The 63,827-nt window shown below is 42.5% G+C and overlaps 6 protein-coding genes across 13 annotated transcripts in view; 4 read left to right on the top strand and 2 right to left on the bottom strand.

Moving 5' to 3' along the window:
- Positions 1-3,141: 3,141 nt before the first annotated feature.
- Positions 3,142-13,737, bottom strand: LOC137868696 (KN motif and ankyrin repeat domain-containing protein 1-like). The gene is made up of 14 exons (XM_068705592.1): positions 13,680-13,737; positions 13,333-13,375; positions 12,152-12,196; positions 11,777-11,880; positions 8,378-10,990; positions 7,878-8,033; positions 7,295-7,403; positions 7,024-7,200; positions 6,835-6,922; positions 5,972-6,191; positions 4,702-4,844; positions 4,326-4,526; positions 4,028-4,126; positions 3,142-3,934 (listed from the first exon to the last, which is right to left on the bottom strand). The coding sequence occupies exons 4-14, from the start codon at positions 11,811-11,813 to the stop codon at positions 3,884-3,886; spliced, it is 3,894 nt and encodes a 1,297-aa protein (XP_068561693.1). The 5' UTR covers positions 11,814-11,880; positions 12,152-12,196; positions 13,333-13,375; positions 13,680-13,737; the 3' UTR covers positions 3,142-3,883.
- Positions 13,738-15,911: 2,174 nt separating this feature from the next.
- LOC137869283 (fructose-1,6-bisphosphatase 1-like) lies at positions 15,912-19,041 on the top strand. Of its 2 annotated transcripts, none has more exons than XM_068706588.1 (8): positions 15,912-16,171; positions 16,706-16,868; positions 16,958-17,050; positions 17,675-17,815; positions 17,979-18,116; positions 18,301-18,420; positions 18,551-18,740; positions 18,847-19,041. In XM_068706588.1, the coding sequence occupies exons 1-7, from the start codon at positions 16,002-16,004 to the stop codon at positions 18,737-18,739; spliced, it is 1,014 nt and encodes a 337-aa protein (XP_068562689.1). In that variant the 5' UTR covers positions 15,912-16,001; the 3' UTR covers position 18,740; positions 18,847-19,041. The 2 variants fall into 2 exon arrangements, with proteins under 2 accessions (XP_068562689.1, XP_068562688.1); XM_068706587.1 differs by having other exon boundaries at positions 15,913-16,171; positions 18,844-19,041.
- A 9,418-nt stretch (positions 19,042-28,459) lies between these two features.
- On the top strand, positions 28,460-30,691 carry gas1b (growth arrest-specific 1b). Its single transcript, XM_068706585.1, has one exon. It carries the CDS (start codon positions 28,915-28,917, stop codon positions 29,689-29,691), a length of 777 nt encoding a protein of 258 aa, XP_068562686.1. The 5' UTR covers positions 28,460-28,914; the 3' UTR covers positions 29,692-30,691.
- Positions 30,692-37,204: 6,513 nt separating this feature from the next.
- On the bottom strand, positions 37,205-43,211 carry c9 (complement component 9). Its single transcript, XM_068706584.1, has 11 exons — positions 43,105-43,211; positions 42,929-43,019; positions 42,195-42,345; positions 41,022-41,163; positions 40,481-40,619; positions 40,114-40,344; positions 39,786-40,026; positions 39,585-39,704; positions 38,791-38,966; positions 37,831-38,065; positions 37,205-37,734 (listed from the first exon to the last, which is right to left on the bottom strand). Exons 1-11 carry the CDS (start codon positions 43,176-43,178, stop codon positions 37,586-37,588), a joined length of 1,749 nt encoding a protein of 582 aa, XP_068562685.1. The 5' UTR covers positions 43,179-43,211; the 3' UTR covers positions 37,205-37,585.
- A 1,782-nt stretch (positions 43,212-44,993) lies between these two features.
- Positions 44,994-57,879, top strand: LOC137869278 (disabled homolog 2-like). Of its 6 annotated transcripts, none has more exons than XM_068706580.1 (15): positions 44,994-45,093; positions 51,748-52,091; positions 52,180-52,319; positions 52,795-52,893; positions 52,996-53,127; positions 53,221-53,304; positions 53,692-53,718; positions 53,797-53,847; positions 53,936-53,998; positions 54,896-55,510; positions 56,042-56,171; positions 56,286-56,960; positions 57,054-57,241; positions 57,346-57,438; positions 57,539-57,879. In XM_068706580.1, the coding sequence occupies exons 2-14, from the start codon at positions 51,950-51,952 to the stop codon at positions 57,418-57,420; spliced, it is 2,421 nt and encodes an 806-aa protein (XP_068562681.1). In that variant the 5' UTR covers positions 44,994-45,093; positions 51,748-51,949; the 3' UTR covers positions 57,421-57,438; positions 57,539-57,879. The 6 variants fall into 6 exon arrangements, with proteins under 6 accessions (XP_068562681.1, XP_068562683.1, XP_068562679.1 ...); XM_068706582.1 differs by having other exon boundaries at positions 44,997-45,097; XM_068706578.1 differs by lacking the exon at positions 44,994-45,093 and adding an exon at positions 48,932-49,181.
- A 1,190-nt stretch (positions 57,880-59,069) lies between these two features.
- The window catches only part of LOC137869277 (transcription factor TFIIIB component B'' homolog), a 13,253-nt gene continuing 8,495 nt past the window's right edge, over positions 59,070-63,827 (top strand). For both annotated transcript variants that reach the window (XM_068706577.1, XM_068706576.1), the window contains exons 1-14: positions 59,070-59,151; positions 60,035-60,225; positions 60,306-60,933; positions 61,059-61,162; positions 61,300-61,365; positions 61,519-61,701; positions 61,913-62,046; positions 62,171-62,265; positions 62,380-62,434; positions 62,540-62,674; positions 62,778-63,020; positions 63,158-63,221; positions 63,315-63,516; positions 63,609-63,712. In XM_068706577.1, coding sequence (XP_068562678.1) covers positions 60,041-60,225; positions 60,306-60,933; positions 61,059-61,162; positions 61,300-61,365; positions 61,519-61,701; positions 61,913-62,046; positions 62,171-62,265; positions 62,380-62,434; positions 62,540-62,674; positions 62,778-63,020; positions 63,158-63,221; positions 63,315-63,516; positions 63,609-63,712 — 2,198 coding nt within the window. In that variant the 5' untranslated portion in view covers positions 59,070-59,151; positions 60,035-60,040. The remainder of the gene's footprint in view (positions 59,152-60,034; positions 60,226-60,305; positions 60,934-61,058; positions 61,163-61,299; positions 61,366-61,518; positions 61,702-61,912; positions 62,047-62,170; positions 62,266-62,379; positions 62,435-62,539; positions 62,675-62,777; positions 63,021-63,157; positions 63,222-63,314; positions 63,517-63,608; positions 63,713-63,827) is intronic.

The following is a 63,827-nucleotide window of genomic DNA, read 5'->3' as shown; positions in this document are numbered from 1 at the left end:
CCCAGAAGGGGGGAGAATAAAAGCGCTATGTTTTCATATACAAATCAATGGGCTGGGGGAAAATAGAAATGCCATACCCATCTCCTGTCTGCAGCTCTCCGAAGTCTTTTTCCTGACTCTGGAAGGCCCCGAGCTTGTCTCCCTCTGCATGTTTTTAATATCGACTGCTGCCAGACGGGGGTTTTTTTTCTCTCTTCCCACCCTGCATTCAAAGTTATCGGGTCCATTTTTATTTTATTTTTTTATTTTATGCTGCATTGCATTCCAATGGGGGACGTGGTGTCAACCAGCCTACTGCAGAGATCTTGGAAATATTAGTCCAACCTGCAGCAACACGGGACAGTTCATGGTGCACGGTGCAAAGCGCGTAATCGCCACGAGGGACTTGGGGTCACGTCCCCCCCCCCCCCCACCCTCACACATTATGTGTAATGACCAGACACATCATCAGATTCACCAAATATAGTAGTGTCACTAAGTCAGATGGCTTTTAAAAACTGGGTGTGTCGGCTAGTTGATGTGTTGTGCCACTAAACTGTGTAGCATGGTTGATCAAGACGCGCCAACGCTCGTGAGTGGCTCTAAAAACATGCATGCATGTGCACATTTTTCTCTGGCGCGCGAACGCTCTAAAAGCAACGCTCCAACATCCAACACACATCTGGCACAGACTTTGTGCCAGATGTGTGCGCATCAGCTGCGCAGACTGACCGGTGAGATGAGTGGTTATACTGCCAGACCGCTTCAGACTGTCCAGGAGACAAGACCACCTGCTGATTCTAGTATGGCAGAAGAGGCCTATACCAGTACCAAATTAACAACATTAACGACCAATGAAAAAAAATTATATATATATATATATATATATATATATATATATATATATATATATATATATATATATATATATGTGTGTGTGTGTGTGTGTGTGTGTGTGTGTATCCCTCCCTAGTTCAACCCCCAATGTCTCCCCCTTGTTTGTGTTTAGCCGCAGAATTCCAGCAGGGTGATTAATGAAAATAACACTGACTCAGATTACACTTCATTTATGTGCCAAGACAGCAAGGAAATATATCTCAGCCACACTGCTGAGCTCTAACAATTGCAGCAATAACAGTGGACTGTTTTTAGTTTGGGCTGATTTTCCAACACATCTGGTTTCTGTAAACCCATTCGTTTTCTCTCTCTCCCCCCCCCCCCTTCCACATATGCAGCAAACAATGCCAGAACTCATACCACAGGAAAACAGGACAGTTCTTTAAATCAGGTCAAAGTCATAATGACAGAGCGCTGCCCTTTGTTACAGTGCAGACTTGTGCTGCTCGGACTGCAAACCAGAGTGGATTCATGATGCACATGAGCGGAACAGGACATCCACAGTAGTGCTGTCAGGCCACGCAGATCTTCAGCTGGGAATGGACCATTTTGTCAGAACTATTGCAGAGTGTATTTCTTACTCTTGTACCATAAAGGAATGTATGCCAACATAACAGTTTAAATCTGTATTAGACACACGCATCTTTCTATATCAAATCCCCTGAAAACATCGTTTTATGTATTTGTATCAATATGGAACTTACTTTTTTGGAGGTTTTACACAACGTCAGCTCCATAATGGGACATTTTCAAAAACATGGAATAAAAACTTTTGCCTATAGTTTGATAACCTCCAGTAACTAGAATAAAGGTCCAACTATATATTGCATTTAGTCGCCACTTTTGTTGCGGTCAAAAATAATGCCAGCATCATTTAAAATGTATTGCTGATATTATCAGAAATACTCCTTTTTCTTTCAGAGGAGAACTAATGGTATTTTGGTAAATATCAGATTTTTTTTTTTTGCTCATATAAGCTGTAATGGGATATGGTGAGGAGGACGCATTGCGTGTTGTATTTCCATGTTTTGGAGCAGAGGAATAAGATCACTATTTAACTGCAGGGACCCTAACATATACACAGCACCTCTTGCAGGCTTGATGAAACAACTCTCTATGTTGCTGGTATTTATTGGCTCAGAGTACAGGGGCATTTTGCTTGCGTGCCCGTTTCATATGACATGTTTTAAAAAAAAAATAAGGCAGCCCTTATTATGTTAATCTTTGCTTTTGAAGGTTGCTTCAATGAAAATCTATTCTAATACATAATAAGGTGTAATGAAGCATCTACACACAGAGCATGCCAATGTACAGCGGCTGGGTCAGCTGCCCCCAGATGAAATAAAGAGATATCGTTTCAGTATTGTGTTCCCAAGAACCACTTGCTCAAACCCGGTGATCGTTACCATGGCAACTGCAAATTTTGATGGTGGACCTTGTATACCATTGTATTTTATTGCTGTTGCTGTGAAATGACTCAGTGTGCTCGCACATGTAGCCAGCAGTACACCCGGGCACCACTTTCAAATATGCAAAAATGTAAATCATGCAGAAAACCGATGCAGAGGGATGGACACACGAGCCAATAAGTCGGAAATATCGATTGAAATTTTAGCAAATACTTAAGAAGAAGTAGAGTAAACTCACTAATGTGTAACTTTATGATTTCTTAACCTTATAACTAAATTAAAATGATCACAAAAATATGAAACATAGTGATAGTCTCCGTTTGAGGGCTGATGCAGAATTGAATTACTGTTCCAACGTCGCCCCACAAATTTCTTTTCTATATGGAATATGAATTCAAACAGCCTGGCCTGTATCAAGGCACATTCTGAATGTCAAACTGGTATCTGCCAGGCTAAAAATGGGGGATAGAGGCATTGAATACCCACTGACGTTTCAACAGGCATTTTTTCCCCCAATTGGTTGAGTCGCTTAGACCTAGAAATGTGAGAAAACATTCATCCAGGACGCCCACTGAAACCTGCTGAAATTGAACCCTGCTGTAAACTGAAAAGAAGAAAAACTGGCTCCTTAAAAAAATCTTTTACTCACTTATTTGGAAGTGTCTTTGCTTCATTTGATCAGCAGCCAACAGTAGAAATGGAACTGGAAAAAAAACAATGTAGGTCTAATCTTACCCAGAAATGGATATAATAAATGTATAACTCAAATTAAATGCCTCATGAAAATATACTGTAAATGTGTACAGAAATGATTAAAGATTGTTTTAAATTCAACTGAAAGGAATGAGCGTTGCAGTCAGTGATGATAAGCTTTATTCACAGAAGAAAAGAAACATTCGGCTTTCCAGCTCTCATCAGTCACAACTACCCATTATAATGTAGACACCACTTCAATGAGAAGTTTGACATTTTGGGAACTAGGCCTATTTGCTCTCTTGCAGAGAGTTAGGTGAGATTGATGTCATTAGCCAATTAGCTTAGCTTAGCTTAGCATTTAGACTGGAAACAGGGGGCAACAGCTAGCCTGGCTCTGTCCAAAAGTCAAAAGACATCCTCTAAGAAGCACAAGTAAAGCTCACTGACAAAACACAATACATCAAATTCATTATACAATAAAAATATGGACGTATAAAGTTCACATACTTTTAGGATTTTATGTTTTTTTCAGAATAATTGACAAAATTTACTCAAAAATCTTAATAATGTTGATGCTACTTTTTTGTGTCATATTGTATTTTGCAGTTATAAAATATTGCATTTAAATATCATTTACAAAGACAATACACATGATGAAAGAAACTTTGAAGTCATAGTATGTTAATAGAATAATAAAACATTCTGCCATGCATATATTACCTGCTGAGTTTACATTATAGTACACACTATGCACTGTTATGCAGAGAATAGTCAACATTCAGTCAATTGTCTGACAACTATAAGCTTGGAACTGACATTGTTAAAATCTCCCCCATTTGATGTGACGGCTACTGAATCACCGCATGAATACGAGCGTCCATTCAGGGTTTTGGGGCATCGCCTCATTCGAAGAGAGAGGAGGAGAGAGACCTGCCGCCGGGACGAGCAGCTGCCTGTTAAGACACATAAACAAAATAAAAAAAGTTGTTGTGGAACTACTCGCACATATAGTTTGAATGAATGTGAAAACGTTGAACCCCGCATACCCCTGTCTGTCCTTTGGAGAAGTTGGCATGTGCGTAAAGCAGCACTGCAATGTCATTATGTCCTGCCTCCAGAGCAATGGACAAGGCTGTGCTTTCATCCTGTAAACACACACACTCAGATAGATTAAAAAACATACTTTACATTATTAATCATATGCAACTTCTGCACCTTTGTTGACATATTTAATGGCAAATCTTGTTCACTCTCCGCTTTCGTAACTCTCCGTGTGAAACAAAGTTGAAATGCTTCAGCGACACAGCTCGAAGCCATCACAGTGACGTCGCAGCAATGACTCACACTATCAGTCAGGCTGGCATCACAGTCCGGCTGCGCCAGCAGCAGTCTAACGATGTCGGCGTGGCCGTGCTCGCTTGAACACATCAGCGCCGTGGAGCCCTCGTCGTCCTGGAGATTGACCTCCGCCCCCTGCGCCAGGAGCGCCTGCACCATGTCCATCCTGCCATGACTCACAGCCAGCATCAGAGCCGTCTGCCCGGCCTGCGCGGCAGGCGGCAAACGCAGGAAGTGTGGTTAATGATGCAGAATCCTTTAACGTCTCACAAATAGATTCATAGAGAACAAGCAAGTAGCCGTACCGATAGCAGCGTACGGACACAATACAGAAACAGCGGGACACCCCTTCTCCACTACAATTACCTTTGAACAGACTGACCTGGCTGGCCTTGGCATTGACGTCTCCTTTTGTGAAGAGCTGCTCCACAACTCTCATGTCCTCTGGAATCTCCACAGCAGCGAGTGCGGCCAGCATGACGGGCGTGTAACCCGCTTTGTTCTGTTGATTGACGTTACACACCTCTAGTGATGGAGGTCAATTAGCCGGAAGAGAAAAAGACAAATGAGAGGAAAGCAGAACAATGTGTGGAAGAAAGAGGTTCAAACGTACTTTATTAGCAAAACCCCTTTCCACCTATACTGACTGTACCAAGTCTCATGTTGAAATACCTGAAGACAATTTTCTATGTACAAAATGTCATCAAACTGCTTTTCACTTGCTCTTACAAATGGGGTTTAATTATTCAGATTTTCTAATTCTACGATATATAGAGTACACAGACGTCTTGGAGTTAAACTTGCCTTTCAGGACCAGGAGGTATTTGACCAAAGTTTTCATTTCAAGCAACACAATAAACAGCATGAGTCATGTTTTTTTTTTTTCCATCAGGAACATAGCAAACATAATATTTCTGTGACACAGTGGATTAGGCTCATTACTTTTTTGTTGATTATATGCTTCTATTCCGACCGGCCTTGACTTGTGAAAGCTGTAGCAAAGCAAAGCTAAGAAAAATAAGAAAGAGTAATAGATCTCCTCCATTAGGACACATATTCAATGTCTGCCTAAGTTCAATTTATATTGATTAAAGCCGCTGATTAAAGCCGCTGTTTGATCCCTTTTAGACCTGTGCGCAGCTGGAGAAACAATTCATTATGATTTTATAAGGTGGATTTCTAAAATTCCTCTTTGAAGATACACTGCAGAAGGAGTCCAGAACTAGTTTCACAAGCTAGAATGAAGTGCACACACATTTCTATGTGTGGTGTGGTTATTGTTTTGTCATAAAAGCTTAGATGGTAAAAAAAACCAACCTTTGTCTTGTTATGCAGAAGTCAACAAAATGCATTGTATTAATCCTGTTGTTGTAACAAGCTATTATCCTTGTTATCCTTCAGTTTAAATGAATGTTCATGGGATAGTTAGCAGGATAATACGTTTATTTGAAGTCAATAGAAACTGCACATTGTACTTATTTTTGTAGATACAAAAGGACCACATGATCACAGTATCTCCCTCAATCACACAATTTGCCCCCTAGTGGCTCTTGCAGAGCATAGCAATGTCTACAGACGACACTGGACCAGAGCACACAGCCAGAACGTTGAATACATAAAGGCCTCTAGATTCCCTGTGAGTATTACTGTACCTGCATCAAGCAGTTTCTTGACAATGCCAAAGTTGGAGTGAGACACACTGTAGTGCAGCGCTGTGTTGCCATTGCCGTCGGCCATATTAGCTACATGCTGCAATACTTGCGGTGAAATGACCCGAAACGTGGACAAGTAATCCCCCATAGTGTCAGCAGCAGCCGACGTGTGGCTGGACACAGAGAACCACTCTTGCTGGAGTGTTTGCAGACAGTCATGCTGCAAGGGACCAAAAAAATAAATAAAAAATGGAAGAAACAAAAACATCAATGTGTTTGTATGCATTCATAAATGCCTTGCAAATTGCCATAATTCAGCGTGGAAAGAAATTTTGGAGTTTGAATCCAAAAGAGCATCTTGTTATTACAAAGATGTGACTTGAAAGGACTCACAAAGAGCATCACAGAGCAACAACTCACTGTTAAAACAGATACAAATATATCATAACAGAAGAGGTTTAGGATTCTGTCTTTGATTTACCCAATATACTTACTTTTCTCTATTTGCGTACCAACTTATTGTGAAAGTGAATAGTCTCTATAACTTACAAGTAATATTGTTTTCAAGTTCATGATAAATGTAATGACAGAAAATTACAGAGCCGACACATTCCTGAGCTTTTTCTATCCATCGCCAGAGACATTTCTTTTTAAATGGCACACTTGAACACACCCGGCCTCAGCAGTTCTCCCCACCCATTCAGTGACATACCATTTAACATGCACACACACACACACACACACACACACACACACACACACACACACACACACACACACACACACACACACACACACACACACACACACACACACAGTGACCGTCAATGGCTCTAATGCTGAATATAATGAACAAAACATACCAATTCCCCGCTGGATAAAGCCGCGTTATCACTCAGATGCATCTTTAAGGCTTGACAGGCAGAAAACATCGTTTCACTTATGTTACCCCTGTAAGGAATAAAATGCAGGTTCAGATCTGACCGGAAATCTCAAAAAGTTTGACTCACATTGTGGAATGTCAACATTGAAAACCTTCTGGACTACATTACCTCTGCGTGAGTGATTTTGCAGAACCTTTTGATCCCTTGTTGGAGCCACCTTTGCCCTTTCTTCCTTGCGTTCCGTCTTGAGAAGCTTCCTTTGACTTTTTGTTTCCTCTCCTCTCCACGACCTCAGAGTTGGCCTTCTCACTGGCAGAGAGCTCGTACGATGACATGGGGTCCAATCTAAGGGCAAAACACAGCAGTTAACGCGCTGAGAATATGTTAAGATACTAAAGTCTTGTTGTGAAATAATAGTTTAGAAATAAGATGATTATACCCTGCAGTCACCCTCATGAACTTCATGCTCTTCCTGTTGCTGCTACAGCCTTGGTCACCATTTTGTTTCTTCATTACAGTCCTCAGCACAGCGGCGTCAGTTGACCTGTCTGGAAGCAGTCAATCAACAATCTTAACATATTACTTATTTCAAATACAACACATCTAAAGAAACATATAGAAACCCACAAAGTCAATCTAGACAGGAAGAGAAAAAGAGAAGGCTTTCTCCGACACCAGCTCCTCCTACGAAGCCATTCAATTTTAGACCCTCATCCACAAACTGGTATGCGGTACGAGGCGCCCTCCGAAACTCCGAAACCACATATCATTCCAAGCATTACAAGTGTATCCCTCGGAAAGCCAACATGCCGAGCCAAAGGCAGCCACTTCCTCCTAGCCTAACGCGAGTTTAAACTCGGCTTGGTAGCGGTCTGGAAGTAAAATGTATTTTTAAACTTTACTTTCTTAGACAGAATTCTTACCCACCAAACATTTTTCAGTATTTCTCATAACACATTGACACACGCACACGCACACGCACACACACACACACACACACACACACACACATACATGTTTACCTTGCAGAGCTGCTGAGGATGTCTGTTGTTCCAACATCTGTATCATTCTTTTCACTTCTGAATCACTGCCACCTTGTTGGCAGGTTCTTTGGTTTGCTTTTTCACACTGAGAAGAGTCAACTAAGAGTTGAGATGGTGACTGAAACTCTCTGTTGACTGCGACAAAGGAAGAGGATATTAGTGACGCTTTTGAATAGTACCAGCCTGGCATTACAGAACACAGAATACAGAATTAACCGAGTTCTCCCCAAAGAATCACAATAAAAGCACCACTTTAAATATTGTGTTTACCAGAGATGTGTTTTTGAATTAAGTCATTCAGGATGAAAAAAGCATAAAAAACGACTAATCCACTAAAGAGATATTAGTTGACGAAGGCCAAAATGACTGATTAGACAACTATGAGGAGGCAGCCCTAATTCAAAGATTAAGCAAGCTATATGGTGTTGATTGGCTATTCCACTGGCTGGCTTTAACATGAACTAAATCTACAGTGTTACCTGGTTCCTGAGAATCTAACCGGTGGACTTCTGTCCCTCCTTGTGCTGCAGCTTTGTTTTTGCAGGACAGCTGGGAGCTGGCACTTCCTCGGCTACTGTGCTGCTGGACAAACCCATCCCTCTGCTGAGCGTGGTGGTCTTCTGTGAGCAGGTCCCCATGCTCCCTAAGGAGCCAATGCATCTTCTCGATGTAATGGTTCAGCTCGGGGTCCCACTTGGACTGTGACCATTGCTGAATTGTCTGACCAGGTGTACTGGATGAAGCCGACAAATCTCGTATCCTGCCCTCCCCTACACCGATGCTCCTTGTCTTGATGGGGTCGGGGAGATGGGAGGGTCCAGAGGCCATATTTCGAGTTTTCAACCCAACCAGGAAATTCTCATTAATGTTCGTGAATCCAATGCCAGCGTCTCGGGTTACCTTGCCGACTGTCCCTGGTGTTTGTTTTAAGGCACTTCCCGGCAGATTTGCAGTTCCTACACCAATCGTGCGAGTCTCTGGGGCGCATTTGGCGTCTTTGACCCTGTTGCCTACTGACACTGTCCTAGTAACAGTCTGAGTGGTGTTGGTGTGCTTGTCTCGGGTACTTAGGACAGTATTAGTGCTGGAGTCCGTGTTGAAGGCATGTCTGGTGTTGGTAAAGCGAGACACTGAACTGGATACAGTGTTGGTACGCTGAGAAGCTGTCTGGGGTGAAGCCATGATTCCCAGATCCACTCCTCTGACTTGGTCTGTGGCGATACCTTGAGAAACCACTTCCTTTGCCTCGTAGATGATCACATCAACAGAACAGTCCCCACAACCCACCGAATGATACTTAATCTTTCTCTTCTTAGACACCAGATTCTCCACTGGTACCTCTGTGTTGGTTTCTGCATCACAGAACTGTATCTCCATCCCAACTCCTTGTGTGTTTGTTAAGACTTGGATCCCCACGCCCTTCTCCGTGGTCTCCACTCGCTCCCTGACCTCCCAGTGGCTCATTGGTATATCTGGTCCTGTGCAAACATTCTTCAGCTCAGGCCTGCAACAAGATACTCCAACAGTCTTCGCCTCTGTTGCCTCCCCTGTGCTGGCATCTCGGAGCTCTGTGTGATTACCAACTCCCTGGCTTGTGGTGTGGGGCCTTGCCTCTGTGCCTGTGCTCACAGTGGATGGTCTAGCAAAGGAGGCTTTATCAGCTCGGTTCCTCGCTCCCGCAGCCTGCAGCTCCATTTTTAGACGGCTCATCTCTGTCTGGAGAACGGATTCTTTCAACTCGGCTTCTAAGTGACTAATTCTCTCATTTAAGGCACCGATTATTAGTTGCTGGGCATCAATCTCTGCTTCCCGTTCTGTGTAAATTCCAAGATTAACTTCAGACACTTCTGTTCCAATTGACCTCGTCTCTACCTGATCAGTGTGCACATATTTGTTTTCTTTTGTGGGTTTAGACAAAGCTATATCTATATGTTTATCAGTTCCAACTGCGACTGATTTGATAGCCTTGTCACGCAGAAGGTTTTGGTCTTTTCCATGCCACTCTTGCAAATGCCTGCCCTTGATGGTTCTTTCCAATGCCTGCATCTCTTCAGTCAGTTGCCTGAACTCCTTGAGGTCGGTGCAGTCACTACTCATTATGCCCTCAAGTCCTTCCTCCATAGTCACCTTGTTCTCAATGCCAGATTTTTCCATGCTACACGCTTTCTTCCAGATCACATCATTCACATCCTCGTTGCCACTATGGTTCTTAAGCTGGGAGACCAGTTGCCTCTTTTCCTCCTGAAGGACTGAGATTTTTACCTGGAGGATAGGTATGATCGTGACCTGCTCCTCCAGCTCCTTCAGCCTCTGCAGAGCTACCACCATCTGGTCACGGACATGCTGAAGGTGCGTGGGGGCGAGATTTGTAACTGAGGTGGTTCTACCCAGTGGTTCTGAGGTGGTTCTACTCTGTGGGCTCAGCCTGAGGCATCCTGTGCTGCCTCTACTGCCCAGGGACGAGCTAAGGTGGACATGCACATCACTTCCTGAGCCAGTAGGCTTGTTCCCATTGTTGTTCTGATTATATGCGCCCAGGCCAGTGAAGGGGGAGAGCGACCCATGGGAGCTTACCCCTCCAAAGCTGGCCAGTCGACGACGGGGATGGGGCTGAGGTGGAGGCTGCCTCGTCACCTCCTGATCCAAGTGTTTGAGGGTCTCTATTAAGGTCTTTTCCACCATGGGGCTTTGTCTTTGCAAAGCAAGAGATCTTGCAGCAGGCTGAGGCTTCGACTCATCGGGTATCTGAGAGGTTGCTGGTCCTTCAGTCCTGGAGGGTTTGTTATCCAACGAGGAACCATGTGGTGGAGGAAGAGGAGGTCGACCTCTGGTTGTAGAAGACATGCCCAGTAGTCTTGTATCATCACTGCTTGCTGATGACAAGGATTCTGCTGAATGACACTGGCTGGATGAAATGCCACTCTGTGTGTTCTCCTCATTATTGACGGCCACCCTGGGCCTCCTCTTAAGGCTTAGCCGCTTAATGGTGGCACCGTGTTGGAAATTGTTCACACTCTTGAGGTAGTCCACGTCCGACTGATAACCGTAGTCAATCCCCAGGTAGTTAGGAATGCACTCTTCAGTGTTTTGACCTGTTAGACCAACAGTAGGAAACCATTTTTAAAGTTAAAACACATCTCTTTCTTAAAACTTACAAAACTACACATTAAATGTACAATAGCAAACCGTTGATATTGAGGATAGAAATAGAAAAAAAACATCACAAACAAAAACAACAATATAAAATGGAAACTTAAATCTCTCTCTGCTTTATACAGCTTTATGCTATATACTTTCTGCCCTTAGTTGCTTTTTTCTTTCCTTACCTTAGTGTTAGCGACCGTTTCTATTCGAGTCTAGAGCCTTCCTTTCTATCACCTCGAAATGTTTTTGACTATAAACTCTTTTAGGCTGTCCCACAAGAAGAGGAGGGACAGAGGAGGATTTAGCAGTTGTGTAGACACTGTTTTCAGTAGTCACTTCCCTCCAAATGGTACGTCTCTCTACATAGACTGAACCCACTCTATAATTACAATGCAACTCTCCCTCAAAATGCCTCACCAAATGTTGGCAGGTTTTCTCAACCACAGTCATCTACCAAGTATTTCAGTCATTCAGTGAACGCACAAAAATCGTTTTAATTTATCATATGCTTGGCATAATAAAAACTAAGAAAAAGTAATGACTGTATTTAAACTGTAAATGTAATCAGTGTTTAATGGAAATATTCCAGTCTTTGCAATTTTTGAATGCCATTATAACCCCGAAAAGGCTAGGTATATTTGGTGCATTACACATAATACATTTCCAGTTATGAAACCCTCATCAAGAAAAAAAACTAGCATTTAAACTATTTGGAAAGTAAAAGTAATAGTTACCTGACACATTTCTCAAGATGTAGCTGCCTTGAGCCATGAATATGAGTCACAAAGTATCAATAACGGAGCGATTCCTTTATATCCAGTTAGAACTTTGGATAAATCTGTAAATAAAAGAAAAGTTGTACCAACTGTAATTCACTTCTTGATAAGTAGCTTTTACTGTTCATGTATTGTCCTACTGCATCACTCGTTCTCTCTCTCTCTCTCTCTCTCTCTCTCTCTCTCAGCCCAGGTCCAGCAGTCAATAACAGCTGACCTTACAATGCTTACATACAGGAAATGCAATACCAGGCCATGACATATTATAGTTAATTCTGCAAAAAGTACAGTGAGCAAAAGGGCTAAGCCTCTCAGTGCACAACAGTGACTCACCGCATCACAATGCCGTATCACTTTCTCATCAGTAAGCAGCACCTTCTGTTCTCAGCACGGGGGTGGGGTGGGGGGTGGAGGAGAGCAAAGAATGCACACAGTTCTGTCAGCGTCTCGTTCAGTACATCCCTCCTTGACGCAAGTCAAGTGAATAGTCGAGGAGTGTTTTCATGAATAAATAAGATTACATGAGATAGGTAAGGAGCAAAAACATCATGACTCAACAGAGAGAAGAACATTTAATGTACAAACAAGGAAAGTATGAGACAAATATGATAATAGAGCTAGAATGTCACGGAATATAAAGAATTGCAGAATTATGTAAACATACAATGCTTTCAACATCAACATCAACAGTCTCCTTAACATGAAACATTTTGCATGTATGTGTGATATATATATATATATATATATATATATATATATATATGTATATTCAACATCAAACTCAAGCTGTCTCAACACTGATATTTTCATCTGAAGCCTGAGTGAACGCACGACAACACGCCTCAGGCAATAACTCCAATAAGTTTAGCAAGCCCTCTTTAGAGTCGGCCACAGTGACCGAGAGCACTACTTCCTGTTGCTTTCAGATGAATGTTACAGAGTGACTCGAGAAAACTCCTTGCAGAGTGCAGAGAGAGAAGCAGAGTCAAGTTTTGCAGTTAAATAGACAGAAAAAAAAGAAAAACAGAATTAGAACGAACAGATAAAGTCCGTTATTTGTTGTTATTTTTTTAGCCTCCCCACAGAAATAGGTTGCTTTAGACCACCACTACTACTGTATCACTATTTGAGACACTCAACGTGTTTAAAATACCTGTTTCATTGGTATGCAGCGTCATAAAGTCGAATAGTCTAAAGGGTTCAGCGAATGTTTTATTGTCAGACTTTCCTCTAATCCAATTATTTTTCTTCTAAATTACTAAAAAATGTAAATTAATAAATGGAAAAAAAAAAAATCTTTGAGCTGGTCATAATCATAACTGGTGAACATGTGGCCTACAACTTCCGGTAAAGAGGTCAAGTAGGCACTGCTTTGTTTTAAGGGGTCACGAGACAGAGTGGTTGGGTCTAGAACCGCTGTTTTCCTGTTTTGTGGAATAGACCAAAAGTTTTTCCCCCCTTTTCCCAATTTTGCAGCCAGGTGGTCAGACAGCCCTCATTATCATGTTCCTCACCTTATGACGCAACCACACAACCTCCTGCAACAGGTAAGCACACCTGTAAAATAAGATATTCTCCAGTTAAGGATGAAATTATTGCAAAAATGTTTCTTTAAACAAAAAACAAAAAAGGACAAAAATGTACTAGACTTAGTCATTTCAGTTCGCAAGGCTGGATGTTGCTTAAGCCTGACGCCTTGTGGTCACGGCGAGAGCAGTTCAAACTTAAACTATGATGTGATGTTGGTGCAAAACTCTTGTGGTGAACAGAATGTTTCGGGGTTTTTCTTTCAGCACGCTTTTACCCGTACGTACGTCAACTAACGTTAGCTAGCTTGCAATGTGATGGGGCTGCCACTCACCTGTGCAGGAGCAGGTAAACAACAAGATGGGCTAATGAAGTTAAAAAAGAATGTCTCAAAGTATTATGAGTTGGGAACGGTCGAATAGCATTGTTTGGACGTTAAAGCGAGCTCGTCTTTCCTCCCTTTTTTCGCTCTTTTATTTCCTATTTGTCTGTGAAACGATATAAGTTTCCACTCTGCGGCAGTGGGAGAGCTACTGCGCATGTGCGGAGAGCTGTCAACATGCACAGCAGCCGCCCCCTGAGTCAGTCAGGTGATGAGCAGTCCTCGGTAAAATATTGATGATGTCCTCTCTTCTATGACTGCATGATTTTATGTTCGTCTCTATTGTCTCTGAGGCATCTTTCTTACAACTTTCTGCAGGCCTCTAACCGAAAGAAGGGCTGCTTAAGTTGCATATTTTGACCAATAACAATCCTAAATCAAGAATGTTATATTTTTTAGAATATATGAATTCTTTTAACACAAACTCCTAGTGTATATTTACTGTAAAAAGCTAAGCAAACATAATTATTGTATAGGTGTCTACAGTCATTTTTTAATCATTTGAAATACATTTTTAATACGTTTCACTCTTGGCATATTTGGGAGACTCAATTAAAGTTTTCTAAAGCCAAAAAAAATGACATGATATTCATATTTTTTGTTTAAATAGTCTGCAAGGATTTAACTATAGTATTCCACAAATTAAATTGTAGTTACAAATGACAAAAATAAGTTGGACACCCTGCAGTCCTGCACATGGTGCTGAAAGTGTAGGGAAGAAGGAAGTGAGTGCCTTTTTTAATATGCAGAGGAATGCATTACTGAAACTGATTTAAGACACAGCAGTTACCAGCAGGAAATGGCCTGCTGCTCCTCAGACTTGAATCTTTGCCCAGACTTCATTTATATTCAACAGCTTGCAAGTTGCACAGCGACATCATGTGGACAAAGTGGAGAAATGCATTTTGCGCTCTACACTATACCAGCAGTACAAACGTAGTTCTTGTAAAGTTTGAGCGGAATAACCAGTAAAAAAAAGTACATTTTAGTATGATTTCTGTCATTTGCAGACTAGTTTTATTTGGATTATTTTTTGTGTGTGTGTGTGTGTGTGCGTGCGTGCGTGCGTGCGTGCGTGTGTGTGTGTGTGTGTGTGTGCGCGCGCGCGTGCGTGTGTGTGTGTTGTTAGCTTATTTTTGTATCTCTCACGTGATGTTCTGCATATGCAGCTACATTGTTATCATTAACCTGAAGCGGCTGAGTGGTCCGTGATTAACCATCGCACTCTACCTCGTGCTGGAGGCTATTGTCATGCCGGGTATCTTGTTGAGTTCAGAGTTCATCTTTCCGTTGTGAAACACTTTTCGTGTAAGCTTACTTTGTTGCTCAAATGCACCATGCGCAGTCCTTTTACCTCTCCGTGCTTGTGTCACAGAAGGAGACAACATGCACTTTGACCGTTTCTGTCTGCGACTGTTTTTATCAGCGTACGTCGCGTTTAATGGTGTCGTATACAATCAGGTTAGGATCGGCAAGGACAATGAGTCCCATGATTTGAACTTTACACCTCTTCAGGATCATGCAGGGAAGGAATGTCATCGCAGCAGTTCTAGTGTATCCAGTGCTAGTTAGACATATCTAGTACCAGCTGTGCTCTCATTTTGTTCCAAAAAGAGAGTTATTGCAGGGAAAATGTATGAACGTTAGGGACTTTATAAACGATGAGCTAAATCAATCGTTGGCACTTTGTGTGGCACTAAACTAATGAAAGTTAAAAAAAAATAAAAGTGAGCATTTGTTGATGTACTGTAAGGAAATAGGAATCAAGCTAGGTGATGAATGTAGTGCTGTTTAAACATTGCTTCTGTTAAAAGCTTTTTGAATAATTCTGCACTTCTGCACCATGAACACAACGCGATCTAAAAGTGTAACATTACTCTATTTTGACTCAATGAAACGGTTTTTATTCATACAAAATGTTGCTGACAACTTCTATTTTGCAGAACCTTAAACAAAACAGTACCGACTGGAAAAAAAAACATCAAAGCTCTAATCAAGGTGACAAGGAGGTTGAATCGAGTTAAGACCATTGTCACTTTAAAACAAACCGCTATCTTTGAACTTTGCTCTTTTTAAACCCACAGTTAAAGAAGCAATCAAACCAGCCCCCAACGGTGTGAAAGGACCCTTTTGATTGGTTGCAAGAGTTGCACACCCCCGTCCCTTCCCCCTATCTCAGTTCTAGAGTCCACTTTTTGTTAACTTTTGGGTCCGCGCTCACCTATTGCACTTGAGGCATTTGGTCCCAGTCCCAGTCCCACGCCTGACAGCGAAATGTCTGACAAAGGAGCCTTCGACACCAACGTGCTGACCCTCACCAGGTTTGTCCTGGAGGAGGGCAGGAAGGCCCAGGGAACAGGGGAGCTGACCAACCTGATCAACTCCATCTGCACCGCCGTCAAAGCCATTTCAACTGCTGTCAGGAAGGCTGGCATCGCCAACCTGTGAGTATTTCTCTTCTCTTAATAGAAACATGCATCTGAATATGAAGGCAGTCCAGGTCTCAATAGACATATTACTGAGGAGGGGAGCTATAGTTTACACCCTACTAGACGTTTATGAATCAATCAAGGTTACTATTATTTGATGACTTTCATTTGCTTTTGTTTTGAGCTAGTTAGCAAGTTTCTATTCCAGTCCGTCTTAAATGTGTTTGAAATAGGAATTGACATCTGGGTAGAGTGTTTGTTTTAGTTGCATGCAGTAAGAATCGGTAAGCGGTTTTAACTTCAGCCCGGGCCAAAGGTAAACTCTGTACATGTTGTGTATATGTTCCCCCAGGGCAGAGGTCAAGGAGATAATGGTGCTGTTCAGACCTTTTCTCAGGGGTTTTAACGAAACATTTAAGAGGCGATTCTCTCAGTTTACAAGGGATCAAAACAACATTTCCTCCACTGTGCTTTGGAATTGCACCAGAACGGACCGCTTTTATTCCGGTTGTGATCACTTCAGTCTGCTCCTCTTTCCTCTCTCGGAAGATACGGCATCGCCGGAAGCACCAACGTGACGGGGGACCAGGTGAAGAAACTGGACATCCTGTCCAATGACCTGGTCATCAACATGATCAAGTCCTCCTTCACCTCCTGTGTGCTGGTGTCAGAGGAAGATGAGAGGGCCATCATCGTGGAACCAGACAAGCGGGTATTTACATCTGTCTGCACTGTACACAGATCTAAATGTCTGGTATTACTATTGTGATTTTGATGTTGTTATTTGATCTCAACACACAGGGAAAGTACATAGTGTGCTTTGATCCGCTGGATGGTTCCTCAAACATCGACTGTCTTGTTTCCATTGGAACAATTTTCGCCATCTACAAAAAGGTCAGCAACGACACTGCATGCCGATTCAAAACACCGATGTTCTCATGAGCCAATTGTTTCGTATTGGCATTCAGGTTTTAAATGGATGTTCCATGAATTTATGTTTCTCAGCATCCGTGGAATTTAAAGAGGAGTGTCAAGGGGTGGAATGTAATTAAGTACATTCACCCATTGACATGTGCTTAAGTGCAATTTTGAAGAATAGTACATATACTTCATATTTCCATTTAATGCTATTTTATACTTCTAATCAACTACATCTCAGTGAGAAATATTAGCTATCTGACAGCTTCAGTTACTAATTACGTTGCTGATTAAGATTTTACATACAAATCATGAACTCTATATACATTTAATCAATAAAATACATTACTTTACATTGTTGTGTGGCTACTTTTACTCAAGTAAACGATCTGAATACTTTTTCCACTATTAGGGCACTATTGTTGTTTTTTTTTACTGTGGATGAGATATTAGCTTTTGTAAAATAAATAAATACCCAGGTCTTGAATCTATAAAAAGACATCATATGTGTCAACATTTTCAGCTCGCAGTGTCAACAGTCCTATTGGTTTCCATAAGGCCTCTCTCTGGTTGTGTGACATTGTTTGTGCTGCTCCATAGACCACAGATGATGAACCCTGTGAGAAGGACGCTCTGCAGCCTGGAAGGAACCTGGTAGCAGCTGGGTACGCTCTGTATGGCAGTGCCACCATGATGGTCCTGTCCACCGGACAAGGAGTCAACTGCTTCATGCTTGACCCCGTAAGACAAAGCTTTACTGTCATAGATGGCATCAAAACTGTTACCTGATTTCATATATATATATACTGTTTTATTACTATGATTCCTTTTTGCTTCATATTTCAGTCGGCATGTGTCTCCACTCTGATATGTTTTTCTTTATCTTCTTGCATTTCTCTTTCAGGCTATTGGTGAGTTCATCTTGGTCGATCGAGACGTGAAGATTAAGAAAAAGGGAAAAATCTACAGTTTGAATGAAGGATACGCGAAGCATTTTTATCCGGACGTGACCGAGTACTTACAAAAGAAGAAATTCCCAGAGGTAATGGTAGTGAGTGTACGGTCACTGTTGCCTTTAAACATTACTGCTTTGTAAAGGCCTAATGTGGAATTGATCATAAGTGGCCATTATTACAAACATAAAACATGTTTTGGGTTCTGAATATGAATCCAAAATGACTCATAAATTAATGAAATAAATTCTGCATTACCCGCTGTGTCTCTAGGACGGTTCTGCTCCATATGGCAGTCGATATGTGGGTTCAATGGTCGCTGATGTTCATCGTACTTTGGTGTATGGAGGAATCTTTTTATATCCCGCTAACGTCACGAGTCCTAAGGGCAAGGTGAGTAGTGGAGCTGATACACATGGACAGAAAATGTTCATGTTGGAGTAATTCACATTATCTCTATGTCAAGTTGCAGTAAACATCCACACACGAGTGTCTTCTCACTCTTATTTCTGCTTCTTGACAGCTGAGGCTGTTGTATGAGTGCAACCCCATGGCCTTCATCATAGAGCAGGCAGGAGGCATGGCCACCACAGGAACCATGAATGTTCTGGACATCCAGCCCACCAACATTCACGAGCGAGTTCCCGTGGTCCTGGGATCCCCTGATGACGTTCAGGAGTATATTTCCATCTGTGAGAAGCATAAGAAATGAGGTATTCAACTCCGTTATGTATCCACCTCACCCAGGATATATATATAATGTCCATCAGTTAGCAAACTGTCTGGAATAATGTCTAATTCTATTTTTGAATTCAGCAGGTTTGTGCTGAGCAACCTAAAGCAGGACTAACGTTCAGGGAATGCGTTCTACTCATTCCCTGAACTGCACTGATGAAAGAACCGGGAACCTCACTGAGCCTATAAGTCTGCCTCACACTATGCTAATTCCATCTTTCTGCTGTAAGTGTTATTTGTAGAGACCCTGTATTTTTTAAATAAAGGCGAATGACAGAATGCTCGTGTTCTTCATTGCATTGCAAAAACTCCTGTAAAGCATGGCTCTATGTAAGGACATGGGTAAAAAAACCCAACTTCTTTGTGTTTAAAAATCTTTGTTTAAGGCTGTTATTCCCATCCAAATTGGCCATTTTGTTGTTTTTTTTTGGTTACCACAGCACATCCGCCTCAAACAATTTGATCCTCTTTCAATGGCTGAAAAGTTGGAGGCCTGATGGAACAATTTGGGCTGAGGTAACCAGATGTTTCCACACTGTCACACCTGGAAGCAGTGTGATCTATTGGCCACAGAGCAACTGGTAGACACGTTTTTTTGACAGACCCTGGCTAACTGTTTATCCATGTTTCCATGCTATATGCTAAGCTAACCGCCTGCTGGGTCCAGCTTCACATTTAACTTGACAGACAGATAAGAGAGTGGTATCAATCCAAAAAAAATAAATACATAATACAAGTTAGAGAATGGTAGAACATTTCATTTTTTTTCAAACCTTTTAGTCCAAGACTATTAACAACTGTCATTTCTCTCAGACTGTTTCCTTGTTAGCCTCTTATGATTTATTGTTTTTTGTACCGCAGCTTCCAGCAAAGGGAAAAAAAAATAGATTGAAAGTCTGATATGAAACTTTATAGGCTTTTAATAACGTTACAGCAAAAAAATAACACCGTTGTGTGGGTCTCTGGCTGCTGATGTCACTTGGAAACTTGGCATTGAAGCGAAAAGCTTCTCTGAGAGCATAATGGAATTTTTTTTTTGGGGACATTTTGGCAATCTAAAGCCTCTGCATGTGAGTCATACGAAAGTCAAATTGTGTGAATTGATGGCAGATGTTTGATCCGAGTCTGAAGGCTCAGGGCTTGCAAAAGAACCTCTTTGTGTTTGTAGAACATATAAAGTAATGTATGTAGCTCCAGAGTGTTGGATGGGATCCATATTGTCTGGTTTTCACTAAAAACTTAACCGCTTCCTCTCTTTTTTTTTCATGTGCGTTTGTCAGTGTCAGCATTCAAGGGCCTCAGTGCCCATGAGACACACAAACACTTACACATTACAGGCACACTTGTTTATTTCCATTTTGTTCAGACTGTGTATGATTATAGGTTACTGAGTCAATATTTAGATTCAGCAGGAAAAGCAAAACCCAGCCTGTTTATTTTCCCCTTGCTACTGTGTGTGTGTGTGTGTGTGTGTGTGTGCGCTCATGTTAAAGGACATAATGAGATGACATCTTGGCTGAAATCATAGTTCTACATTCAAATTATGTATTCAAGGTGGTACACTGTAAGCATTATTGTTGGAGGCAGTCTTAGGAATTTCCTTCTGCTGCATCCTTGTCTAACTATTCATTTTTTTCAGACAAAAGCAGAACAATGACAAATTAAAATCATAAAACTAGAAGCTTGAAACAACTGTTTTCGGTAGCAGAATATTTTGTCAAATCATATTGTCATGGCTACTTCTGCCAACTGATTATTTAAATGAACAACAAATACTATAAAATAAGTGAGATCTTTGCAACCCTGCTTTTGTCCTTTTCTCTAACCACGACAGGTCAGTACCTGCTGTCTTCTGTTGTAGCCCTTCCTTGTCTGTCTGATATCCAGCCCGTGTCCAGACAGGCTCTGTTTACTTTACACTCTGATGAAGAGCGCTATAGCGCTGCGTCTGTGGTGTGTCTCTGTAGCCGACGGCTTACTCAACAACCCCCCCCCCCCCCTCCATGCAGCGCATCTCAGTTTAGCTGCTGGTGCTCGATGGAAAGAAAGTCACAAAGACAATAGATCCTCCAATTTATGTACACGCATGTTCTCTTAAGCCTCGCTGGCTCTGTCCGGATTGGAACATCTCAACAGCTAAAGGATGGATTGTTATGCAATTTTGATCAGACAATCATGGTCTCCAGAGGATCAATTGGCCTCAGTGATGATCCTGTGATTTTTCCTCTAGAGCCACCGTGAGGTTGACATTTTGTGGTTTTTAGTGAAATATCTCATCAGCTCGCTACACAAGTAGAGAAAAGGTGACCCCCCCACCATCAAAGCAGACATTGCCTGAAGAGATTTACATTTCATTGAAATATAATTGCTGACACGTTTCGCTGTTTTGGTTTATGCATGTCATTTTGATTTAGTTACCTGAAAACGTGACAATAACATTCCCGTCAGTCTCAGCTGTACTTTGTTTTTAGTGCATGCAAACATGAAAAGGCCATTGTGAACATAATGCTGTGTTGTTCTAAGTCTTTGCTTTAATGTGAACATTTTATGAAAAGTGAAAAAAAGCTCAAAGCATAGACTGTACATAAGAAGTGAAGTAACCCATTGATTTGTCGTTTCCATCTTTTGTTTTTTTTCTTTTTGCAACCAGAAGTGACACCAGAGGGCGAAACCAAGTACATCCGAATACTGAACAAGACATTTTTAGACGACCAAAAAGGTTACAATTGGCTTTCATGTACTGAAAGCACACTGTGAAAGGGTTTTAAGTTGTAAGACAAAAACACGGATAGTCTCATAAAGCTGCTTGCTCGAGTGAAGGCCCTTAATCTCCTAATAAATTCCTTTGTTAGATAGCAGACAGTGGAGAGTTTAAAGGCAATGACGGGATGCAGAGATTGGGAATGACATGCAACGCAGGTCCCCAACAGTAGCTCATCAGCAAACGATGAATCTATCTGTATATCTATTCGGCCAGAGACTTCCACTTTAAACAAGATCCGGGTTGTGTACCATAAGAAGGTTTTATAACTTCAGTCATCAGACTACACATTGGACCTACCATCCCACCTCCTTGTTTAACTCATCAGCATGGCTTTTCTCAGCACAGTGACAGTAGGCAGACTCTGAGAGCCTATGTTTAAATTCAACATAAACTCTGTATCCCAGACCACCCTGACTGGAGCTAACTGCTAATCCAAATACTGCCTCAACCTTCGCCCAGAAACGGCCCATATTTGTACCTGATACTTCATGCATCCCCGATGCCGCCCACCCTCAGGCCCCGCAAAATGCTCTTATTTTGGAAGTAACAGTCCAAGTTTCCTTGGTAGATTCACATCACAAGACTGCATTATTAAATTACCACATCCAAAAAAAATCCCAAATTCAGACCGACAGCTGAGTGAGTCAAGTCGAAGCTCTTTTTTTCTCACTTGACTCTTGTTTAAACTGACTCTACTGACGCCAAGTTGGATGGGAGAAACCATCCGATGGCAAAGAAGTGAAATGTTTTGTCCAAAGTTATGTTACCAGGCAACATTAACGCTTGCAGTGCACTGAGCTGGTTCAGTAACGTCTCTCGATTTTACATTTGATATGACTTATCACTAAATATTCATCTGCTCATGCATGTGAGACCTATGCTCGTGACTATACTGCTGTAGGGTAAGTGTCCATCTCAGCCAAATAGCTGGCAATCAATCAGCACAAAATAAATCTTGCTTCTTGTTTCATTCGATGTGTATCAAATATAGTAGGCTAGCAACCAGGCTATTTTCTGGTATTTGTCTATGGAATTAGGGGTAAAAGTCCAGATTATCTTGATTTGTTCTATGGTGTCAAGGATCGGGACAGTTGGACCAGACCACCGCTGGTGCTGCGCCTTACAAAGGATGGTGTGTTTGGATTAAAAGCATGTGGTTACTGTCACAGTGACAGCATCATCTGGGCTCTGACCACCAGAGTCTTTTCCACTTGTAGGATACGTGTCTATTAAAGTTTAGGAACAATAACTGTTTTATATATGGAAGGAATCTAACCACCGACCTACAGAGCTCTACATCCGCATGAATGGACATATATAAATATAAAAGGAAAGCTCTTGGGTGTCTTTGCATGAGGGAAGTGTCACTCCTTCCAATCCAATACAACTCAGTGATTGTGTATCTGGAGCTTTTTTTTTTTTTTTTTTCCAGTGAGCTGGAATGATACAAGCCTTTGTCAACTGACTTATTCACCAAAATGTATCAAATCAGCCCACTGGCTTCCAGAGTCCAGTCTGAAGTTCTAAGAATACTTTTGAGGCTGACAGAAAGAGACTCTAGAACCAACGACCCGTGCTTTTCAAACAGCGTCTTCAATTCTGCTCAAACGTTGTGATTACTCGGGCAAATGTCAGGGAAGCCCTGGGTCACATCTCATTTTCTGTCTTCCTGAAACAGCAGCTACGCCTTAAAGATTGAGCTTGAAATTCGCCTCGTGTTGGCGGGATGCCAGACGGACTTAGTTACAGAATGCAACAGGGAAATGAAAGACTGGCAGTCCTGCATCCTGCTTCTCCAGCTCTGCTGTACAGGACTGTGCTGTGTGCGTACGTGCATGCAGAGCAATAATCCCACAATGATCCCTTCTAGCTCAGGCTAAAGTATCTCATATCTTTTAAGAAAACATAACCTCTTTCTATGCTGGCTTACAGGAATAGCACAGTAATAGATTGAAATCACTATATTTGTCCCAACGTAACAATGAGCAAGTGAAATATAAGGTGCTAGTGAACTTTAGAAATACTGTTGTTATGATGAGGGGCATTTTCTTACCATTTGACAGAGCCCGACTAACTGTTTCCCCCTTTTACCAGTCTTTGTGCTAAGCTTAGCTAACAGGCTGCTAGCTGTGGCCCATTGACTGTCCATATGAAGTGGATGTCGTCTCCGTGACGTCAGCCAATGGTTTGTGAACTACGAGTTTGAAGCCTCAAGACCAGCATTTTGGCCTTCGCCATCTTGTTTTTGTGGCTGTCGCCATCTTTCTTTTTTGCAAACTGAAATGTACAAACTAATGCTTTTAGGCAACCAAAATGTTCCAATTTAGTTTCTGAAAACACACTGTGAAAGGGTTAAAGTTCAAAGACAAAAATACGGACAACTCCCAGACCGAAAGACGTTGTGGTGTCGACCTGTCAATCACAAGGTAGCCCCGCCCTAAAGCATACCCGGCTTTATGGTCTATTTGACTCTAAATTGGACCAGGTTTTACTAAATAAAAATCATGTTGTATTAAGAAAGACTTAACACTAAACGATTAAGACCATAAACTCATGTTTACAACGTTTATTGAGGTAATAAATCAAGTGAGAAGCAGGGTAACTTCTATTTGCTATCAGAGGAGTCGCCCCCTGCTGGCCATTAGAAAGAAAGCAAGTTTAAGGCACTTCTGCGTTGGCTTCACTTTACAGACCCGAAGGTTGCCGTCTGCTGTAGCCTAATTTGTTACAGATATGAAAGTGTCATCGATCTTCTCATCACGTCACATCGTGGTTGGAGTAAGTAGTCATCACACAGTCACATGGAGATTTATTAGGCCGCAGCAAAAAATGATTTTGCCTCATCAAACGTGAGCAGAGTTTGGAGAGGTGAAGTAACAGCTCCTCCTATTTTTACACACAGACAGCCTCTTTACCTCTGGGGAAATTTGTGTGGCTTTACTATCTACCCCTCTTTGAAGAGAAATGGCTCTGTTATCTTATCATTACCAGACCACTGTCACCAAGCGTCTCGATACTGCAGGGCTAAGCAACCCTGGGGAGTTTCCATTGTTCCTCATATCGCAGATTTTACTGCAAGTGTCATCAATCTACTACAGCGCCCACTATCGAATAGCATCCTTTGTGATGGCGAAGCCCGTGTCTACCTCTCTGTCTGCAGTTTAAGTATCTGATCCAATCTATTTAACAGCCCCATCTGCTTTCCTGCAAAATCCTTGAGTGAAACAATATCAACCCTGACATGAAGCTTTTTTGTAATGTAATCTTTAGTCCCTGTCGCGGTATTAGTCTGCTCTGTAAAACAAGTCAAAGGAATCTATGAAGCCTTGTTAATGGGAAACCAACAAAACAATTGATCTGTTCATCCTCGCATCACACCTAACAATCTTTTTGGCGTCGGAGTTTACAAGTTTCTGAGTGCTCTTGGCTACGTTACAGCCCTCAGTGACCCGTGTTTGAACTCGTGGCTCTCTGTTCTCTTTTGTGAGTTCAAAGTCAGATGTTTTTCCTGCCTGCCGCAGTGCGCGGCTTCCCCCAGAGGGGATGCACTCTCAGAACATGCGGTACCATCCTAAAACATCTCTGGTGTGATAACAGTACGGGGTGTGCTGCAGCCTGGAAATGGCAACACTGGGAGAGAAAATGATGGTGTTCAGCTAAATGCTAATGATATTCATGACGAGTGTCAACCAGATTTCATGGCAATCCATAGAATAGATGGAAAAGATGGGATCACCAAAGTCATTTGAAAGCGCTGCTCTGGAACTAGAAATGTCCCTTTGAGATTTTTTAGCAATGAAGATAATTCACTTGAAAAGTGAATAACTTGACCTGTTGGTGGCACAAGATTAAAAGTCGGGGAATTACCAAAGTCGGTAGGATTCATCCTCTGGGTACCATGGATATCTGTACCAAATTACATGACAAACCATCCGATAGTTGTTGAAATATTTCACGACAAAAACAAATGAAGGAGCGCCTCGGTAGCCGAGTGGTAACGTAACCGCAGAGCCCCCAAAAACAAAAAACTTCACAGCGTCACCAAAATCTCTAGGATTCGTCCTCTGGGGATCATGACCGTCTAATACACGCTCAGGACCCAGTCACGGGTAGTTCACCGACATACCGGCATCATGCGGCCGTTTGTGGTTTAAACTCACTTCGATCCAGCTGATTTGATCCGTCTTGTCTATTTTTTCAGGCACATACCAGAACACAGAATCACTGCAGTGCCGTGTTGTTGACCTGATTCAAAATGACACTTACTGCAGACAAATGGCATGACCGCATGCAAGTGATTTTCTGAGAAAGCGTATAAACTCCTCTCTTTCATGTGAAACGAATGAGGACAAAATATCAGCGCGTCTAAGACGGACATCTGAGAAGTTTCCATGAGCCACAGAGAAGTGGAAAAAAATGCAGGCAGAAAAACACTTGGCAGCTTTTTAATATTGACTCCTTTTCCTCCCTCCCCTCTCTCTCTCTCTCTCTCTCTCTCTCTCTCTCTCTCTCTCTCTCTCTCTCTCTCTCTCTCTCTCTCTCTCTCTCTCTGCCTCTCTACGGGCTTGAAAGCACTTGAATACAAAGTTCAGTGAATTGTTCTGGCATTGCAGCTTGTGTGTAATGACTTCTGACAGCAGTGGAGACAAACTGAAGAGCATGTCTGTCTCTGCATGAGTATTTGCAAATCTACTCTCGGGAACCCGCATTCCAATTCTGGAAACGCTATTATATGCAAGTCGCCGTGAACAACCGCATGCGGGCCTACAGGACGCATATCCGGGAGCACTCGTTTGAAATAAACTTAGGACAAGAATGCAAAGGACACCGGGCCGCATATTTCCCTCAGAACAATCTGAGAAGTTTGGTGGACAAGTTAAAGGATCTCAGTGATGTATAAGAACAATTTAAGAGGCACAGTTTGGGGGAGAGCAGCTGCCTGCTCCATCATACGGAGCTACTGGCTCCACTCAATCTGGCCGTTGTTCTCATCTGGCCGCCATCCAACACCGATGGGAGTTTGGTTCTGCTCAGTGTTACGAACTCCTCCTTAAAAGTGAAATTCAACTTGCGGCCCAGGGTGTGTTCTTTAGTTGTTGTTGTTGTTGTTGTTGTTGTTGTTGAAAAGACAAGCCTTGTCCATCGGAGTGTGTGTGTGTGTGTGTGTGTGTGTGTGTGTGTGTGTGTGGCTCTACAAAGGGTAAAAGCAACTCAAAGGTAGAAACACAAGTTGAATAGTCGCGTCGTCGGGAGCGACGCAGCGCCCGTATCTATCTCTGTTTAAGAGCCATCTTTGACCTGAGCGGTCTGGGCTGATGTCAGGCTCTTTGTAGTTAATGCAGACCCTTGGAGCAGCCCACCATTTGGGCTTTCTCTAACCTCCGCTTTGATGTCGCTCTAAATTGAATCTGCAGTCCTCCTGTTGCTCTGGTATGCCAGCTGGAGGAGGTGGTGGAGGGAAGGGGGTGTGTGTGTGTGTGTGGGGGGGGGGGCTGTTTTGGGGTTGTTTGGCTAAGAAACTCTTCTGCACTTGTCTTGACTCCTGTCTAATCTCTCTAATTGGAATCGAGGAGGTCTGAGGGCCCCCTGAGAGCTGCCAGATCTTTGTGGTCATAGTGTGGTGATGTGACGGGGGGTCAGACGAACGGAGCTATCCCAACGACTGAGTGGTTTTTCTTTTTCGACGCTCCGTCCCCGTCGGCCTCCAGGCCCCAACAGACGCACTCTGTTTTCATTCCGAGCGGCTTCGTGCTCGGTGTTTGTTTACACGGTGGAAGTTGTAATTCCTCTTCACACTCTTTTTTTCTTTCTTTTTTTTTCCCTTGTTAAGTGTTATTGTAAGGAAATAGGAAATACCCTCACCAAAAGGTAAAGTACTGGGTCATTAGGATTTCACACCGCTGCTCACACTTGTGCAGAATAGGCAGTAAAAAAAAAAAAAAGCAGCCAGCGTTTCTGGTGTGAAGGCCCCTGGTGCTTTCCCAGCTTCATCTCTGGAAACCATACAGGTCTTCAACCTCCGAGCCGACGTACCTTTATTGGTGCGTGCGCAAATGTGTGCAGTGTTTCACGGGTGTAACGCAGTGTCACAGCTGCAATCGAGGCTTGTTACGTTTCATGGTGGAAAAAGGGTAAGACGGGGCGCTCCTGCATGTGTTGTAACAGCTGTCGTCTCCTCCTGCGGGGAGGCAACACAATCCCAGTGTTTTCCAAAGGAGCTGTGCCTCATTAGATACGACGGCTCTCAATGCAGGTGTGAGAAACGGATCCACCTTTCACCGCTGTGACAACAACAAAAGTGCATCTACAGAAGATACTTACTTCAGCTTATAGGTGCTTTACTGGAGGATTCCTATTTCCTGCTGCTTTATAAATCCGCCCCACTACATTTTATTATACATTAATGAACATTTTTATTACAAAATGTAGATTAAAATAAGACTGCAAAATTAAAATAATGTAGGTCTACGCATTAAAGAATCAGTAGCCTAACTATAGTCCATTAATATTATATGCAGCCGTAATGCATAATGGCTACTTTTACTGTTGGTCTTTTAAGTATATTTGGATACTTATAATTCTGTACTTTTACTTATATAAACTTGTACTTGTGGAGTATTTTTACACTGTGGTATTACTACTTTTAGCCTAAACGATCTTCCACCATATCATCAGTTATAAACTATAGATGGGCTCCAAATAATAGCACCAACTGTAATGTGTGTTCTCATAAACCACAAATGGGTGAATACATTTACGTTTTACTTTATTCTTTATGAGGTAATACAAATAGTAAAATTACAGAAAGTTTATTTTTTGTTAAACTTCTGTTTTAAAAACAGCTGCTTGCGTCACAGCCCCGCGTGTGACGACAGAATCTCAAGAGTTTATCGGACCAATCGGAGCGGCTCGTCGCAGAAAGCTAATGAGCCCATCACCACACCGCCTTCATCACAAAGCTGCTGCTGCTCGGGTGGATGCGGGCTGGAGGTGGAAGCGGATGAGTGACTTTAAGCACAAGGATCTACCTCGGTACCTTTTTTTTTTTGTTTGGAGAAGTTTGGGATTAAGTTTAGAATAACCTCAACTCGTCTTTGTGGGTGCTGAACAGTCCGATACACACCGCACGTGGACGTCTGCGAAACCGGACGGGGACTGGCGAGGACTGGAAAACTTTTCTCGCAACTCTGAAACTTTTTTTTTTTTTTCACGATTGTCTTGTTATGGTCACCCTTCACCAGCTCGCTTTGCGGCGCCTCGTTGACTTTGCGTCTCCAGCTGTGACAGGATATGAAACCATCTAGGAGGAACGTTGTTTTGACGCAGCGCGATGGAACTACAGAAGCCCACATGAAGTCGAACTTTTTTAAGATTCATTCTTCCTGGAAATGGCAAGTCGTGCCATATTGATGGGTCGGACGGCGATTTTGATAAGCGGTGTGTTGATCCTAATCTTCGGTCTATGTGTCGCGTCTCCTAACCACAGCCGTCGGCTGGTCTGCTGGAAAGCCATCCTGAAGTGCCACGGAGAGCCGGAGTGCCATTACGCGTACGACCAGTACGTTTATGCCTGCGCGTCTGTCCTCAACGGGGACCGCAAGAAGTGTCCCAGCCACTGCATATCCTCTCTGATTCAGCTCAATCTGACCCAAAGCGGCCCGGCTCTGGAGGACTGCGACTGCGCCCTGGACCCGGTCTGCAGGGCCACCAAGCAGGCCATCGAGCCGTGCCTGCCGCGGACCAGCACCGTGGGCTGCACCGAGGCCCGGCGGCAGTGCGAGATGGACCAGTCGTGCAGCTCTGCCATGAGGGATTACTTATTCCACTGCCGAAAGCTGTTCGGAGGGGAGAGGTGCTCGGACGGCTGCCGCAGAGTGATCGCCGACATGCGCTCCATACCGAAAGCGCAGCAGCTCGACACTTGTGAGTGCGACGGCACGGAGAGGAACATATGCGAGTACATCAAAGTCAGCATGAAGACGTTCTGCTCGGATTCGAGCGATAGGTTCGCGGGAAGCGGCTTCTCGGACACCGAGGACGACTCCGAAGACGATTACTTCGACCAGGAGGATTATCAATATGTGGAAAACTCGAGTGACTCCCCACCTTGTCAGACTGTCCTAAATGTCCTGACCACCATTTTGATTTTAACCAAATTTATCTGAAAAGGCTGCTGCCATCAAGGCCAGACTCATTGTTGGAATTCAAAATCAACTCCCTAGAATCTGTCTGCTTTGTTGTAATCAGCCATTTTTTGTTGTCCTTAAACTAACATGTGGGGCTTTTAAATTCAACACTAAACGTTGTGATCTGCACAAGTTCATACAATTCTGGACACTCTCTGTTTGTAAATCACTCAAATGTTATATTTCATCTGATAAATGCCGAAGGAGCCTATTTTTTTTTCTTCTCGTATGCCAGCTATGTAAAGATAGATTGTACAGTATATTGTATCAAATTTTATTTTTTGTCAGAATATATCTTTATGAGTGATAAAAGATTTGCACTGTATGAATAGATGAGTCCCACTCGTTCACTACATTGAGGCCACACAGGAAGGGGAAACTGTTTGAAAGTGCCTTTAAAGTCTTAAAGCTGGCCCAATTCACCATGATGTGACCATATCAGAGGCGTGCTGTGAAAGCTGAGCAGTTTTCTTTTACCAGCTGGACAGAGACATTCTCCACAACCCCTTCATTAAAAAAGCCAAAGTTGATGTAAGCCACTGACATGTGTCTAAATCCCAGGGCAGATACAAGAGCGATACACTTGACCTTGTAAACGTGGATGTTTGCTTAAAGGTTTAAAGTAAAACTGTTCAAACAGACGAGAGGAAGGTGAACTCCTCCTCCTCCTCCTCCTCCTCCTCTCGGGGATTTGCAGCACAAATGGAGCCAAGGAGCTGCTCGGTCAGTTTGTTTATCCTCACCCCGTGTGTTTGTTAGAAGTCTTCACAAAAGACCCTCTGAGAAAATAAAAGACGTGTGTGTGTGTGTGTGTGTGTGTGTGTGTGTGTGTGTGTGTGTGTGTGTGTGTGTGTGTGTGAGAGAGAGTGTGTGTGAGTGTGTGTGTGTGTGTGTGCGGGTGGGTGGGTGGAGATATTAAGTGCCCAACACACTCCTCTGAATGTACATGCACATTAAATAAAGACCAGTTTTAAAATGACTCATATGGAAGCGGTGTGGCTCTGTCTTTAAATATCAATCCCTTTTTTTTTTTTTTTTTGATAGTTCCAGACTTTACATATTGAAATAGTGCAAAGAAATGTTGGTGATTCTACAATAGTCAAATGAAAGTACCTCAGATTACATAAATAATTAGAAAAAAGTCCAAATCTGATCTTGTTTTCCATGATTACTACTACTACTACTACTACTACTACTACTACTACTACTACTACTTTCACCAGATGGATCTGGGACCGCCTCTTTTCTGAAGGCCTTTAACACAGTTACTCGCCGGGTGTCACTGAAAGTAGCAATTTCAGAAACGTTTCACCGTGGTTTGAACTCGTTGCACTTAGATGCCTTTGCCAAAATGATTCCTCTCCAGTCACAGCTCCTCTGCTATTCTTTGTATTTACTTTATCAACTATGAGATGCATTAAGTACTACTCAGTGGACTATGGGCCTTAAAACAATTACAAACAGTTTACCTGCTTTAAAGTATTTGTAAATCACCTTCAAGTGACTTTTTGCTTTCTAAATCAGTTGGAAAGCTCAGTAGGCTCACCATCATTATTTTTAATCTGTACGGCTGTTCCAACATGCAGAACATTACTTGACAGTGGTTGCTGAGTAAAATGTACTTTTATGACTTTAGCATGTCCCAATCTGACTAAAGGATATCTATTTATAAAGCAGTTTATGATCGGTGAGAGCGGTGATGGTGCTGGGTACATGCGTCTGTTTACATGCCTGTGACTCATGTTATGAGACAGTCAGCTCTCTAAACTTACAAAAAAAAAAAAAAAGCCAGTGTCCTCCTCCTTCACTTGTGATAATGGCTCTTGAAACTATTGATGGCAGCCATGTTGCTTTTCAAGGAAAAGAGATGGGCCCTCCAGCCCATTGATTGGAGGCGAAGTCGAGTGGCACCTCTATTATGGAGATGCAAAATACACAATGGTGCGGCGGCACAATGTGGGGGCACTTCATTCACTCTGTCACCTCTTTTCAGGGAGTGGGGGAGCACGAGGAGACAGCTATCCCAGAGGAAGACGGAGGAGTTATGTGAGAAAGTTCAGCTTTATTACTCGGTCAAACTCCAGCTGATACATTCATTTGTGCAACAACAAAAAACAACAACTCTGATAGTTAAATGTGATCTTTGATAACTTCTATCTGCAGCTATGAGGATAACATTAATATAGTTTGAAACTCTTGATTATATCAAATCTAAAAAAAAAAGCTATCATTGGGCTTTAAACAGTCTTCGAAAAAAAGACAACAATAGCAGCGATTGTTAAAAAAAAAAAAATACCAACAGAGTGATGTAGTGAAGGCATTTCAGGGCCTTTTGTTATGAGAAGCAAAAGCCTGCCACTGTCACTTTAAGAGGGAAGGCCTCTGCTCCAACCATTAATAACTGTAATGTCTTCTTTATCATTGTTGGGGATAATGAAGGGATGCGTTTTCATATGGGGGCCCCAGACCATACTTTGCCCTGAAATGTTTTCAATTAACTTTTGGCACCAGAGGAAAATAGGAATGTTGTGTGTGTGTGTGTGTGTGTGTGTGTGTGTGTGTGTGTGTGTGTGTGTGTGTGTGTTTTTTCCCCATGCCGAAACAGAAGAGCTTTTGGTGCAGGGACCAGAACATCATTAAAATTGCCTCATCATAACTCAAACTGCTGCTTGGCCGACCTCCACTCTGTCCCGCCCTGGACCCCTCCTCCTCTCGGATACACTAAGGAAAAGCAAACAGGCGGTCTTACTTTAGCTGGATTTCATGTATTCTCTTTAATCGCCACTAATGCGAATCATTATTTCCCCAATACGTCAGTATACTGTAACACTGAATGGCCATCTAATTAAAACTAAAGTTTTTGGAAGGAGAATTTACTTGGGCCCATCCTCCACTGTTCTTCAGTTTGGTTAGTGCAGTAGCAATACAATAACGCCCTTACTCTGAAAGGTCCCAGAGGAACTTTGCAAAATATTTTAAAAACTGCTCAGCTGCCAGACTGACTTTTTCCTGTTGAGCCTAGTTTGAAACTGCCAGTCATGGAATAAGGAGACATGCCTCTAAATTCAGTTGCACTGAGGTCTACTTAAAGGAATACTGTGTAGGATTGAGGGTTGATCTATTAGAAGAAAAGGAATATAATATTCTGTTATCTGTTTTCATAGTGTAGCATCGCCTCAAACTAGGAACTGTTGTGTTTTTCACAGAATCCGCCATGTTTCTACAGTAGCCCAGAACAGACAAACATAACTATGGCTCTGGAGAGGGCCTTTCACGTTACCCGTCCTCCGTAGGGCAGTTGTGAAACTGCTTGAACTTGATCCACCGAGTGTAAAACCGCTGTACCACGTCGTCGCCGCGGTTTAGCACTCGACCGCTCATGTTACCGTGGCCTCGGAGAGGGAGGGGTGAGCGGACGGGTATTCAGACGGTTGCAATCTGCAACCTCGCCGCTAGATGGCACTAAATCCCACACACTGTCCCTTAAAGAGTTGAATATCATAGTCGTGTTTGTGCAAATCTAAGAGGTAATTGTGATTTAGAAACTTTATCTGCGGAGGTCCACAGTTCATTCTTTACTTTGGAAAAAGCAAAAATCAATCTTGTACGATTGTTTTCTCAACTTAAGTCCAAACTGCAACTTTCCTTTTTTTGCAGAGGTGAAGCATCTTACTTGATCAGATGCTACGGATGCAACATTTGCTTTCATGCTAATTGCAGAGTAACAATCTAATAAATACTGCAGGAGTTGTGACATGTGATGTTAAGCTTTGTTTCAGTATCTTGTTTAAGCGCAGCCAAAGAAAAGACATTTAATTTGGTTATTTATTATTCGTTTTAATTATTTGTCAAGGAAAGAATGTCAAATGTTAGGATTTTTCTATTTCTATTTGTATTCATTATATATGTATCATTATATTATTTGAAGACTTCCCTTTAGTGTCACTGAACTTGTCATAAACAGAAGATAACAGATCAACTATTTGATAAATGTGAAAATAATCATTTGTAGACGCACATTTCCAATATATTTGGCTATTGTGATACCCTATAATACCAAATATTATGAAGCAAGACTAACTTTAGCTGAACAGCGACCAATGTGACCGCAAGAGCCACTGATACTGAATTTACCAAACCGATTTAGTAATGTCAGTTACACAGCAACAACTAATATTAGCTAACATTAGCCACCATAAGCTACTGGTCCTACTAAACCAAGTCAGGCTGCAGCAGCGCAACTTTTGAATATGTTGTATACTATAAATTAGTTTTATTGCTTGTTAATCTTTTATTTGTAACATATCGAGAGATTTGGGTTACAGTTCAGTTTTAACAAAAAATACACAAACTTTGCGAAAAAAGCAAAGTGAGAAAACCCCGGTGACCCACAATAATTGGAGGTTCGGGGGGGGGTGGACTTGAGGAGGGCAGCACCCTGAGCTTTTAGAGAGGTGGGAAAGGTGGAGGAGGGGTTGATTTATGATTGAGGGTTCATGGGGGAAGGGAGTGGTATGGGAGAGGGGCTGCACTGGGTTGAATGTCAGGGATTTCAAGCCTCTCGGTATAATGATGCACAGAGGGAATATTTAATCAACCAATCGGATAGGTCCTCTCTATCTGCCGTGGCTGGAGGGATTGTCCTTTAGTTGCCTCCCCTGATTCCCTCCTGCAGCCGAAGAGCACCAGTGGTGCAAAGGAGTGAGAGAGGAACAGGGGGGGGGGGGGGACTGGACAAAACATAGCTGACAAGGGGCATAACTTCATTTCCACGGTGCTGGGACAGCTGTGTGGAGTAATCTGCCGTAGCAGCCCTCTAAAACTTCAATGCCTTTAGTGACCCAGGGAAGTGGGGAGGGGGCACCTCCAACTGTGTCCAGGCGTTTAGGAGTGCGAGGGGGCTCCTTTCACACCCTTCTAAGGGCTTTTGTTGAAAAAAAAAAAAAAAAAAAAATATCCCTTACCTCTTCTCCATTGAAAGAGGACTATGTGTTTATGAGACGATACAACAATGGCTCGCGTTTTGAAAGCAACCTCAAATTCATTTTCTAGTGGGAACCACGCTGCAGAGTGAATAAGTCCAGATTTAAGTTGTTATGAAGTAATGTGAACTACTCTGTTTGCCAACCTATTCGTTTCTCTGGACCTGTTTAATCTTTAGAAAGTATCATGTTTCTAATGTCTCCGAGCTGTAAGTTTTGCTGTTGGCCGTGAAGATGTTTTAACCCCAGATGTTCTTTTTAATTGCAAAATATCCTTGTCAGCATTGATTTTGAGATGGCAAATGTCTTTCTTTCACGTAATTAAGTATATTTTACAAATAACCTATTGTATGCGAGTGTCATACGTTTCTGTTTTGGAGGGTTTCTTCATTTGCGATTGCTACTCAGTTTTTAGTATGAATAAATATTAGTAAAAAGAGAATTGGGCAGTCTATCGACGAAGAGGGGTTCATTATTTTGTGCTAACTGTTCTGTTGAAGGCTGAAGAAAGAACAAAACATTTTAGACTAAGATAATGGCTTGAGGCCGGGTTGCTGTCCGGAGTGAATGGGGTCTCCCTGGAGCTCAATAAGGTCCCAAAGTTTTACTCCATTATGCTGACATCCTAAGGGCCAGGGGGTAACACCCCCAGTGGTTACCTCTCAAGTATGCATTCATCACCCCCCACTACACACACACACACACACACACACACACACACACACACACACACACACACACACACACACACACACACACTCTCTTTTGGACTTAAACTCCTCTCTATTTAAGTGATGACAGGAGGCAATATTCACAGAAAGCGTACTGAGAGAATTAACAAAAATGTGAGATCCAAAGCTGCTCAGGTAATTTGAAAAACAAATTCACAAAGTCCTAAACTACATCCAGGACTTCTGTGCTCTGTTTCCTTTATTAAACACTGTAAAGGGTTTTAATAACATATAGGGCTCAATATCAGTCCAGTGTTTGACACCTTAAATAAAGGATCTGTAGGATTGAGAACAAGTGGTCAACAGTTTTCTCTAAAATAAGCAGAAAATAAACACTTTTTATGAGCAACCGTTCCTTTTTAGAGGTCTGTGCACATTCCTAAATATTGTGCAAGGCTGTAACAGTACGCTGGTACTGCTGTTTGTTTAACAAGGCCTCCTCTGGCACGAGGATCTCCAGCCATGCCTGCAGTGTTGCCGCTAAATGACTAAATCCGTGAGCAAACATGGTAATCAAAGGCTGTTAAGCTAAGCAAACATGACAGTCATCCTTTTTTTGTCCGTTGTAAAAGAAAATCCACTCGTGGTAATGGTTTTTACAGACCCTTTTCTCAGCAGACATTTGATCGTTTATACCTGTGCTTTTCCTACTGTGACATCTCAAAGGGCCTAGAATTTGTCTCTCCATGTAAATCCAACACATACATGTGAAATATAGACTGTATTTTAATCGTCATTTCAATTTCTTGCTGTCGTTTGACTTGTTTTTAATAACTCAAGTCACTTTATGAAAAAAAGCACGGACTCCATCTCCTCCCAAGTAACACCTATTGGAAAATCATCATAACATGCATGAGTTCATGTGTGAACACGGTTTCAGGAACTGTAAATAGAAATGCAACGCACATGTAATGTTTCTCTTTATGCCATGTTTATGTCGGACACCTTAAGCTCTACTTGTTCTGTCAGTTCTCTCTCCACCCTGCTTCTCCTCATCTGGTTCTCATTTGCGCAGCACAGCCAGCCGGAATGTGCTCATGCCTTTTAAAGATGAGTTATTAGCCCATTAATACATACTTCGGCCAACACTATTTTAACTCAACGAATGTGTTGTTTGCAGTCGAAGTTCTTCTCCATCTAAAAGTAAGACCGATTTAATGAGGACGCAATGTGTGAGATCTTGGCAGATTAAAACATTCATTTCATTTTTTGGAGTGTGAGGTTTGAATGAGAGGTTACATTGTTGACGTTATGTCAAAGTTGTTTATGCATTGTGTACTGAAATAAGCATGCTAATTCAGCTAGCCCCTGTCTCCACATCCTCACGGCGACGAAAAGAAAATACTAGTTGATTTTTCCTCTTTTTTGCCACTTTGGGCGAAAGACTAATTTCACAATATAGGCCGATGCTGCACGTGAAGATTTTAACACATCTGTGTTATTTTTGAGTTTGAGTTTTTTCTTACCCTGGCCTGCTGTCAGTTAGTTTTTTTTTCCCATTACCGATGATAGTAAATTTGAAGTGTATGGAGTTGAAATGCTGCGCCCTATTTCTTGGGATCGTGTGGCTACATCTCGCTCATTGCACCTTTTAACATGACATGCTGTTTTCTTCCAGGGTGCCTTAGTGCTGTAATAGACAGCATTGACTTTTGAATGAGAGGTTCTTAAAGAATTCCCTTTAATTTGACTTATTATAAAATTTCGAAATGAAAAGAACTTACAGTGTTCAGGCACTTAAATCAGCACTGGTGTTGACATACTGCAAACATCAAAGTGTAGAGTGTACAGTCGGGAACTGTGATGCCACGTCTTTATTCAAATTATACAACTTACGCTTGTTTTGTAGCAGTGCAATTCTTTGAAGTTTAGCAGATCTTATTCATGCTAAATCCATATGTGTGTGTACATATTTACAGTTGATATTGTATACTCAAACTTCATCCATTTCAATCACAAAAAATTAACAAAAAAAATACTATCTACACATGAAAAAACTGCATTATCTATTACTGACCTCAAGATGGCTCTGTTCTACTAACAAACATGTAAAAACAAAACCGTTGATGACTTTAAATCCTTAGATTTCAATCTTTCAGACAAAGGGTGTGTGTGTGTGTGTGTGTGTGTGTGTGTGTGTGTGTGTGTGTGCGCGTCCTCTTAGCAGTGTTCTTCACTGACGGTGTCTCCTCTGCACTCAAGCTCATCTGGGTTACAGCTGCGTCTCCTGGTGCGTTTCGCTTCGCTACATCTGGACCAGCTAGACCAGCAGGACCAGTTACCTTCCTGAATAACAGTCGGTCTTGTACCTGCAACACATTGTCAAAAAATGAGCGAAAGTGATAAGAATGGCCTGGTTGGTATGTTTGGATACTCCACGTTTTGATGTATCCGTTTACTCTTACCTGGGTGTTTAGCTTTGTCGGCCTTGTGATTCTGGCAGGCCATGCCTTCATACAGGTGAGGACACAGGCAGATACACTTCCCATCCAGCAGAACAAGAGTGCCTCCGTTTTGACAAGGCTTACACTTGCACACGTTATACTCTGCCACGTAGTCTGCAGTGGCCTGCTTCAGGTTGGATATCCTGGAGTTAGCGTCTGGCATGTCCAATGGAATTAACATAGAGATGGGCTCTGGCTGTCAAAAAAAAATAAAAATAAAAAAAAATAAAATAAAATAAAATATATATATATATATATATATATATATATATATATATATATATATATATAACAGAAAAATTGTATTCAATTCACCTCATGTCTTATAACAAAGGCTACAGCTATACTGGTGGCTCTGTGAGGGCGTACTTGAGCTAAATGCTAATGCTAGCATGCTCTAAATGCTAATATGCTGATGATTAGCAGGTATAATTCTAACCATGTTCACCACCTTTATTTAGTGTGTTAGCATTTGATAATTACCAGTAAAGATAAAGAAAGTCACTCTGAAAGAAAGAGGGTGATTGGAGTGTTATTAGTTATAATAAGTTATAAATATTTGGTTATAAGGTATTGGACAAATTCAAATTTTGACCACACTGGTGAAAAGTCAGTCACCAACGTTATAAGGAATCATCAAATCAAGGGGCAAATTAATGTCTGCACCAAATTTAATGGCAATCCATCCAATAGATGTTGTGAAATTTCAAATGTGAACCTCATGGAGGCGCTAAAGGAAGAGTCAGAGGATCACCAAAGTCATTAGGATTCATCCAGTGTACGACACTTCATGGTAATCGATCTGATAGCTGTTGCGATATTTAAGTCGGGACCAAAGTGGTGGACAATCTCTAAAAACATTGTCATCATATAGTCTGACACCTATGAAGATGTATAGCTTCATCCATCTGTCATGGCTACCTCACTGTTGAGCAGCGCAGGGTTGTCCGCGATGGTCCGGGCCCAGTTCTGATACGTAGCGATGTCCATCACTCCGTCCTTATTCAATTTAGCCCGCATAGCAACAGCGCTTTCCAGCGTACCTCCTTTGACTGATGTCATCACCTGGTCCACTGTCGCTTTCCCATGAACATTAGCTGTGCAGCAACAGGGGGAACACTTTTAGTGACTTTACACACTTGATACATTCCTGTAAACCTTCTTCCTACTTATCTCAGGATCTGTGCACAATGTGCTGTTAAGGTTTGGTTTAAGAGGTTTGGATTGGGTTTTTGCAAGTCTATTTCAATGTGATCTTCCATATTTCAGGCTGGTCTTCATCCAGCATTCGTAGCTGAACCTACGAAAAATAATGTGCCGTAAATCATAGATATCCCATGAAATAACTTCGTATTTAATGCACGTAATCATGAACGAGGAAGTAGTAAGGCCGCCAAAGCACCGTGGAGCGGGCGGAAGGGGAGCTGGATCTTTGTTTCTTCCCCCGTGTGAAACGAGAAGCCATGTTATTGTATTTGTCACGTAATTTGCATACTTCAGTAACGACACTTCCGAGGTTATTTGAACCCAAACGACGATGTTTTCCTAAACCTGACTAAGTAGTTTTGTTGCCTAAACCTAACTGTTGTTTCCTGTGGAAACGGAAGTCCATTTTGAAAAGACGGAAGGCATGCAATAAGTGGAAATTGACACGTGTTGCTGGCTTTCGTGTGAAAAATTTGTAACTTTTTGTAAGATAACAAGGGAAAGCAAACCTTCGTTTTTTTTTGTCATGGCATCACAGTTGTCGTGTTTCACGTGTCCCTTGGCCACACTTGCAAAGTCTGCTGTGATGCCTATTTTGATGCATTCTTGAACCTCTCTCTCCGTCAGATCTGCAAGAATAATTAAGTACAGAGGATGAGAGCAACTTCAGAGCAAGTAGTTTGAAAAGAGACCGGTTTTCCTACGCATACTTTTCGCCTTGATGGTGTCCTGGTTGAGAACATAGACCAACTCATATTCGCCGCCAGTCTTCCCGTTTTTGGTGTAGTGAGTTCCGTAGTCCTCCAGGAAGGCAAAATAAATCCCCTTCTCATACTGCAGAGGCAAAGACTTGACATGCTCCAAGAATTCATCGGCCGTTTTGAGTTCACGAGAGCGCATCCTGTAGACGCTCAGCTGTACTGTGCCCTTCACCCGCATGAAGCTCTTGTTCTGAGTGTGCAGGAGAGAATTAGTGAGTACAGATTCAGATGGTCTGGATTAATTTGAGACGAACACCATGTTGTTGGTTTTTTTTACCTGAATGGTGGAGAACTCTGAGATCTGCTTAACAATTGTTTTCTTCTCGTAGCCAAGGTTTAATTGTATCTTTGAGGACTCGTCGGTCAAGTTAGACATGGACGGCTCACTTTTGCTGAATTTGAAGGAAAGTCCGGCATCAACTTTAACACTCATCTCTTTCAGCATTTCTCTCAGGAGGCTGTGTTTGTCTTCATAGATTTCTCTAGAGGCGGTTTCTTCCACTAGAGTCTGGAAAGATGGGGAGCATTTAAGGGAGAAACATCCTCGCCGACTCCTACTGTATGTTCATCAGCATTTTACACGCACACAAACACACATCGTGAACGCGTCCTCGGGATAAAATTGATGAATGGCTTCAGCTGACCTGATAGTTGAGCACACCAACATTCCAGGGAAGCCTGTCAGTCTGCGAAGTGTATGGATTCCTCAATCGTGTGCACCTCCCATTGAAGAAATCATTGTTGAAGGGGTTCATTCGAGGGTCTGAACCCAAGATGTTGATTCTGGTGCAAAGACACAGAGGCCACTTTTTAGACAGTATTATGCTTGCTAAGCTGAAATTCTAAAGTTTGAAGAGTATTTTTTAGTGGGGGGGAGGGGGATAGCTGTTTCTTTATGCTAAGCTAATCTATGCTAATTGTCCCCTGACTCTAGCTTCATTTTTTCAGCTTCAGACATGAGAGTGGTGTTGATGTTCTCATCTAACTCAATGTCAAAGTATTATTTGTACTATTGTTCAAGTACAAAACAGATCATTTTGTATTGTTAATATTTGTCACAGATATGGTCACAATGAATGGGCTAACGTGCAGTCCTGAAGTCAGCGCACTCTGTGACAAAGCCTCCATTTCATATAGTGACTCTTTGATCCCAACTGAACTGTCTCTTTAATAACTCGCACTCACCCGTATCCTGCTGTCCTGCCTTGTTCATTGTTATCCAGCATTTGCAGACCACAGGGTCTACGAAGAGGATCACAGTCCTCATCTGATCCATCCTCACAGTCAATGTCCCCGTTGCATTGTAATCTCTTCGTGATGCAAGAACCTGCGTAAAGACGGGGAGTCAAGCTGATGAGGCTCTGATGAACAGAGAGGTACTGTAGGCGACTAAGGCTACATCCACACGACTACGTTTGTGTTTTAAAACCCCCAAAATGGAGGCGGTAAGTTAAAAACTCTACCGATGGAGTGTGAGTTTGAAAACGTTTGCATTTTAGTGCGGACGGGCAGAAACGGGGACTTGACGCAGACATCCACATTCGCTAATTATTTGGTTCTTAGCAGACACAACGATTGACTACTAGTGGTTAATTCAGCATGTATAACGGATTGCAGGCGTTAAATTCTAGAAGTTAAATTCTGCGTTTTATAATTCTACTACTGCCAAAATGCGGAGGAAGTAAGCTGTTACGGGAGCGATTAGCGGGCGCCGTGTCCAGCGGCGTTATCAACCCTACGGAGCGGACATTTGAAGCCATGGTTTGCGTCTTTGAGGAAAACGGAGGACTTTCCTTTTCTTTTCAATGCTTATTTTGTTCTGCACAGCTATTGTGATGTTCACAAAGAAACTGTAAACGAACAAAAGCACAAATCCAGCCATCTGGCAGAGCTACGAGTGTGAGGACAGACAACAACGAAGAGTGGAAACGAGTGAGAGACGTGTGTTGACCAAATGTATTGATTGATTTTGATTTGTAAGTGTTCATTGTAAAGTAAATTTGATGTGTGTGTGTGTGTGTGTGTGTGTGTGTGTGTGTGTGTGTGTGTGTGTGTGTGTGTGTGTGTGAGAGAGAGAGAGAGATGGAGCAAGACCTGCAACTAAGTTTGAAAAACACAACCACGAAATGTGTCTGAGTATATAGAGGAAGATCTTAAGTATCAAGCCCCACCTTCTATTATTAAAGAGTACTATTATATATAATGGTATTTTATACAAAGCAATCAATCTACTTCCTGTTTACACCTTCCCTCGCATGCCCAGGGTCGATTAGTATGGATGGAAATAATCTCTATGCCGGTGCTGAAACACCTTTCAACGTATCCGTGTGGATGTAGTCTCAGAAGAAGCTGAAGTACCTGACTCGCACTGGAACTCTGAGTCGGAGCATACAGGGGGAGGCGGTCGCGCGCATATAGCAACCGTTTCACAGAACTCCCTCTCCCCCAGTGATCCTTTGCAGGCCTTGCCACCAAACTGGCCAAACACTTCCACACCTCGAGAACGCCTCTGAGGATCACAAATGAAATCACACTTTGTTGAGCATCAAAGGCAAAGAGCAGAGAAACAGCCAAGTTGAGAAAATAAGTTTATACGGTTAATTAAGTCTCCTTGCCAAACTGTGCAACAGATATAGCGGTGGTAAAATCCTAAATTTTCTTACTTTACATTTAGATCCCATCTTTATGGATTTAAAATGAAATTTAGTAAAATTATCTTTAATTAAATACATTAAAATATGTGGTTTAAAGGTAGCTCAACCACATCAAATAGTGTGACAGAAGGTACCACTTTATTTTATCCAATATGATTAGATTTAGCTGCTTTATTCAAAAAGAAAATTACATTCTCAATTTCCAAATTGTTGAAGCATCAAAATTATTTTTTCATTTACATAAAATAGGACAAAATAAGTCAATTATTTGTGTCCCTGTTAGCTAAAGCTCCTGAAGTTATCAAGCTTTAGCTAAGGCTATGTCACCAGGAGGCTGGAGTCGGTTTGTTTTTAGTTCTGTTTTCTACTGTATTGTGAATAGACTCAAATAACAATACTGAGTTTTGCAGTCACTGACTACAGTTTTAATGGACTCACCCTGGCATTTGTGCAGCTATCACAAGAGCTCCACTCTGACCAGCTGCTCCAAACACAGTCTACTGCTGGTGGATCAGGAAGCGCCTCTCCTCTGAAATACACACATTAAGTGATGCGACTTTTGTTGAAGCACAGAATCCTTGCTGTTGTGTAAATGAAATAGGCAATATACATACATTCCATTTCCAAGAAGCGTCAGAGTGAGACACAGGCCACAGAAGCCCAGCTGGAGAGCAACTCCGGTCCTCATGATGAACCTTTGAAGAGACGAATGGTGCTGTCTGTCTGTCCTTATTAAGTCTTTTAAGCTGCGTCTCTGTCAATGATTATTCAACTGCAAAAGGACCATGTTGTTGTCATCAAAGTCAATAGTTTGGATTTCAGGTGAGGCTATATTGATTCAGTGCTCGGAAACTCCGAGTACCAAAGTTTAAAGTGTTTGTTTGAATTAAAACATCGTACTCATCCAGTCAGTAACGTTTGGTCTTCACTGTGTGAGCAAAGCCTCTCCAGAAACATAAATCAGATGATTCATTTCTTCTCGCCAAGCTCTTATGTCACCGTTAACTGTTCTTTTTATGTGCTTATCCATTGGTTGAAATACGCCAATAAATAAACAAATAAACTCACAGCTAGATGTGCACAACTCTATAACAGATACTTTTCGGCAAAAATATATTTAAGTTTTTAGTTGGCTGTGATAACAGCTAAAACATTTTTTGATATTTACTGCAAAAAAAGACAGAAAATGAATCAAACTACTTAAAAACAAATGAACAAGTGTTAATTGGTGTCAGATTTGGAATCATATTGACGTGGACCGAATAAATAAAAATGGCAGCACTATGTGGATCTTTAATTTACAATTTTAGCATTCCATCTCATTCACTTAATGATATATTTCAGGAGTTATTAATCATTTGAATTATTAATTCATTCTTTTAGAACCACATGATATAAGACTTGAATGTATAAAACAAATATTGAAGCACGATCATTGCGATACCTGGAAGTACATAACATTGTAAATGTGTTCACATGTTTTTGGTCATTCGTAGGAAGCTGGAAACTATCCCAGCATGCACTGGGTGAAACAGTTGGGGCAGCTCACGAAAGCTGACAAACACTCGTAATACTGCTGTTTCAAGTCTGGCCTTTCTTTTAGTGCATCCAGTACACACTGTTGTTTATACACAAGGTCAAAGGTCATTTATTATACTTAGTTTTTTGTATTTTAAGAATGCTTGTAGTGAACATTTGTTAATTTCCATGTTTCCAGTATTATGCAATAATTCAGACAGGTCCACAGAAAGCAGAGCAAATATTGAAAGAGGCTGACGTCCATGGTACATTCAGGTCACCTCTGAGATTGGGAAACTGAATGGCAAAACTATGACACGAGCTGTAGCTAAACTGTTGTCTGAGACAATTAGATTCTGTCTCTGAAGTGCAACTCTTTGTCCACAAGATGGCAACATTGAGCAGATGTGTCCTAGTCTTAAGGTGTGTTCACATACTGATTATGTACAGGCCAACGGAACACACTAACATGGAGACTATAACAATTTATTCAAAATAACTAAGTCAAACACTGTTTCCTTTAATAAATGATATCAAAACAAGCCTTGCACAATGCACAGGAAGCTTTAGACTGTTGCACCTAATGATCTGTCATGTGATCCGAGAGGCTTCTGCTGAGTCTGCAGTACTTTGTTCTACAAAAGGAGGGAGGGCAGTGTGCATAAATAACAAAAAAAAAAATAGTCCGAATAGACGGATGAAAGTGGATTTATTAGGATTATGATCAAATTAGCTAATGATCCGTGATCAGGTGAATCATTATTCATGAACACAGAGGTTTGGCAGTAAATCATCTCCTTTTATCCATCTGAGATAGTTAAGCTGATGTTAAATTCTGTAGTATTCAGCATGCTGATAGGTACTTTCTGCTGACTTAAATAAACACACTCGCACTATTCCCTGATGTGTCCAAAGTCAATGTGGGGGCTGCCCTGTCCCGTGTCTTTCCGTGTATCTGCATGCAGAGCTGGGGTAGTCTCGGGGCTATGTGGTCACGGCCCGCTGGAGAGGCGCAAATATGTGCTGAGGTCACCACTTTTACGACGTTCGGCAGTTTCCTCCCAGCTTTCTCAGGAAACCAGAGGGTAGGTAAGGTGCTTGGCCAATATTTCTCCTGAGTAGAAAGACTTCCTGTTTTTTTTTTTGGGGGGGGGGGGGGGGGGTTGGAACTGTGTGGAAACACTTGTGGAACAGCCTATTGCTCAGCTTTACTGTAATTGTACACACGACATAGACTTTGTCATTGTGTGCGGCAGAATATGATGACGTTGCTTCCTACATTCCCACTTGCCCCGCTTTATTCATGCTATGTGTTAAGACTGAAAAATGCTCAAGAGAAGTGAAGGCAGTTTGGGAGTTAAAAGAACAGAGTCGGACAGAGAGGATAAAATCTAAGACTACCTCAATTACGGACTGGAGATAAGTGGCTATCTTCGGTTCTGGTTGTGGTGGCAGCCGGTTCCAGGATTCACGCCCTAAACCCTGCATGTTTGGATAGTGGCCTTCCTGTAATGTACGGAGGGAAGGACACTTCCCATTAGTTCGTCTCTGTCAGCATTCTATCACAAAAATAAACCCTCTACTGTGTATGTGCTGACTTGTGCCATCTGTAGTCTGTTTCTGGGGAAAAACGAACTCCCATACTTTTCCTTTTCCCACCAGTGTTTTACATGAACATCCAACATGTCCTCCTGTATGCAAGTGTGCAGTTATCATTGGGTGTGCCACCGATCTAAACAATGAATCACATTTAGAAGAAAAGGGAACCGTAATTCTAACCTCCTAACGTCATCAGGCAGTGATGCAGGACCAGAGAGACACGTCATTGACGAGAAAAGGTTACATTTGCTACAAAAAAGGCATACAGCACAATATGAGTTGAAAATGCCAGATGGAATGCAGCGACATTACTACAGCTGCACGCGTTCTGCAAATGTAAACAAGAGTCTGATGATATTAAATGTTTAATAAGAGGGTTATGAAAAAGATCATTCCGGTGGTTGGTGGCTGAAGGGGAAAACAGACTCTCAGCTAGAGTCGGTTATCTGGCTTCTGAGGAGCTCGTCTCCTAAAAAGCAGCCTCTGTCAGCAGAACACAGGATACACATGCAGGAAGCACGTCCTTCCTCTGTCCCTTTCTCTGTCCCTTTCTCTGTCCCTTTCTCTGTCCCTTTCTCTGTCGTTTCTCCGCTCGCAATGCAACGTACAGATCACCGTACGTCTCTTCAACACCAAGCGAAAAATAATGTCTTTTTGTTTGCCGTTTTTGAGGCGTCAGAACGACATGAGCATACAGTATAAATGCTACACATCTGGGCTGAAGTTACAGGTGCAGATGTTACATCTAGGCTGTGCTCATGTGGTGGTTGGTTGACCGTGCTAATAGCTTTGGTCGTGCTAATAGTTATGCTCATGAGAGCTCTCATGTGTCTCCAACATGGGCAGTGGATTAGTAGTTATCAGCATTGATGTTTAATCGATGAACGCTGTAGCATACTGCCAAGCAGTGTTGTAGTCAAGACCACCGAAACCAAGACCAAGTCTTGAGCAAGACCAGCGTATATCGAGACGGTGACAAGACCAGGACCAAGACCGGTGCGAGTCCCACTGCATGACAATGAAATGTGGCACAAGCAAACTTTTGTCACTCCTCACTTTGATCTGAGAGATCCACATTCCCATAAAAACATTCCTCTTCAGTCCCCTCTTTTACTGTCACATGTGTGTATGTGTAAGACCTTGCAGAGGTATGATTCATGCGTGGGGATTTTCTTGTTTTCTGTGAGCAATCACAGTCACGATGTTAGCAAGTAAATCAGACAATGCTTGAATTACAGTCCGCTGAGACCGAGACGAGATGGATTCCTAGACGAGACCTTCGAAATGTGGTCTCGAGTACTACAACACTGCTGCCAAGTGCCAACAGTAACATCATCACAAACCAGCTGTGCTGTTAGGCCATCAGCTGAGCGTCCATTGCACTGCAGAGAAACAGACCGCATAGCATCAGCTGTGGGAATGTTTAAGTCACCGTCAGTCATTTGTAGATTGTCTGATATAAGTTTAAATTCATGTTTGTTGATGGCTCTCTAGAAAAAAAAATCATTGTTTTACAGAAGTGAAACCTGCCAGTTCACATCGGCAAAACAACCACATTGACGTCATTTCAGTGCTGAAGTATATGTTGTATATATATATATATATATGTGATGTTTGATTTCCTCTCCCAATAATTTGTTTCTACGTCTTTCTGTTACAGAACGTCTCTGTCTTTTTAATGGTGGCTATCCCTGCTTATACTAACGACCTGGTTCTTCACTTAATTATCCTCAAACAAACATCTATTAATGCTTCCGCCAACATGGAACAAAACACTTCCTGTGAGACTTGAGGATTTTCCTTCTGGGAATGTCACACCTGGCACACAGTGCTTAGAAGAGTAAATATAAAAACTGTCATTACACGGCTGAATCACTGTATGGTATCGAAAAAGCAAAATAGACATTTATACTGAGGAAGTTGATGACCCATTTTCAGCCATCGGTTGACTGTAATTGCAACAACGCTAGTTCATGGCAAAGGAAATGTCGTGCCTGCTGGTCTTCCAAAAGAAATGTGCAGCGTAAGCAACGGTGGAGCTTTGCTCTCTTGATTCTTCTTTCCCCTCACTCCTTCTACTCTTAATGATACGATCCACCTTGTCCACAGAGGAAGGTGGGATATGTTCACGGTTTCACGGCAATGTTAGTGGCAACTTCTGACACAAACGTTGAGCAACAAGGAACCCTTGCTTCATCTCAGCCTTTGTCATGTTCTGTCAAATGAGAATCATATCTTCCATTTTTCATCTGAACCAAGAGTGACATATATGCTGTTTTGAAAAACAATAGAAGGTTGTAGCTGTGCCTGTTTTTAGACATTACCTTAAGGCTGGGGAGCAGCGACTTAAAGCTCCAATAACTTATTTTTTTGGCTAGCAGCAAGAAGACTTTAACATATCACCTTTTAAAGGTACAGTGTGCATTTAGGGGGATCTAATGGCAAAAAATAGAACAGAACAGTAACAAGAAAGTTGTCTTTGGTGTACAATCACCTGATCGTCGTATTTTCGTTACTTTAGAATGAGACTTTTACGTCTACATACGGACCGGTACTCTATACAGAGCCGTCCTATATGTTTCTACAGTAGCCCAGAATGGACAAACCAAACACCGGCTCTAGATGGCCATTCTTGTTTTGGCATCGGCCACAGCAGTTGTCCTATACACGCTTCGCACACAGGAGCAATTTTAAGTTGGTTGCAATCTGCAACCTCGCCGCCTCAGCCGCCAAATCCTACACACTGCGCCTTTAAGTTGATGTAGCAGCACTAGCACTCATGGCCACCAATATTCACTCTTAACTTCTAACTAATACATCTGTTTTGGTCTCCAACCAACTTCAGGGTTGCTATGTTTTGTGTTGATGTTTTCCGGGCTATTTTGTTGAAAACTGCTGACTGCTGCTCCTGAAAATGACGCCACGAGAGCGCCGAGAATGAACCAAAACAGGAGCACCACAGTTGCAGGCCCTAAAACCAAAACAATGAGCTGAAAGAAGCCACAAAAGGTCCAGACGCTGAGACATCGGTAGATAATCATGTGGGTTCATAAAGCAACCTCTTTCACATCACACATTAAGTCAGTTGATCTGTTTTTATTCTATTATTGCTGCTTTAAATTTGTGACAAAAGCCACCCTGTCTTGATGATGAAAACCTCTTTTTTTTTTTACATCACTATGGAAGCATTTTTTTTTTTTTTTAACATGACCCACTTCACTGTGCAGAGTTATATGAGCGATGGTGATATTCTCCTCCACGTGAAGAGACCGCCCCCTCTTTCTAGTTAAAAAAAAAATCTGCAGCGAGTTATGCCTGTCAGTCAGCGCGTGAAGGGTTAAACAGGGAGTTTGCAGTGCAGCAGTCTCTCCTTTCTGTCCACGGCATTTAGCGGAAAACATCTGACTCCTGCTCATTTTTCCGAGAGCTGTGTTTGGCTTTTTGTCATTTCTTTTTTTTTTTTTTTTTTTTTTTTTTTGGTTGTGCTGGAGCCGCGGAGGCATCCCGGGGAAAACAAAAGTCACCGTTTTTTCGACAGCAGGAGATCAACATCTTACTGCGCGCTTTCAAACAGGTATGCTCCACGCGTTGGTAACGTTTTCCATCCGTGCGTTAATTACGGTTCCACCGAAGGATTACAGGTAGTCGTGTTAAAGCCAGCTCGGTATTTGAGTTCGCCTTTTGGAAAGCAGCGATAATAACGAGCTGTGCGTTGGTGAGATTTGCTCTTCAGACGAGTTGGGTTTTCTCTGCGGGAGGTAAAAAACTTCATTCCATGTTTTCAAGTACTCATTTCCTTTCCTGTCTCATTTGTTTGGAGAACAAACAATATTTATCACGTTTGTCCTTTAGTGTTCTTTCCAGAACACGCTCTTCTTGCTGCACTCCTGTTAATCATCTTTTTAATCTTGAGACAATATTTAATTTGAGTTTTGATTGTGTTTTTTTTATGTTGCATCTCCTCTCATACCTGTGTATCCACATCCTAGTTTCAGTGCAAAACAACTTTCATTTAGTAGGGAAGTGTTTGCATGGCCTTTGTGTTCTCAGTGGGCCTGTGGTATTTCACCATCTCATTCACTTGCAGACTGAGTCATTCCCTGATTTCCTCCAGATGTGCAGTAGTTTACGTTTCCTGACGGCCCAGGATTGTGACATTTCTGCCCTTGCGCTGCAGTTATTCTGCTGACGAATATGAAAATACCCTTGTGTTCTGTGGCTGTGTGTTGTTTGTGTCGCGACACTGGTGGACGCTGTAAAACAAAGCTCTTCTCCTCGTCGCTCATCTGGTAGTATTTAAGTAAGTTGTTAAAATGTAATCCATTAACTCATATCTGCAGTGAACTGCTGACATTTCATCTTTTTTTTTAAAAACATTTTTTATTAGCCTTTCCTCCAGCTAGCGGGACTCTGACGCCACTGTTTACTGGACATGTGCAATCATGTGTCACACTCTTGTAAATGGAGCGTCAACCCGTGGCATCAACAAGTCTTTAGGCGTAGATGTGTCTTGTTTTTCTACACTTCCTCGTACGGCAACTAAAACTGTGTGTGTGTGTGTGTGTGTGTGTGTGTGTGTGTGTGTGTGTGTGTGTGTGTGTGTGTGTGTGTGTGTGTGTGTGTGTGTGTGTGTGTGCGTGCGTGCGTGCGGTAGCAGGAATTTGAATGTCACCTGGACGATCCAAATGCATGAGGCGTCACGTGACCTGCTTGTTTCCTTGACTTCAAACCTGGTACTGATGGATGACATGAAGCTTTTATTATGGATACATACTTTTATTCATCCATCTATCTATCTATCTAAAGGAAATGAGAGCCATTCAGGATGAGATAAGAGATGGCAACGCTCAGGTCATTTAGTGCCAACTGATTTATGAATCAGACAGATTGATAAACACCTTTTTAGATGGGACAGTGTTTTTGTGCATCCCTACTGTCTTTTGATGAAAACACTCTGGATTTGGATCGTTCCTCTTTTTGAGGATCCTTTGACCCCGATTACACATTTTAAGACTGCCTGACATCGCTGTGGGTGAACGATCACTCCAAAGGCTCCTGTTTCCGTTGGTAGTTGCTTAGCTGGGCATCACGAGATCTTGTGCTCTGCTAGCGTAACATTAACCGCGGGTAATTGCTCAACCTTTGCCCACTTCCAACCTTTGGTCTGTCCTACGGTATGCTCGCAGCCTCGGTGTGCGGCCAGTGTAGCCTCTGGTGCTGGTCCTAAAGGTACGTACGTCCCACACACACACACACACACACACACACACACACACACACACACACACACACACACACACACACACACACACACACAGCCATGTTTGCATTGGTTGTGCAGAATGTCTGGCTGTGATTGTTACCACTTTGTCGTGTTTGTTTGATTCATTAAGTGATCAATTGTGTGTGTGTGTGTGTGTGTGTGTGTGTGTGTGTGTGTGTGTGTGTGTGTGTGTGTGTGTCACTTAACATGGTTGAGGAGATGCAGGTAGCTGCTGAGTCGTCCGCTTGTAATCCACCGAGATGTTGTTTCTGCCTCATGTGACATTGCCTTGGGTTTCCTGTTGGTGTTCGTGACTGTCCAGTGTGTTGGCAGACAAAAGGATGATGATGTTAGTTACCACATGCAAATAGGACCAAGCCACATTTAGCTCAGCACGCTGCTTTTTGATGGCATTTTGAAGGGTCTGTCCATGTGAGCAGTTATAGCGGTGGCTGGTTATTCTCTCCACAATAAACCCTCCCGAGATAAATATCAACTTTTGAAGGCGGGAGCACAATTTATTTGTTAAGAGGTGACCGTCTTTATCTTGTGGATAATTCACTCCTTAACGGGGCTGAACAACTGACCCAGCATGTGTACAGTGTATGTTTTGTGGGTTCTCGTCCTTAGTGTTTTACGGGTCATATGTCTTCCTATGCCTCTCCATCTCGAGGGTGTTCCTGCGGTTGTAAATGTTTACTGTGTATTGTTAACATATTTGATTGTTTATGGTGTGCAAAACCTCTTTAGCGGTGACAAAGTGTGTTAATTGTATCCCTTTACAGTCTAATATTTAGTTTGCCATTTCACAAAGAAAGAGTGCGTATTCACTTTTTATCACCTTCTCCTTTTTTTTTTTCTTCTTTTTTTTTTTTAGGTCTCTCTTCTCACACGCACTTCACTTTTTCTGCTCCAGACAAATAACAAGAAAAGTATGTGTGGGTGTTGAGTCATCTGTTCGGTTGACCTCGCTGCCCCTGAACACGGTGCCGCTGCTGCCTGCTTTACCCCTCACCTCACCTCACCTCCCCCCTTCCCCCCCGAACTGTCCGCTTGTCCAGTGAGGCTCGCTCCGCACCATGTCTGCAGAGGTGGAGAACAGCGCTCCCGTCCCCGCCGATCCCAGCGTCGCGCCCCCGGCTACAGCCTCGGCCAGCACCCCTCCCACCTCCCCTGCGACAGCCACATCCAAGGTCCCATTCAAGAAAGAGAAGAAGAAAGGTGACGATCGTGCTGGGATCAAGACAGACATTGTCTCATCTTGTAGAAATTATAATTATTCACTTGATTTTTTTTTCTTTTCTCACAGTCCCAGAGAAGACTGATGAGTACCTGCTGGGCAGGTTTCAAGGGGATGGCGTGAGGTACAAGGCCAAGCTGATTGGCATCGATGATGTCCAAGAGGCCAGAGGAGACAAGATGTCCCAGGACTCCATGATGAAACTTAAGGTGCAACATAGGACTGTGCCCTGCTGTATTTATAATTCACTGAAAATATTAAGGGGATGGCATTTTTAAAGGTAACATCTGGTAGCTCTGATGTTTCTCAATTAATAAGTCATCTGTGTCGATACACTTTTACATCATCTGCATCTGACTGCAGAGGGCGCCACTGTGCACAAACTGTTGCGGAGCTAGAGTGCTACAGGGATTGTTTTTGTAGGCCAACCCGGAAGTTAGCATCGCGCTGGTTCCCTTGACCAAAGACATTTTTACATTGAATTTTGGATTATGGCAGAAATTAAGCTCTGTGGCAAACGTTAGGCTATAAAAGAACTACACCTCATTCAAACCTAAACAAAAAAACAACTAATTTACAGGTTTTGGGACTCATTCCTGCAGCACTCTATTAGTTTTAAATCACAGGTCGTGTTTTCTTTACTTCCAAAAGATTGACCCGTATGTATCATTTATTTGACACCAGGGCATGGCAGTAGCTGCTCGGTCCCAAGGCAAACACAAACAGAGGATCTGGGTCAACATTTCCATGTCGGGCATCAAGATCGTTGATGAGAAATCGGGAGTGAGTTCTGCCATTTGCTTCCATTGCTGTCACATCACACTGAGGAGTTTGATTGATTGTGTTTGGCCTGCTAACAGAGCCTTTGTCCTTTTTATAACTCAGGTGATTGAACATGAGCATATGGTGAGTAAGATCTCCTTCATCGCCAGAGATGTGACGGATAACAGGGCGTTTGGATACGTGTGCGGAGCAGAAGGGCAGCATCAGTTCTTCGCCATCAAGACGGCACAACAGGTAACACTCGCAAATAAACGGGCTCACGCAAAGACCGCATGTACCACGGAGACAAATGGGCAACAATGTCAATGTCTCTCTGTCCCCTTACAGGCGGAGCCCCTGGTCATTGATCTGAAAGATCTCTTCCAGGTCATCTTCAACCTGAGGAAGAAGGAGGCAGAGGCCTCACAGAAGGTAACTAGTTCAGAAGCAGTTGACTTTAAACTGGAAGTGTGTGTGTGTGTGTGTGTGTGTGTGTGTGTGTGTGTGTGTGTGTGTGTGTGTGTGTGTGTGTGTGTGTGTGTGTGTGTGTGTGTGTGTGTGTGTGTGTGTGTGTGTGTGTGTGTGTGTGTGTGTGTGTGCGCGCGCGCACATTTAGTTTCCTGAAAGAAAAGCATTTCTGTGTGGTCATCTGGGACGTGAGGTGTACGCTGTTGTGCGCCTCCTGGATTTCAACACTGCCTCTCTGTGTTCTGTTTATGAATCACATCCTGTAGACATTCCATTGAAATGATGTGAAATGACAGCCTCAGCGAATTAAGAAAATAAGTGTCGTCATTAACAGTCTACCTCTGTTTCCAGGGGGAAAATGGCAGCACTGTAGTTGAGGTAAGCACTTGGAAGCACTGGTGTTTTCTTCAAACAGTTTCTCTAGTTCTTGTTCCTAAGCCTTGTGCTTGTTTTCAGAATGGGAGCGATGCCCTGCTAGGTATGGCTGGTGAAGTAAAAGCTGCTCAAGTAAGTCTTTCTCCACATTAAATGACACACCTCTGATTTATAGTGGCTGGATAAATACAGTATGTTTCTGTTTCTTTTTGACATCCAGCCAGTGGAGCAGCATGACCTTTTTGGAGCCATGTCGACCCCTCCAGACATCCAGTCTCCAAATGTAAGTGTGCTGCCATAAAATGTTCCCTTTATCTGGGCAACATGGTGGAGTTATGCTTAGTCAATGAGGTGCAGCCGGGTAGTTACATGATTATACTTACGAGTGTTTACGTTTTAGGCTGCTTGCTAATCGTAGTAAGCTGCAGAGGACTTTTATCCATATTTTTTTAATAGCAATTTAATGGAAAATCTGAAAGTAATAATAATAGTTTGCTACATAGTGCTTCTTGTAAAAAAAAAAAAAAAAAAAAAAAGTTTCTAAGATCCGATTCATAAAACAATGGCTTCACTGAATAACATCAGCACCCTCCAGATCATTCCATGTGTATGAACTCAATTTTTAAAAAGGTCACAATTTTATTGGTAGGGAGTGTGTCAGCTTTTGATAAATATAAGTTTTAGATCTTTTAAGAATTGAGTTCATGCCTCTTGTGTACCAATCTCATTGTTGTTTGTTCAAACCCTTTTAAAGCTGCCACAAGTAGAATCTATGACGGAGACCTTTTCACTGGCTTTGCTGACATCTGCAGTCTCATACCGGTAGTGTGCGTTACATCGCTGTCGCTCGGCCCGGTTCTCTAGCTGGGTTTCAGGTCAACGAGCTATTGCTGACTTCAGCATATTTAAATCATTCGCTGTTGTTCAAGGCAAGTCAGAATGTAGTACCGACTTCATTTGTCAAGTTGAAATATGGACTCTAGACTTTGCTTCACCATGGAATTTAATACGCCAGTGATATTTTGAGGTAAATATTCTACAGGTAGCAGCTTTAAAATGTCTTTTCACACCATGTGATTCATTTTTCATTTTGTTAACACGTGTGTTTTTCTCCTTCTGCAGAACTGACTCATAAATCTATTTTTTTTTTCTCTCCCACTGTCCCCCTCATGTTAACCAGGACTCTAATGATATTCTCTTGCTGGACTTTTCCGCTGAAGTTGACAGCAATCAGAATTGCATAAAGGGAAACTCCTTTGTAACTTCCTGTGCCCCTGACCTTAGGGCATCTCCGCAGACAGAGAATCCCTTTTCCTCGACATTTGGCTACTTTCCAACCCCAGACAGTGACCCTTTCAGAGATGACCCCCTTTCTAACTCGCCCGCTTGGTCGGAACCCGATAATTCACAGATCTCAATCGCCGCCACTAATCGCCTAAACAGCACTGCTGGCAACGCTTGTAAGACAATTATTAACGGTGGTTTGAACGGAGACTCCGAACACCTCAGTGAGCAGATAAATGGCTTATCCAGTAAGACCATGATCCTCGCGCTCAGTAACGGACAGTGGCCACTAGGGGGCACAATAACTCAGGGCAACACGATTACCATGATGGACGGGAATGAATCTGGGACAGCCAAAAACCCGTTTTTTGACTCGCCTTTGACCACGTCCCCCGTCTCTAATGGCGTAACGCATCACCCGCAACCCCCGGTGACTCATAGCAAGGATTCAGTTGTCATAAGCCCGCCTCCGCAGAGCTCTAAGGCTGGACGAGGTCGAAGGAGCGCAAAGGTGAAATTCCATAGCTAGATGAAGCATTGTAGAGTTGCATGTGTGGTGATGCCTAAACGTTGGGTTTAATGCACATTTCCCAGAGCATACTTGGGTTGCTAACATCTCCCTTTCTCTGCGTTTGGGTGTGATGCATTGGTGTCTGACGAGATATGCCACAAGACGGTTAAGATGAGATACAAGGCCTGTAATTTAGAGTTGCATTTAAGGGTTTGATCCATTCTGTCTTCATGCATGCACTGGTGGTCACTTGCTTCTCTTCTAACTGGCTTGAATAAATGACGCTTTTGACTGCTGCTGCTGAACAATGGACTGTACCTGTTTACCTCCTCTGCTCTAAATCTATTTTCTAACGTTCACGCTTCAGTGATAAAAGCACTGGTAAGTGGCAAAGCATGCATATCAGTCAATGTTAATGTCGTACTGTAGTATTTATGAGTCATCATGTCTAAAATTGGATGAGGTGCAACAATACTTATATGTATATATATATTGTGGATATGATATTTATGTTCTATTCTGTGTGAATAGTCCACAGCAAGTGACCTGTTTGGAGCAGAGCTATTTTCTGCTCCGGCTCCCTCTGAAGGGTCGTCTTCCTCGGGGGACTTTTTCAACAGTACACCTGCGAACTCCACTCCCTCCTCCATAGCTGCTCTGGGTAATACACCGGAGGGGAACTTTGTGTCTTATGCGGATGTCACAATGTCGTTTTGTCTTTATGTTCCATTCCCTTTTTTTAAATTTTCCGATTCCTTTTTTTCTTTATATTCAGGGAATCTTCAGTTAGGTCCTCCAGCTACCACAAGTATCCCCGCTGCAGGCATGTGGGGAGCCTCCATGGCTCCACCTTCAATGTTCCCTATGCCAGGAGTGACTGCTCCAGGGCCAAGGCCCGTCTACCCACACCCATCTGCCTACCCACATCCATCTGCCTTCGGTGGCTTACCCATACCACCCACAGCCTGGGGCGCGCAGGTGCCACCTCAGTTCAGTGCCGCGCCTTTGTCTCCGCCCCACCTCAACTGGGGCCAGCCTCCACCAGCTGGGCCACACGGTGCTCCCGGTTGGGGTCAGCCCATCCCGACCAATCCTTTCCAGCCCGGCATGTTCCCTGCAATGGGTGACCAGCAAGGTCCGTCACGCCCCCCTCCTCGGCCGCCTGTTAAGGAGGCACCTCCGAAGGTGGAGAACACCGCCTTCACAGCTTTGGACCCCCTTGGAGATAGAGAGAAGAAGGCTGGAAAGGACATGTTCAAGGACTTCCAGATTGCCAAACCCCCTGCCATCCCAGCGAGGAAAGGGGAGCTAGTGTCCAACTCTGCCCCGGCCCCCGGAAGCAGCGAAGCCGGGGCGTTCGATCAGTACTTTAACAGCAAAGTGGGCCTGGCTCAGGATACAGCAGATCATGACGACTTTGACATCAATCAAATGTCACCAATTGTTAACGGTAAACCAACCAACATTTTGCAACTTGACGTGTACGTGACTGCGAGACTTGTCTCTGATTGTGTCCTCCCGTTGTAATGTGCCCGTTTTTTAGATGTTCCTAAACCAGCGCCTGCTCTCGCTGCAGCTCCGAGCTTTAACCCCGGCCTCCTCGATGCCGCCTTCGCTTCCGCTCCCATCGCAAACAACTCGGCGCCGGCCCAGGGACCCAATCATGACATGTTTGATCAAGCGTTTGGGGCCCCAGATTCCAGTCTGTTTGGAGCACCGCCTGCAGCCATGGTAAAGAGATTTATACAGACGCGTAATCAAAGCATATCCAGCATCAGAAGTCAGAAATCGTTTGTGATATGTGGCCTTTTTTTTTTTTTCCCTCAACTTTACAGCAGACTGCTGCAGTTGGTCAGTCTTCTGGTTCAACAGCTGCTTTTGGGGATCCTTTCGGAAATCCCTTTGCTTGATCGTAACTTTGTGCATAAGTAAGTATATGTTCATGTTTTATTATTCCTTAATTTACATCATCTATACAGAATGAACACTATTTTCACTTTTTTTTTTCTCATCTCTCTGCCCTCACAGTTAAGATGGAGCAAATGGAGATCTTCACATCGAGTAACATCTTTGGGACCAGCTGCTACGACGTGTGCGAGACAATCCAAAAAATGAACTTTTCTAACTCTTGTCCCTGACCCACCCTTTTTCTTTTTTTTTTTTTTACACCTCAACCTCTGATGTTTGTTTGTTTTTTTTCTATCCAATCAGTAGTTTCCTTATTTCTAAAGACCACTGATCTAAGAAGTAAATGTCATGTCCTGATCTGCTGAAGAAGGAAATGTGGTGTGTGAGAGAGAGAAGGTGTGTCCAAAGAAGTTCACTGATGATGCTGTCTGTGTTTAATAAATAAAACAATTCAATCATAACGCCGCAAGGTTTTGTCAAGTCCATTTTTGCTTCTTCAGACACTGGAGGTTCGACAGTCAAACGGATGTAGATGTTTCTATAAGCTATGTCTGTTTACTAAAGTTCCAAATCATTAAACAATGTATACAACATATGTTTGATAGCCATGTGTAGAAACCTAAAAAAGATACAACAGTGAAAAATATGCTCTATTACAAGTAAAAGTACCATCAGCAAAATCTACTTCTAGTATCAAAAGTAATAATTAAACAAGAGCAAAATAGCCCCTTCAGTGTGTTATTATTATCGCTGTTGTAATTATTGTATTGCGCTAAATATTAGATTTATGAATGTGCAACCATTAGTCACTTTTATAGCTTGTTGAGGTGGAGATAATTCTACCTACTTACAGTTGGGTTGTTTAACTTGTCGCAATGCATCATATTTATAAGCTCATCATTGCTTTTTTATTTACAATTTGAATCTACAAAGTAACTAAATCGTCAAATAAAAGCTGTGGAGCTCAAAAACAGTGACACGAGTATAAATCAGCATTAAATGAGACAAATCAAGTCCAATAAAAGTATCTTTAGTTTGCAGTGCTTTAGTACTCTAATCTTTAATACTCCTGCTCGACATTTTAAAGGACTGAAGGATCGTTTACACAAAAACATCTTTAATTGGCTATATATATATTAATATACACAGTATATATATATATATATACATATATATATATATATATATATATACATATATATATATATATATATATATACATATATATATATATATATACATATATATATATATATATATATATATATACATATATATATATATATATGTATATATATATATATATATATATATATATATATATATATATATATATATAGACACACACACACACACACACACACACACACACACACACACACACACAGGTACACAAATTACATATACACTAAGTACATAATAAGTACATTTTATTGCTAATATTTCTTTCAGGCACACTTAAAAAAACATCTTAACATGTTTTACATCACTGAGTATTACAGACACTCTTTTGAAAGCCTACTGCAGACTGTACAATACAATACAATGCTCACACATTAGGTCTTGCCTCATCCACCTCATTGCAGCAGTCTGACTACATTTCCCACAAGCCCCTGTTTTTCGCGTCATGAAAACAAATGGCGGACTAGTGTGTTCATGGGGTCCGCTACTTGCTACCCATCGTCGATAAACGAAAGCTTATTTCTCCCAGTAAACGACATATTGTTGAACAGGTACGTTGTTGACAGATACACAACACGCGTAGACGCGTTGAAATGATAAATGCATTTGTCTCCGGCTCACAACATGAAGCAACAGGACGGTCCGAGTCAGGAAGACACGGAGACTAAGTGTTGTCATGCGAGTTTGAGCTCAGCTTTGTGCACTTTTCTGACTTGTTTTCACCACTAACGACGCATTTTTGTTTCTGTTTTGCATTGGTGTGAATACACCGTATTAGCTAATTTAACCTCTGCTGGTATTCTTGTTTCTCTACGGACAGATTTAAGACTTGGACAAGTGTCAACGTGACTAGTGTCAGCTGAAAGAATAACGTTAGCGTAGGTCTGCACAAAAAGAAGGTGTTCTCGCTGGTGCCACAGCAATAAGCGATGGTTTTACACTACAGTAAATCCTACATTCACACAAACACAATGTTGATTATATTGACACCGTTGTACTTCTGCTGCTCTGCATTGACTACACAGCTTGCTGTGCCCCAGTGGTGATGCAATGATGCTGTAATACCGCCCAACAAAAGTGTCCTATTGTGCTGATGTGATTATAGATGTGTTTGGATTCTAAGGACCGAGCGTATGATTGAGTGTTTTGTTTTTAAAGGTATGGATTTGTGTTTTGCACATTGAAACTCTGTTATGAAACTCAGCCCATGCAATTGTAATTACTGTCAAACTGCATTCTGGGAGGTTTGTGTCTGTAGTTTTTTTTTTTTTTGCTTTCTATCCTGTATTTAATATTCTGCAGATATAAGAATTATTACATCATTGATGCAGTCAAATCTGTTAACTTGTGTCAGTCGTTGTATGTAAACCCCTATAAGTACTGTTTCACTTTGAGCTGGTTCTCATACCGATGCACCTTCCTGTGTGTTTTCAGGGCGAGATGTTTCGTCGGTCACGGTTTAGCGCTCGGCCCAATGTCGTTAAGGCCGCTAAAACACCTCAGGAAGCCCCTTCGGCCAATCAGGAGGCCACTGAGACCCCCAAAGACGTTGGTGAGAGCAGCGCTGCTGCAGTGACAGACAACCGGTCTGTTGTGACCCCATCAGAGAAAGCTACAGCCGCAGGGTGAGTGTCGAGCATTAAATAGCACGATTACCACTTGTGTTACGTATGACAAACGTATAACTATTCTCACTGCTGTTTAGGGATGGCAATGACCAAAATGGGGAAGGTACCAGCTCCTCAGCAGCAGTCCAAAGAAGGAAGCGGTTTTCCATCAAGCCCAAAGTGGCCCCAGGCCGCCCCGCCGCGGTTGCTCGAAAGCCGAAATCCCCCGTCAAGGCTGTCTCTGAAACTCCGATTGAAGTCCCCGTCTCAGACCTCGACAAGTCAACTGCGTCCAGCCAAACTGGGACTACAGTCGCCCCTCAGAGACTCCAGTCCCCAAGGAGACGGAGGCCTTCCGAAGAGAGCAAGCAGCCCAAAATGCAACCTACGTCGACCCTCATCCCTTCTGACGGTTCAGAACCTCCCGCTGACTCTGCGACAAAGCTGCCAGCGGACAGTGGCAAGGGATTAGAAAGCACGTCAGACAGTCAAGTCAAAGGAGTTCCTTCCAGACTACCGGATAAAGTCCCCGTATCTCTGCCAGACAAAGAAGCCATCGCGTTATCAGAGAAAGCCAAGACCCTGGTGTCATCTAAGAGTGGGCTTTCTATCTCAGCGCCAGCGCTCTCCTTGAGTAGACTCCTGAATGACCCGTCAGACCTGCAGAGGATTGCAAAAGCCCAAAAACTCAGAGATTTGCTCAGACAGGAGATGCATAAAGAAAAGGTGAGCTCAGATTATTCATAAGTGTACTGCTCCTCATTCTCTTCCCTCTTTAAGTTTAGTAACACATTGATTTAGATATATCTTCTTGAGTCATTACATTAAAAGAGTGTTATTTGATTTTGCAGAAACTCAAGAAATCAAAAACTCGTGCAAAAGAATTTACCTTAGATCCTGCCAAAATGACCATGAGGGACCTTATCCGTTACCTACCACAGTCCAACCCCATGACGTAAGTGTCTCTTCTTAGTCAAGCTTGTGGCACACTTAATCCTTATCGCCACAGATGATGTTTTTTATTGATTATTCTGGTTCTTATCGAAAGTTAAGTTTGTCCTATGTGACTATAATTTGCCTTTTTGTTGTCAGATCGAGTGTAGAAGAATCGGCTCAAGAGAACGAGACTGTGATCCCCCCTTCTCCTGTAAAAGAAGCGTACGTTTATCCCTAAAATCTCATTCCATTATAGTTGTATTGCTGTACATATGATCATACAAACGATACACACATTGGGCATCGTAAGTGTGCACAATGAGGCAATCATGCTGCGTGTGTACCAACCCTCTTCCTTCTGCCTGATGTTTTTAGATGTAAACCCTGCAAGTCACCAGAGAGGGTGCAGGAACCCGTGGCCCTCCCGAAATTGGGAAGCCCGAGGGAGGTGGAAGGGGGGGAGGAAGAGGGGGAGGAGGAGGAAGAGGAGGATGACGGCATGATGGTTCCTCAGGTGAAAGTAGCCGAGGATGGCTCACTGATCATTGACGAAGAGAGGTCAGTGGGCTTCTATAGGTTATACTAATGAATGCTTTCATGTGTATCTGCTTCCTGTCGCTCGGTTATTGTAGATCAAATGTACCACTTTAGCGTTCTACTGACTCAACAGTGTGTACAGAACATCTGTAGCTTCCTCCAGAGATGTGCTTTTTGCTCTTAATAGAAACGTTGCTACTTTATTGTCACATCCTCTCAAACTGTGTCTCAGCTTGACGGTGGAAGTCCTGCGAGCCAAAGGGCCAAATCCAGCCAACGATCGGGACCCCATCTTTGAGCGAGGCTCCACTACAACTTACTCGAGCTTCAGGAAAGGGACCTATACAAAACCCTGGTCCAGTGAAGGTTGAACCCATATAGACCCTACATATAGATGATGAATTATGACGTCTTTACGGCACACGTTTTGCTCTGATGCCTTGTTCGTGTTGTTTTTTGAATGTCACGGTTGTTTGCTGTGTTCCATCAGAGACGGACATGTTCTTCCTGGCAATTAGCATGGTGGGGACAGACTTTTCCATGATTTGTCAACTGTTTCCTCTCCGAGCTCGATCCGAGATAAAGGTTAGCGATGAATACAGATAGACGTGCACTTATAGAATATGATATGACGAAGCAACACATTGCTTCACGAAGTAAACGATGAAATGCTTGTCTGTCTTCATTTTGAACTTTCAGAACAAATTTAAGAAAGAAGAGCGAGAGAATTCCTGGAGGGTTGACAAAGCTTTCCGTAAGTGTTCAGTAGGACAATATGTTCAGCTAGTTTGATACAATATTAAGTGATGAGTGAGGGACAAACGTTCTTTGTGCAATCTCTGCGTATATTGTTTTGTAGGAGAGAGGCGCAAACTGGACATAGAATATTTTTCCAAGCTACTAGAGAAGATTTTGGAAGTTCAGAAAACCAGGAAGAAGCTCAAGTCACTGGCTGGGAAGAACCCGCCCAAGAAGACCACGAGAAAGGCAAAAGGTAACTGTGTCCTTCCATGCGTGCTACTCGGGGAGTTGTGTGGTATTGCCTGATGGCGTGTTATCCTGGGGTACTGAGTTCTTGTTTTTAATTCCTTCGGCAGGCAAAAAAGCTGCAAGGAAGCTGAGTGTTGTGGAGGAGGAAGATGAGGAAGAGCAGAAGGTAATTGCTGCCTCGGAAGAGGAGGAGGAGGAGGGAGAGAAAGAGAACGAGGACCTCTGTAATGAGGGAGGAACGGATGATGCGAAGCCGAAGAAGAAACGTAAAAGAAAGAGCAGAGAGGACGCCTTGACCGAGGAACCAAACGACAAGAAAAACAAAACGGGTGAAAAGAGCAACGAACAAGGTATTCAGTTAAGTTATCAAACATTTCTGGAGGAGAACTGGTGGATTTATTACTGTAGGTTGTTGAATAATTTCTAGAAAAGTAATGATGGTCTTAGGGAAAGTAATACTTAAACTTGTTTTCTTTTATATACTCAGACGAGGCCTACATACCTGGAGACACTGAGGCAGTGCTTCCTGAAGACTGTCCAACATCAGACATGTAATTCAACTTTACAAATTCTGTTTTAAAGAGAGAATCTTTTGCATCTTCGTTTGACACCAAAACTCTTTTTTTTTTCGTCTGAATATTCAGGTCTGAAAAGACCGAGAGTGTGAATGAAGCCAAGGACGCCAAAATCAAGCCAGCTAAACTCTCACGAGGCAGAGGCCCAAAACCACTGCTGCCTTTGGGCCGGAAGTGGGGTAAAAAGCCCCCCCCACCCTCCACAAAGACCAACGACACCGCGTCAGATAAAGGGGACCAGAGTGTAATTGACGGAGGTGCTGAAGACCAGGTTATTATTTATTTCTTTTCTCAGTTTAGAGTCATCAGATATTTCTAAACATTATTACTTCTGACTTACTGAAAGTTACGCAAACCTTTCAGGTGAATAAAGATGCCTCACCTTCAAGTCAAGCTGATAAGAAGAAGTCAGCCGATGATGACTCTGAAGAAGAGGATGCCACCGATCAACCGCCGAGGCCTACCAGGTACAATATTTCAGGTTTTCATGACTGCAGCAGAAACATTCCTCTCTCTCTCCCCCCCAAAAAAAAATGAGTGTGGATGTATTAGGATAGGAGCAGTTCATCTCCATCCGTGTGC

Source organism: Cebidichthys violaceus, unplaced genomic scaffold, assembly GCF_023349555.1.
Source record: "Cebidichthys violaceus isolate CVI_PGR_0920_01 unplaced genomic scaffold, fCebVio1.0.p SCAF_12, whole genome shotgun sequence".
NCBI classification, from domain to species: domain Eukaryota; kingdom Metazoa; phylum Chordata; class Actinopteri; order Perciformes; family Stichaeidae; genus Cebidichthys; species Cebidichthys violaceus.
Note: the sequence above shows the minus strand (reverse complement) of the source record. Positions and strands in the feature narration are given on the sequence as shown.

Bases quoted from the DNA above. Each gene is read 5' to 3' on its own strand.
- gas1b (XM_068706585.1), top strand. From the start codon at position 28,915: ATGGCAAGTCGTGCCATATTGATGGGTCGGACGGCGATTTTGATAAGC.
- LOC137869283 (XM_068706588.1), top strand. From the start codon at position 16,002: ATGTCTGACAAAGGAGCCTTCGACACCAACGTGCTGACCCTCACCAGG. The intron at 16,172-16,705 runs GTGAGTATTTCT...CTCTCTCGGAAG, and splicing joins AAGGCTGGCATCGCCAACCT to ATACGGCATCGCCGGAAGCA. The intron at 16,869-16,957 runs GTATTTACATCT...CTCAACACACAG, and splicing joins TCGTGGAACCAGACAAGCGG to GGAAAGTACATAGTGTGCTT.
- LOC137868696 (XM_068705592.1), bottom strand. From the start codon at position 11,813: ATGGCTCAAGGCAGCTACATCTTGAGAAATGTGTCAG. The intron at 10,991-11,776 runs GTAACTATTACT...TTGGTCTAACAG, and splicing joins CATCTTGAGAAATGTGTCAG to GTCAAAACACTGAAGAGTGC. The intron at 4,527-4,701 runs GTCAGTCTGTTC...CCTGCCGCGCAG, and splicing joins TCAATGCCAAGGCCAGCCAG to GCCGGGCAGACGGCTCTGAT.
- LOC137869278 (XM_068706580.1), top strand. From the start codon at position 51,950: ATGTCTGCAGAGGTGGAGAACAGCGCTCCCGTCCCCGCCGATCCCAGC. The intron at 53,305-53,691 runs GTAACTAGTTCA...CTCTGTTTCCAG, and splicing joins AGGCAGAGGCCTCACAGAAG to GGGGAAAATGGCAGCACTGT. The intron at 56,961-57,053 runs GTAAACCAACCA...CCCGTTTTTTAG, and splicing joins AATGTCACCAATTGTTAACG to ATGTTCCTAAACCAGCGCCT.
- c9 (XM_068706584.1), bottom strand. From the start codon at position 43,178: ATGAGGACCGGAGTTGCTCTCCAGCTGGGCTTCTGTGGCCTGTGTCTC. The intron at 42,346-42,928 runs GTGAGTCCATTA...TGTGATCCTCAG, and splicing joins ATAGCTGCACAAATGCCAGG to AGGCGTTCTCGAGGTGTGGA. The intron at 39,705-39,785 runs GTATGCGTAGGA...TTATTCTTGCAG, and splicing joins GGACACCATCAAGGCGAAAA to ATCTGACGGAGAGAGAGGTT.